Raw genomic sequence first — 72,089 nt, 5'->3', positions numbered from 1 at the left:
TATGCTTTTCCATTATGTCAAACTTTTGGCATTCGAAAGGAAAAGATAATTTTGAGTGGACAGATACCTGTGAACCCCATATCATTTGCCTCAGAAAACTTTACGATGTTGGATACACGTGGATCATTCGTTCTAAGGAACACCTCTTGAAATTAGGGCTGTGCACGGATCAGATTGGATCGGATTTAACATATTTCGGATTCGGATTTCGGATTTCGGATTCTGAAAAAAGCAATCCGAATCCGATCCGAATTAACATTGGATTGGATCGGATTTTAAACTTTGGATCGGATAATTTTTCGGATTGTCGGATCGGATTGTCACAAAAATTTTCAACAATTTAAAGTTCATTCGGTATCTCTATCTCATCTTCCATCTACCAAAACAAACAAAAAAATCAAAATAAAATCAAAAGTTGAAGAATAGAACATGAAATAGACATAAAAGACAGAAGAGAAGAGAAGAGAGGCGGAAGAAAGAGACATAAAATCAAAGTAAAATCGGAAGTTTGAGTCATTGAGACTCTTTTAGTCTTCACTGAAGAGAAGAGAGGTGCAAGAGAGGCGGAAAAATCTAAGTGAGTGAGGGGGTGTGTGAAAAATGAATAAGAATAACCCTAAAATTTTAATGTGTATTTATATAGGTACATATAATTTTGGATATCGGATCGGATCGGATTAAAATCATACCAATCCGAATCCAATCCGAAAATCCGAAATTTCATAAAACACAATCCGTATCCAATCCGAAAATCCGAAATTTGAAATCCGAAAATCCGAAATAGAGTGGATCGGATCGGATTTCGGATATCCGATCCAAATGCATAGCGCTACTTGAAATACACTGAATGAATCTACCCCAACAAAAGTTCTTTGCAAAGTGGTGTTCAAGATAAGGCTCGGATAGGAAAAACGACGGCGACAACAACAACGACATACCCAGTAATATCCACATTGTGGGGTCTGTAAAGGATAGTGTGTACGCAGGCCATACTACCTTGTGAGGATAGAGAGGTTGATTCCAATAGAATCTCCGCTTAGGAAAGCATAAGCACCATATGAATAAAAATATATGAAATTGCAAGGTACTGGCATGAATTGTATATATTTAAACTTAATCTCTATTAGTTGACTGATTTGTCAATTAGTCGACTAGATGCAATAACCTAACAGTTATAATAGCAGAATGTAAAACACAGAATGTAAGTGCAGGAATTAAACACACCGGAATTTTATACTGGTTCGGATTCAATGCGAATTCTAGTCTAATCCCCTTGGGTTGCAAGAGAGTTCTCTTTAGTATATGCGTTTCTCCGAGTACAATGAAAATGACGTGATAGCTCAGTTCCTATAACACTCGTCTCTTTTGATACAATGTCTCACCAGTGTTGTACTCTCCTTTTTTTCTGACTTGTTACACAACAGATCTTAGAGAACTACAATGTTTGTTTGCAGTAGAAAAAAGAGGATTTTTGGTTCGATCAAAGTATGTTTGTTTGAGGCTTGATGCTGAGTATAAATACTTTGGTGAAGACCGTTTGCTGACGAGACTTGATAATCCAAGAGATTTGATCCTTGGAAAGAGATTGATTCTTTCCAAGAATAAGATTGTTTGCCGTTGCTCTTTCTTGATGAGAGGAAATTGACAGTTTTCCTTCTACAGTTGTTAATGATGAGAGTTTACTCCTTGATTGTTGGTCCTTCCGAAATTAACCGCTCAGCTACTCTTCTGAGAGAATCTTCGATGCCTTTTTTGACTGCTTCAATCTTCCGGATTTGAATGTGCTGACCTTGATTAATGCCTTAAGTTTAGGCTTCCTTGATTCTTTCCATTGCAGTTGTCCATAATCTTTGTTGATTGATTTCTTTCCTTAAGCATCCAGATTGACTTCAGCAATCTTGTGGTAGCTCCTTGATTCCTTGTTCTTATGTAATTGATTTCCTGCACAGATATATTATTTGCATCATTAAATTAGATCTAACAATATAGACAAGAAGGGATAGTACCAAAAAACTATATAAAAACAGAATAAAAACAATAAGACGGTCATGTGATCAACTCGGATAGGAAAAATGACTATTTAGAAAAACCTCATTAACGCTATAAAATCTGTTCTTTTTTATCCTTTTGCCTGAAGAAAACATAGAAGATGTTTTTCTGGCTTTATAATGCAAGCTCAAGGTTAACGAGTTAAAATTCTTTCATACAAAAACGGCAAATTAGCTCAAATGCTTATATTCTTTTCCTTATTCACACATTGCACAACCAGAAATTGCAGAAGAATAAATATTTTTTTTTATATATCTTTTCCTTCACATGGAGCTAAGATTATTGTATAAACACTAAAAAAGGGGTACAAGGTTACAAAAATTAACAAGTTTAATGAGTTCTCAAACTCATGAAAGCAAAAGCACCGAAAATAATATATACTCACTGGTTCAGAAACACCATCCGATCCTTCAACAACTTTAACAGCACGTTCAACCTCCTGCATTTTCAAAAGAATTACTTTATATTACTCCCTCCCTCTGTTCACTTTTACTTGGCACGTTTTGACTTTTCGTGCCCCTTAAAAATAATAAATAAAATACATAATTTATCATGATACCTATATTTTATTGGATTTGAGAAAATGATTTGAAACGAGTAATAAATACTGTGGGTATAACAGGAAAAAAAAGTTTGTCTTCTTTTGATATGTGTAAAGTGACAATTAAAAAATAAAAATCTATTTTTAGTATACATGCCAAATAAAAATGAATGGAGGAAGAATTTGTTGTTCCTCCTGTATTTGTAAAATAATGATTATGGAAAACGTTAGCTTATTAACGTAAATATAAATGATATAAATGAAACACAAATTAATTCGAGCCCACTGAATTCACAGTGTTTCCTTAAGGAATTTAATCCCCTCCTAGTACCCAAGGTTATTGATTATTTCCTCCCAGGATAGAACGAATTACACACTGGTGTAGCGGTACTTCAAACCCCAATGTTTCAGCGAACACAAAGTTCGGCAGCAAATCACACTTACTGTTGCTTTCTTAGTAGTTTAAAACAATGCAGAACAAGGGAGGAGAAGTCAGAAATTCGTATGAAAAATCTGAGAGGAAGGAGTGCAAAGTATAACTAACGTTGAGTTTTCGGTGAAGAGAAGATCAATTGCTCTCAAGTTTCCAGTGTGTCTTCAACAGGCTGCTTGCACCCTCTATTTATAGTGCAATTAGCTGCTAAAAATGGACCCGCTGCCACTCATGAAGTGGAGCACTTGGCCATGGTGGACAGAGCACCAGGCTGTTTGGCAATGGTGGATGGAGCACTACTCATGGTGGAATGAGCATTTGCTCATTAATATTCACGGATTGGAAAATATCCGTTACAAACACGGATAATATTACGTTAATATTCACTATTAATAAATAAATTTGGTCCAAAAAAATTAATCAATCAATTGACCAAAGCCGAAGCCGAAGCCGTAGCCGAGCGAAGCGAGCGATGACGACGGCGCGAGACTTGCCTTCTTCCTAACTCTTTAAGAGCTACATGAAGTGCATTTGTATATAAACCCACCAAACTCCTTTTCCTCTACTAATGAGGGACATTGTCTCATTAAAAAGAGAGGGAAACTCAAAATTTTACTCAAAATTTTCATTTCTCTCCATTTCTCATTCATCCTCTTTTTAATACTTTTCCATATTAAAAAGAAACTCAACAGAATTAATCTCAGCTAATAATCCTGTGTATTGTTTGATACTTGCATTAATTATATCACTAATTTATCCCATGGCTGCACCGATAACCCCTAAAAGATTAAAATTAAAAAGAAATCATAACTCATTTATATGGGCAAGTTTACTTCTGTATATTTAACTCCGTTTCATAATCCATGTATCACTCTATTCCATTTTATATGGCATTATTTAATTTTTGGTCTATTTCAAAAAGAATAACACATTTCTATGTTTAAAAATTCTTTAACTTTAAATTTCTCATTTAATCCTTACTGACATGCTCTCGTAGCCATAGAGATGTCATAAAAGACCATAAGTTTTAAAGGTTATTTTGTATGCGCCAAACGTCTTCTTTTTTTAAAAAAAAAAATATTGTGCCTAATCAAAAACATCCATTTAAATGAAATAGATGGAGTATTATATAATATCCATATTATAATCTACCACTGTCGAAAGGGAGCCTTGGAGCAATGGTGAAGTCGTCTTAGTGTGACCTATAGGTCACGAGTTTGAGCCGTGTAAGCAGCCACTAATGCCTGCATTAGGGTAGGTTGTCTACATCACATCCTTGAGGTGCAACCCTTTTCCGGACCCTGCATGAACGTGGGATGTCGTGTGCACCAGGCTGCCCTATTATAATCTATCATTGTATTATCTTATCATACCTCTTGATGTCCGTCCTTCCACGGACCTTGCGTGAATGCGAGGTACTTTATCCATCGGGCTGCCCTTTATTGTATTATCTTGTCACCTTATTAATAAACTATAATAATAACTACACCTCCGCCCAAACAAGTTGAGGTCGGTTACATGAATCCTCACTCTCTATTTAAGCTCAGCTCATGTCATTATCATACCAAACAAAATAAAACTGGATCAAAAAAATTCAAACGAACTCATAATTCACGTATATCAATAAACGCTTCAAAATCTATCATTAAATAGAGCAAGCACGACCTTGAATACCAATAAGAGCTTCAATTAGGGCATTTTCTTCATTGCTAAATGAAGAAACGTTAGCTTCTTTTTGATCCACAATAGAGCATTGTAAAAATCTCTTCTTGTTTTGCATTTTTTGACCAAGAAATTGCTTGCAATAATTATTTCTAGTTGGATTTATGGCAATTTGAGGCCTAAATGTAGACCCAAATTACCAATTTCCATTGTTGCCATTGTTTGAGAATTTTGGAGGGAGGTGTTTGTGTGAGTGACAATAAACCGTTAAGGACAGCCTCAACCAACTTTTCAAGATTTTCCATATTTGATTTGCTATTATTGGGATTTTCTTGTCGACGTGGAGAATTCTTGGATATACACGTGACATATGTAGGCCATGGGAATATCTAGAGAAATAGTTCCTTTATTTGTATTTTTCAAAAACTATGTTTTAGCAATAAAAAATGAATTATAAACCTTTAGAATACAAAAAAAAGAGTTCGTAGGATCTCTTCTTGCTCGTTTAAAAAGAACTACAAAGGGCAGCTCGGTGCACGAACTATTCGCGTTTAAGTAGGGTTCGAGGAAAGACAACACCTTAAGGGGGTGCAATGTAAGTAGCCTACTTTAATGTAAGTATCAATGACTGATTCCACGGCTCGAACATGTGATATATAGATCACACATAGATAACTTTACCGATGTTCTAAGACTCCTCTTCAAAGAACTATTAAAAGGAATCGAATATGTATTAACGAAGCTAAAAGATTAAATGTTAGTAAACTGTATTTGTAAAATAATTCTGGAAATATAAATGAACATAAACAGAAATGAACAACGAAACAACAGAAAACCAATTCGAGCCCACTGAATTCACAGTATTTCCTTAAGGAATTTAATCCCCTCCTAGTAGCAATGGTTATGGATTATTTTCTCCCAACATAGAACGAATTACACATTGGTGTAGTGGTACTTCAAACCCCAGTGTTTCAACGAACACAAAGATCGGTAGAAAATCACACTTACTGTTGCTTTGTTTGATGCTAAAAGTACGCAGAAGAAGGAGATACTTAGAAAATCGTATGGAAATTCTGAGCAGAATAGTGTTGTGTTTATATCCAAAGTTGGGCCTAGTGATGATGCCACAAGATAGCTTAATATTGCGTTGGGCCGTAAGGGGCCCCTCCAGGAGTCTGCACACCTCCAGTGAGCGCGGGTACCCATTGTGATGTAAGATTGAGCCCAAAGGGCTGGTATTGTTCTAAGATATTGCCCGAGGGGCGAACCTTTATGTGTTTATTTTTCTTAATTGATTGTCAATTACCTACTTAATTGTTAAAAAAGGCTTTTCATGAAGTTAAATTTGAGTAAAAGGATTTTTTACCTATCTTTCACTGGTTTACCGTTTTTAAAGGTTTTACTGCTTCATTATAGCATGCTTTGTGCCTTACGTGATTTCCTCCTTTCAGTCTTTATTTATGATTATTACTCACTGAGTTGGAGTACTCACTTTACTCCCTGTATCCTGTGTACAGATTCAGATGTATCTGGTCCCCATCCCGAGTGCTGATCATTTCCGGTTGGCATTCGCAGCCCGGAGCTCTTCCCTATCTTATTCCTTCATGTTCTTAGTTTCTGTATTAAACTTTGTAGTTATATATTTGGAGTATTCCATTTTGTTAGATGCTCATAACTAGTGACACCCCGGTATCGGGCTGTGTTGGATTATTTTTCGCGATTTATTCTATTAACTACTTAAACCTTGGTTTATTTGATCATGCTTAGTCTGTTTCTTAATGTTTAACTGTTAAATACTGAAATGGATAGTGTCGGCTGGCCTTGTCTTCACGAGAGGTGCCATCACGACCGGATCCGGGTTTAGGGTCGTGACAGCCAAACACCCATACACTTTAAAATAATTCAAGTTGGACTTCCTTCCTTTCCATTTTTCATATGGAATAGATTGTGTTTTATTATGGGGTACTCGGTTTAGTATTCGGCTAGCCGTAAGAACGGCTTCCTCCCACAAGTTCTGTGGCAAACAAGAACTTATCAATAATGCGTTCATCATCTCCTTTAATGAACGATTCTTTCTTTCTGCAATCCCATTGGATTGGGGCGTGTAAGGGGCCGTTGTTTGATGAATAATTCCATATTCTAAACATATTTGTTCAAAAGGATATTCATATTCACCACCCCTATCACTTCTTATCATTTTGATTTTCTTGTTAAGTTGCGTTTCAACTTCATTTTTGTATTGCTTGAATGCGTCTATTGCTTCACCTTTACTATTAAGTAAGTAAACATAGTAATATAGAGTACTATCGTCAATAAATGTTATGAAATGCTTCTTTCCACCGTGAGATGGTATTGATTTCATGTCACAAATATTTGTGTGAATTAAGTCTAAAGGATTTGAAACCTTTCAACTGACTTATAAAGATGTTTAACATACTTAGATTCCATACATACTTGATATTTTGATTTGTCACATTCAAATATAGGCAATACTTCCAAATCAATCATTTTTCGCAAGGTTTTATAATTGACATGACCCAAACGTATATGCCATAATTCATTTGACTCAAGTAAGTAAGACGAAGCTAAAATTTTATTATTATTTTTAACAACCATTACATTCAGCTTGAAAAGGCCCTCAGTGAGGTAACCTTTTCCTACAAACATCTCGTTCTTACTTATTACAACCTTATCAGATACAAATACACATTTAAAACCATTCTTAACAAGAAGTCCAGTAGAGACTAAATTCTTCCTAATATCTAGAACATGAAGGATGTTGTTCAAAGTCACCACTTTGCCGGAAGTCATTTTGAGAAATATCTTCCCACATCCTTCAATCTTCGCCTTTGCAGCATTTCCTATAGAAATCATCTTATCGGTTCCAACAGGAGAATAAGTAGAAAAAGCTTCTCTAACAGCACAAACATGGCGAGTGGTTCCAGAATCAATCCACCACTCTTTAGGATTGCTTATCAAGTTGCACTTGGAAAGCATGGCACACAAGTCATCAATGTCACGCCTCCTTTTGCACTACACCCGCAAGGGCGTAAAGGAGTTTTTTCAATTAAAGGACAATCGAAATGAGATTTATTTTAAGAAATTCAAAGTCGCCACTTGAGAGATTTATGGTGTCCCAAGTCACCGGTTGAATCCCGAATCGAGGAAAATATGACTCTATTTAACAGTCCGCGAACCAGAAATCCGAGTAAGGAATTCTGTTAACCCGGGAGAAGGTGTTAGGCATTCCCGGATTCCGTGGTTCTAGCATGGTCGCTCAACTGTCGTGTTTAGCTTTTTATCTGATTTTAATACATGTGGAACTTATGTGCCAATTTTAAAGATCGTTTACCGCTTTAATTAAAAAATTTAAGAAAGTGAACGTCGTTTAACAAACATGTTTTCGGATCGCGTCACATGAAATGCACCCGGATCCTTGACATATTTTTATATAACGTTTTAGGATTTGGATTTGGGTTGCATGAAATGCACATCCGAATTTAAGAATGTAATTTTATTAAAATCGCGCCTAAAGAGTCTAACGCGTTATTATCTTTGGGAAGGGCCGTGAAATTCGCTAAACGGCCCGTCCCTAAATCTAAGTATTTTAAAACAAATATTTATTGAGGGCCCTGCAATTTTGCATTTTTATTCGGCGAGGCTCATCTCATTTTTATTTAAAGGCCAACCCTAAAGAGACTATGATTTTCTACCTTTATTGTCTCTACAGATAAATGAAAGGTCCTAATTAATTTGCTGTTGGACTAAGGCAAACCACATAATAAGTCTGCACCAAAGCCATCGGGCTCTAAGAGAAGCCCAGCGAAGAGAGTGTTATGCTCATGCCCACGCCAATGATGGGCTATGCGCTGATTTTAGCATGGACCCAAATATACACGGCCATCAGAGATGGGCCTGGGCTGCTCATTCAAGGACTGAAAACTATATTGAGTCAAAAACCCAGACACAACAATTCGAATTGAGCAATTACTCCAGAGTTGTCTCAAGTTTATTCACTTAATTCAGGCTAGTATTGATTGTTTTGATTGTAGCTTCATACTCAAGCATGCAAATAACTGAAGGTATTTATTTGACATGCTCTTGTAGCCATAGAGATGTCATAAAAGACCATAAGTTTTAAAGGTTATTTTGTATGCGCCAAACGTCTTCTTTTTTTTAAAAAAAATATATTGTGCCTAATCAAAAACATCCATTTAAATGAAATAGATGGAGTATTATATAATATCCATATTATAATCTACCACTGTCGAAAGGGAGCCTTGGAGCAATGGTGAAGTCGTCTTAGTGTGACCTATAGGTCACGAGTTTGAGCCGTGAAAGCAGCCATTAATGCCTGCATTAGGGTAGGTTGTCTACATCACATCCTTGGGGTGCAACCCTTTCTCGGACCCTGCATGAACGTGGGATATTGTGTGCACCAGGCTGCCCTATTATAATCTATCATTGTATTATCTTATCATACCTCTTGATGTCCGTCCTTCCACGGACCTTGCGTGAATGCAAGGTACTTTATCCATTGGGCTGCCCTTTATTGTATTATCTTGTCACCTTATTAATAAACTATAATAATAACTACACCTCCGCCCAAACAAGTTGAGGTCGGTTACATGAATCCTCACTCTCTATTTAAGCTCAACTCATGTAATTATCATACCAAACAAAATAAAACTGGATCAAAAAAATTCAAACGAACTCATAATTCACGTATATCAATAAACGCTTCAAAATCTATCATTAAATAGAGCAAGCACGACCTTGAATACCAATAAGAGCTTCAATTAGGGCATTTTCTTCATTACTAAATGAAGAAACTTTAGCTTCTTTTTGGTCCACAATAGAGCATTGTAAAAATCTCTTCTTGTTTTGCATTTTTTGACCAAGAAATTGCTTGCAATAATTATTTCTAGTTGGATTTATGGCAATTTGAGGCCTAAATGTAGACCCAAATTACCAATTTCCATTGTTGCCATTGTTTGAGAATTTTGGAGGGAGGTGTTTGTGTGAGTGACAATAAACCGTTAAGGACAGCCTCAACCAACTTTTCAAGATTTTCCATATTTGATTTGCTATTATTGGGATTTTCTTGTCGACGTGGAGAATTCTTGGATATACACGTGACATATGTAGGCCATGGGAATATCTAGAGAAATAGTTCCTTTATTTGTATTTTTCAAAAACTATGTTTTAGCAATAAAAAATGAATTATAAACCTTTAGAATACAAAAAAAAGAGTTCGTAGGATCTCTTCTTGCTCTTTTAAAAAGAACTAGAAAGGGCAGCTCGGTGCACGAAATATTTCGCGTTTAAGTAGGGTTCGAGGAAAGACAACACCTTAAGGGGGTACAATGTAAGTAGCCTACTTTGATGCAAGCATCAATGACTGATTCCACGGCACGAACATGTGATATATAGATCACACAAGATAACTTTACCGATGTTCTAAGACTCCTCTTCAAAGAACTATTAAAAGGAATCGAATATGTATTAACGAATCTAAAAGATTAAATGTTAGTAAACTGTATTTGTAAAATAATTCTGGAAATGTAAATGAACATAAACAGAAATGAACAACAAAATAACAGAAAACCAATTCGGGCCCACTGAATTCACAGTGTTTCCTTAAGGAATTTAATCCCCTCCTAGTACCAAAGGTTATAGATTATTTCCTCCCAAGATAGAACGAATTACACATTGGTGTAGTGGTACTTCAAACCCTAATGTCTCAGCGAACACAAAGTTCGGTAGCAAATCACACTTATTGTTGCGTTGTTTGATGCTAAAAGTATGCAGAAGGAGGAGGAGAAACTCAGGAAATCTTATGGAAATTCTGAGCAGAATAGTGTTGTGTTTATAGCCAAAGTTGGGCTGAAATCTGAATAGGTGCAACTCTTCAGAATGGTTGTTTATGCAAAACGGCCATAGCATAAATGCCATTACATAAATGGCTATTTACTCAACTATAAAGAGGGAAAATTGAAAAGGGTAGTTAATTTTCTGTTACCAAAACAGAAAAATGGATTGGAGGATTTAATATTAATATTTATTTTAATATTAATATTCTGTTCTTAAAACAAATATTTAATAACATTTCTGTTAATATTTTACTATTAACAAATTAATTTGGTCCAAAAAATTAATTAATCAATCGATCATTTGACCAAATCCAAATCCAAATCCGAATCCGAATCCGAATCCGAATCCGAATCCGAATCCGAATCCGAATCCGACTCCGAATCCGAAGCCGAGTCGAGCGAGCGACGACGGCGCGAGACTTGCCTTCTTCTCAACTCTTTAAGAGCTAGAAGAAGAGCAATTGCTTATACACCCATAAAAACCTCTTCCTCTTCCAATATGGGACAATGTCCCTTTGCTAAGGAGGGAAACTTAAAATTTCACTCAAAAATTTTATTTCCCTCCATTTCCCATTCACCCTCTTTTAGGTATTTAATATTATTAAATACATTAAACCCAACAATCCCCCACATGAATGGGGAATGGCTATATCACGAAAACATGCATGAAAACTGTGTGATTCGCAAGCAAGGATTAATTGCATCTGGATAAGTAGGTTTCCCTTTAAACTTTCCGAAGTGAACTTATGTCGGATATACTCGATCAATCGGTAGATTTGATATGTTTGAACCGACAAACTTTGGTGTATACCTAGACAATCATAAGTCACACAACCAACCCTTAACCGTCTTTGGTTCTTATTGTTGTGTTCGTTTCAGCCATGAACACCGCCTGGTTTTATAAGTACGTAGAGAACTGGCCTTACAAAATTCTCCTTGAAGCGGCTAACACTTCACACTTACATAGATGATTCCTAAACGTGTCATCCCGTAGATACACTATTTGATATAACCCGTTAGAAATCATTAAAAAGCTTTAATGTTTTATCCTTGGTACTGAACATTGTCTCATCATGAGAATGGACCAAAAGTTTAGTTGACAATGTTGAACCATCATTAATGAGTTTGTTTGATCTCCTTGAACCTGGATCTTGGGATCTGCAGTCTTCTAGGTAGAGTTACCGCCACTATGACTTGTTCTCGGCCACAGTCCCATTCCCCTTGATGATTTCTCAACTACCTCTCTAGTTAGGCCTTTTGTAAGTGGATCCGACACATTATCACTTGACTTTACATAGTCAATCGTGATAATTCCTCTGGAGAGTAATTTGTCACGACCCGAATCAGAGGGCCTCGACGGGCACCCGGTGCTTTACTCAACCGAGTACCAACGTAACATATCTTTCTTATCATACTATCATGAGTAAATGAGCCATAAAACCTGTCATGAGATAACAAAAATAAAACATAAGGGAATACTCAACATATGAGGACCCAAAATGATATACAAACTTATATATGTGACATACGGGCCTATAAGGCCGACATGAACATTTGTAAACTCAAAATATAGGACGACAACGCCATACAAGTGTCCCTACACCTGACATCTGTCTACAAGCCTTTAAGAGTATATAAAATTATAAAGATCGGGATAGGGCCCCGCCATACCAATCAATACATATCCAAAACATACTGACCAACTAGGCAACCCGGAGCAAGTGGAGTGCACCAACACCTTCGCTGAGCTAATAGCCTACTAGGAGGACTGTCAACCTATCAATCGGGACCTGCGGGCATGGCACGCAACATCCCCAGGCAAAAGGGATGTCAGTACGAATAAAGTACCGAGTATGTAAGGCAGGAAAGCATAAACAAGAACAATAATGTAAAGAGAGATAAAAGAGATATAACCTGTAACATCTGAGTGCCTCTGAAGGCTACTGACATGAAATGCATAATACATATATATACCTGAACTTTTTAAAAACATTCGCCTCTATGGGCATCATCATCATCATATCGTACCCGGCCTTAAAGAGGACTCGGTAAAAACGTACCCGGCCATCATAAGGCACGGTAGAATCGTACCCTGCCACGTGGAGCTCGGTAAACCCAACTAATCAATGGTTGTACAATAGGTACCATACTCGGCCGACTATAGCGCGACTCGATAGAGTAAAATAGATACATATATATAATGCATGCTCGACTCATGGAATCACGTTCTAACCCTTTCGGAGTGATGTAAGGTCATTGCACCTTCGATTAACATTATGGACATCCCTACCATCAATATGAACCTTAGTGGTATTTAAGGATCATACACACTTGTTTAGAATAACTTTATAAGGAAAGAACAACATGGACAACCTTAGTTTCTAGGAGTAGATCCGTTATGAATTAGCGTACCGTTTATGTTCATGTCACTTTAGATCATGCCAAAAGAAAGAAGCAAGTGCCTTAACATGCCTTGTATATTCTTCCCAACCTCAAGCTATGCAATTTCACGACTCCTTAGTCTACAATAAGAGAAATGACACTCTAGTTATCGTTTAAGCGTCATAACTATTATGTATCGACCACAACCTATTTTACAATGAAACGGACATAACCTCTCCTATATATATGACTTCACACTAGTCAAAACAATCACAAACAGCACAACATACCCCTATCACTTCATGCACAACACGATAACCATAATAGTGTCAACCAACCCGAAAATGTTACGACGAACGACCAACAAACAACCTTGCCATTATGTGGTGTTTCTCCACAACCTTCCTCCTCTAAACTCCATAAAAATAGTAGTAAAAGAGACAACCCAATACCAACACGAAACAGCCCAAAAATATTCCCACAAGTTCATCAACTCAAAAATAAATTTTTAGTTTATTTAAACACGTTTCGACTTGTCTTTTCTTTCAAATAGGGAAATACAACCAAAAGTATATCATTATACCTCTTATCCAATAAACAAGCCATTAATTCAACTTAAAAATAAGTTTACAACCAGTCATCCCTTACACAAGAACAAACAACATATCATTCTTTCGAAACTAGCTAGGTTTATTCTTTACGATCGAGTTATAACTCACAAACGCATAGATAATGGAAGGAGAAGCATAAACTTACCTTGTACTGAGTATAACCCACGAAACATGGTCCTTTTTCATCAAAAATAAGTTCCTCAACACGGCTACAAGAAGGATTAAGAGAAACTAGCAAGCTGTCCGGACTTTGCAGCACTAGAATCGCGTCGTAACACCCGGAATACCCTAGGGTTTGTGTGGGATTTTTGGGGAGGAATTGCAAGGGTTCAATTAGATTTTCTTGGTCTGAAAGATAGGTGAAATAATTGAGTTTATAATCCCTTAAAAGTCCCCTCTTGACCGACTTAGTTGAGGCCTCTCTTTTTGGCAAGTAGGTGATGCACCTACTTGTCACCTACTAGCTGCGCGGTCTTGCGAAAATGCGAATATCTCTATACTCCGAGATCGTATTGATAAACGGTTTAATGAGTTGAAAACTAAACTCATAGATCTTAAATTTCATATGTATATAATCCCTTGATTCAAAGTATGTTGGGAGAAAAGCTCATCTACATTTAACCTAAGTTTCAACTCATTTTTGAATGTAACTTGTGATGACCTTTTCCAACTTTTGTTCCACAACTTGCTTGACTTAAAAATATAACACACGACTATCATACGACTAAACTAACTCATAACATAACCTCATCATCATGTTATCACCCTTGTATCACCCCAAAAGTATAGGTTATAACATTCCAAACTTGTCGACATTCGACAAAACTTATTTTCTTTAATTCATTTAGCGCCTAAGCTTTCCAACCCTTTTGGTACTCGTTATTCATGATCATAAAGATTGTAACCTCCATTATAAAAGTATTAACTTACTTTACGTACTTTCAAAGTTGACCTCATTTCTGAGCTTACATCAATTGACTTACAGATACTCTAACATACGAAAACATAGGATGTAACATCATTCCCCCCTTTGGAACATTCGTCCTCGAATGTTGACTGATCCACTTATCATTTTCATAACCCATAGCTCTTGTGAACACTTTAATACTCTTCTAGCCATGTATGCAACTATTCTTTGATTAAATCCAAAGTCTAGGGTATTCCCCCTTTAGTCCTCCTTCTCATACCACGACTTGTGGTCGAACCCCTTCCAATCTCGTAACTGTTGCTCCTTTTTGTCATGCAGCCTGTACGACTTTTTCCTTGTATGTGCGCCTATGCAACTCTTTTTTTTTCTCCAACTTTTATCCAATCTCTAGGCAGCACGTTGTAAACATATACAAAGCTTGATATGTTGTCCGTCTGGGCATCTATGGGTATACTGAAGTTCTTCACTCGGTACTTTGTTAAACTTACGACTTTTGCTATATCTTGTTTCATAGTCTCAGTTATCTATGCGTATGGCTTTAATACAACTAGGTAGGTCATATTATACAATAACTCTTACTTCGATTTACTATTACCGAGGTCTGCCACCTAACTCTAGGTTACTCTCTCACCGCTTATCCTATATGTATAATCCTTATTACTGTTCATCTAAAGAATGACATCATAATCTCCTCTCATACTTTGGAATTTTTATCCGTTTATTATTGATTTACCTTAATGTTAATCTATAATCCACCACTGATAACTTGAAATCTCTTACGTAATACATTGCCACAAGTCTCACGTCTCATCGGGGAACATTTGAAGTGGTTTTCCTAATCCACCTAGGGACAATACTATACTTCAATAACCGTATTTCATAGCATCCCAATGTGATTCGTCTTATGGGGGTATCCTAGTCCCGTGCCATCCATGAAATCTCTTCTCTTTGAATCATTACTCAAATGAAAGGCCTATATATCATCCTTTTATAATTTACCACTATTACATCCTTACATTACGACCAGAGGAGCATTCCATCTCTTCTAAATGCTCCTAGTCTTAGACTCCTCCGTGTTAATTCAAGCTATACTGAGCCTTTTATAACATATATAAACCATCAGCTCTCTTGTTTGATGGGCTTAATACCGAGGTTTTACCTATTCTTATCAGCTTCTAACTCACCTTTTCTCACTCTTACTCACATCTACCCAAAATCTTTTCACTCTACTATACTTTCGCTTGCGACCTACACATATTTATTTATTCTACTCAGAACCTTCCTTTAACTTGCTAGCACCTTAGATTCCCTTTTGTGCATTCTCAGCTGTCTTTAAATGTAAATAATTACTTTTTCTAGTCGTTCTGCCACTTGCTACGTGGATACTTGGCTTATCATAGTGCCCACGAACAGTGGAATTCCCTGTAACTCGTATGCTCTCAAGTATCCCTTTGATGTTTTTTTTTCCTTTTTTCTGTTCATTAGCCATGATAGGTGCCACTTTCTTATGGAGTGCATGCAATATTATAGTGAGACTGCTGTTACAAGATCAAAGATCATTTCCTTTTTAGGTCACTATGCTTAGGTGGAAACCTTCTTCCTTATTTCCTCAGCTAGTCTTTCGTGGTAGTACTTAGGAGCTCTTTTGGATCTTGTAAAGTTGTGATCTTGTTATACTGTATACTCGAAGGAATTTTTGATATTCTTACTCTCCTACAAACATCCTTACTTACATACCTCCGTGCCGTTGTGCTCGTAGGATTACTTGTAAAATCAGATTTTGATTATCTCCTTAGTGGCACCCTCCATTATTCCCGTAATACCTATACAATACCTTTAAATACCCCAACTCCTATCTGAGCATTTCTCAAGGTTTATGACGTCATATTTGCGAGACTGAATTCACTATATTAGGATTCACTACGTTTATCTTGCATGATCTATTGACTCGTCTATAACCTCCTGTTTAGCCATAACTGGGCTCTTCCTTAATCAAATCCCAAATACTCGTTGGCCTATCCTCACATCAATTTTCCGCGTAATCTTTCTTGGGTTATTTCCTTTGTTTTAACTTACCTCATGCACTGGCCTCTGATCTATCAATGACATTTCGGGCACAAACCCTTACTTCCTTGTGGTAATACTTTTTGTACCAAGGATAATAAAATTCGTTGCTCGCGAGGATGACACTTAGTGTAACTGGCGCACATAGTCCCTTAAGCTTAACTTTGCTCATATTCCTTGCTTTAGGGAAGCGACTTTCTGAATGACCATTAAAGGGCATTCTTTTGTCATCCATTCTATTATCGCCGGAATGCAACCTCTGAAATTCTCATGATGCCGACTATTATCATATCATTTAGTCCCTAGTTCACGTTTAGTTTATCTTGTTTACCAGCCCATACTGATTTCTACTACTCTGGGGGTATATCTTTTCCTGCGGGTAATCGCGTTAGAGTTGCGAACTTATTTATCGAAAAGAAGATATGACTTTATGGCCTATACTCCTTTGTTGTTTCAAGGAGTCACCTCTCATCTTTTTCCTTCACTTAACTATAGACTCTAGAATTCTGTCATTTTCATCATCATTTGTTTTCCACCGTTGTCATCCATGTGGACATCTTACTCATAATTCTTCATTATCTCTATTCTTATTTTCCTACTAATATTTATGTCTATCACTTTATTCTGAAAACATCAACAAGACATTCTTTTGCTTTTAGCTCCTCTTGCTTCATCTTACTGGCTCTTCGGGATGCCTAAAATTCTCTCTCCTAGGGACACGAGCCATGCTAAGGTAATATTTATCCCTTCAAGGCTTCCAGTGGCTATCTTTATAGTACTCATATCTAGCTGTACTATTTTGCGCCATCTAGGTATCTCACAAGGAGATTTATTAGCACATTTGCATTATGTTTCAGAAATTGTCAACTAACACAAACAATCAATTCACTATTATGGGTTATCCTAACCCCAACCGGATTATGATATCTCGTCCTTTTCTTTATCTACACATGTTAGCCCACAATAGGGTATAACTGAGATGGGTATGGTTAATTATACATACCTCTGTTACTGTTGAGGGTAACTTACAATGCTTATATTTTTCTGTCGGAGATGAAAATACCAATAATCTTTATTAACTAGGTGCCTTGTACCCTTCCCATCTTGCTCCTTTTACTTGTTGAAGCTTGTATCTATCTTTTGAATCTTTCGTTGCCTTTAGAAGTGGATAGATATTCTTTGCCTTAAGGCTCTTTATCGAGAAGCTTACACTTCTTAGTACACACATGATCTACTAAAGACCTTATATTTACCCATCATATGCATCATGCAAAATCGAGCTCCTCTAACTCAACTCTTTCACAACCACATACAATCTTTTACCAACCATCTTTTTAAATGTAGGTATCGTTGTATTACGACTAAAGTCGAATTTAGGAGTTTGAATTCTTACAACAGAGCTCTACCACACGATCTAGAATAAGAAGAAAGAGTGACAGTCCTAAATGCCCTGTAGCCTCCTGCTTATAAGTGTGGTGCACTACACACCCATAAACAAGACTCTACTAGACACGGCTTGTAGAATCCCTAGGACAGAACTGCTCTGATACCACTTTTGTCACGACCCGATTCAGTGGGCCGCGACGGGCACCCGGTGCTTTACTCAATCGAATACCAACGTAACATATCTTTCTTATCATACTATCATGAGTAAATGAGCCAGAAAATCGGTCACGAGATAACAAGAATATAACATAAGGGAATACTTAACATATGAAGACCCAAAAGGATATACAAACTTATATATGTGACATACGGGCCTATAAGGCCGACATGAACATTTGTAAACTCAAAACATAGGCCGACAAGGCCATACAAGTGTCCATACACCTGACATCTGTCTACAAGCCTCTAAGAGTACATAAAATCATAAAGATCGGGATAGGGCCCCGCCATACCAATCAATACATATCCAAAATATACTGACCAACTAGGCAACTACGGAGCAAGTAGAGTGCACCAACACCTTCGCTGAGCTGATAGTCTACTAGGAGGACTGTCAACCTATCAATCGGGACCTGCGGGCATGACATGCAACATCCCCAGGCAAAAGGGATGTTAGTACGAATAAAGTACCGAGTATGTAAGGCAGGAAAGCATAAACAAGAACAATAATGTAAAGAGAGATAGAGGAGATACAACCTGTAACATCTTAGTGCCTCTGGGGGCTACTGATATGAAATGCATAATACATATATATACCTGAACTTTTTAAAAACATTCGCCACTGTGGGCATCATCATCATCATATCGTACCCGGCCTCAAAGAGGACTCGGTAAAAACGTACCCGGCCATCATAAGGCACGGTAGAATCGTACCCGGCCACGTGGAGCTCGGTAAACCCAACTGATCAGTGGTTGCACAATAGGTGCCATACCCGGCCGATTATAGCGCGGCTCGGTAGAGTAAAATAGATACATATATATAATGCATGCTCGACTCATGGAATCACGTTCTAACCCTTTCGGAGTGATGTAAGGTAATTGCACCTTCAATTAACATTATGGACATCCCTACCATCAATATGAACCTTAGTGGGATTTAAGGATCATACACACTTATTTAGAATAACTTTATAAGGAAAGAACAACATGGACAACCTTAGTTTCTAGGAGTAGATCCGTTATGAATTAGCGTACCGTTTATGTTCATGTCACTTTAGATCATGCCAAAAGAAAGAAGTAAGTGCCTTAACATACCTTGTATATTCTTCCCAACCTCAAGCTATGCAATTTCACGGCTCCTTAGTCTACAATAAGAGAAATGACACTCTCGTTATCGTTTAAGCGTCGTAACTATTATGTATCGACCACAACCTATTTTACAATGAAACGGACAGAACCTCTCCTATATATATGACTTCACACTAGTCAAAACAATCACAAAGAGACCAACATACCCCTATCACTTCATACACAATACGACAACCATAATAGTGTCAACCAACCCGAAAATATTATGACGAACGACCAACAAACAACCTTGCCATTATGTGGTATTTCTCCACAACCTTCCTCCTTTCAACTACATAAAAATAGTAGTAAAAGAGACAACCCAATACCAACACGAAACAGCCCAAAAATATTCCCACAAGTTCATCAACTCAAAAATAATTTTTTAGTTTATTTAAACACGTTTCGACTTGTCTTTTCTTTCAAATTGGGAAATACAACCAAAAGTACATTATTATACATCCTATCCAATAAAACAGCCATGAATTCAACTTAAAAATAAGTTTACAACCAGCCAACCATTACACAAGAACAAACAACATATCATTCTTTTGAAACTAGCTAGGTCTATTCTTTACGATCGAGTTACAACTCGCAAACGCATAGATAATGGAAGGAGAAGCATAAAATTACCTTGTACTGAGTATAACCCACGAAACCTAGTCCTTTTTAATCAAAAATAAGTTCCTCAACACGGCTACAAGAAGGAGAAAGAGAAACTAGCAAGCTGTCCGGACTTTTCAGCACTAGAATCGCGTTGTAACACCCTGAATACCCTAGGGTTTGTGTGGGATTTTTGGGGAGGATTTGCAGGGGTTCAATTAGGTTTTCTTGGTCTGAAAGATAGGTGAAATAACTGAGTTTATAATCCCTTAAAAGTCCCCTCTTGACCGACTTAGTTGAGGCCTCTCTTTTTGGCAAGTAGGTGATGCGCCTACTTGTCACCTACTAGCTGCGCGGTCTCGCGAAAATGCGAATATCTCTATACTCTGAGATCGTACTGATAAACGGTTTAATGCGTTGAAAACTAGACTCATAGATCTTCAATATAATATGTAGATAATACCTTTATTCAAAGTATGTTGGGATAAAAGCTTAGCTACATTTAACCTAAAATCCCTTGATTCAAAGTATGTTGGGATAAAAGCTCATCTATATTTAACCTAAGTTTCAACTCATTTTTGAATGTAACTTGTGATGACCTTTTCCAACTTTTGTTCCACAACTTGCTTGACTTAAAAACATAATACACGACTATCATACGACTAAACTAACTCATAACATAACCTCATCATCATGTTAATCACCCTTGTCTCACCCCAAAAGTATAGGTTATAACATTCTAAACTTGTCGACATTCGACGAAACTTATTTTCTTTAATTCATTTAGCGCCTAAGCTTTCCAACCCTTTTGGTACTCGTTATTCATGATCATAAAGATTTGTAACCTCAATTATAAAAGTATTAACTTACTTTACGTACTTTCAAAGTTGATCTCATTTCTGAGCTTACATCAATTGACTTACGAGATTTACCATTATACATAACGCTCCCAGCCCTTCCAATTGCCACTTGACTATCGCAATGTATGCATAACAGAATATCTTCCAAGAAATTCCGAAGTATTCAGCTTCTTCACCGGCTTTATCTAAGACTATGAACTTAGCCTCCATTGTAGAGCGGGCAATACAAGTTTGTTTGGATAACTTCCAAGATACCACTCCTCCACCAATAGTGAATACATATCCACTTGTGGGCTTAGAATCAGTTGAACCAGTGATCCAATTTGCATCACATTATCCCTCTATCATTGCAGGATATTTACTGTAGTGCAAAGCAAAGCCCTGGGTGTGTTCTAAATATCCCAAAACTTGTTTCATTGCCATCAAATAAGATTGACCTGGATTGCTCGTATATCGACTCAATTTACTTATAGCACAAGCTATATCTGGCCGTGTACAATTCATAATGTACATTAAGCAACCCAGCAAACGAGCATAATCCAATTGTGATATGTTTTGGCCTTTGTTCTTTGCTAATGCAAGATTCACATTAATTGGAGTCTTTGCAACTTTAAACCCTAAGTGCTTGAACTTTTCAAGCACTATCTTAATATAATGAGATTGTGACAATGCTAGACCTTGAGGAGTCTTATGGATCTTAATCCCCAAAATTAAATCAACAACTCCCAAGTCTTTCATATCAAACTTGCTAGTTAGCATATGCTTAGTAGCATTTATGTTGGCAATGTCATTACTCATTATGAGCATATCATCCACATATAAGCAAACAATGACTATGTGATTTGGAACATTTTTAATGTACAACATTTATCACATTCATTTATTTTAAAACTATTTGACAACATTATTTGGTCAAATTTCGCATGCCATTGTTTGGGTGCTTGTTTTAATCCGTAAAGGGACTTAACAAGTCTACAAACCTTCTTTTCTTTACCTGGAACCACAAACCCTTCAGGTTATTCCATATAGATTTCTTCCTCCAACTCTCCATTTAAGAAGGTTGTCTTAACATCCATTTGATGAATTTCAAGACCATAAACTACATCTAATGCTACTAACGTTCGTATGGACGTAATTCTTGTAACTGAAGAGTATGTATCAAAATAGTCAAGACCTTCTCGTTATCTATACCCTTTGACCACAAGTCCTGCCTTATATTTGTCAATAGTGCCATCATCTTTCATTTTCCACTTAAAGATTCATTTAGAACCCAATGGTTTATTTCCAGGAGGAAGATCAACCAATTCCCATGTATGGTTGTTCAATATTGATTCTATTTCACTATTGACTGCCTCTTTCTATAACAATGATTCCGAAGAAGACATAGCTTCTTTAAATGTTTGAGTCTCAATTTCCAATAAGAAAGTCACAAAATCTGGTCCAAATGAAGTAGACGTTCTTTGACATTTACTACGTCTTGGATCCTCCTGGTTAAGTGTACTTTCTTTTGTTTCTTCCCGAGGTCGTTTAGATCTTTCACTAGTCGACTCACATTCCTTTTTATATGGATATATATTTTCAAAGACCTCATCATTATTTGATTCTATAACCGTATTATTACGAATGTCAGGATTTTCTGATTTATGAACTAGAAATTGATATACTTTACTATTACTCGCATATCCTATGAAAATACAATCAATGGTTTTCGGTCCTATTTTTAGCCTTTTGGGTTTAGGGACTTGCACTTTTGCTAATGTGATGACCCGACCAGTCGTCTTATGAGTTACCGCTCTGTTTCTTCATTTCTGTTTCTTTATGCTTTGTTTATCCGTGTTATGTGGTATCGAGTTGGTCGGATCAAATCCGGAATGATTTTGGTAAGGTTTGAGATACTTAGTCTCTTTTGAGGAAGCTTAAGTTGGAAAAGTCAACATATGTTGACTTATGTGTTAGAGGGCTCAAATATGAGTTTCGATGATTCGGATAGATTCGAGAGGTGATTTGGGACTTAGTAGTGTGACCGAAATGAGTTTTGGAGGTCCGGAGTAGATTTAGGCTTGAATTGGCGAAGTTGATATTTTGGCAATTTTCAATTGGTAGGCGAGATTTTTATATTGGGGTCGGAATAGAATTTCGAGAGTTGCAGTAGTTCCGTTGTGTCATTTGGGATGTGTGTGCAAAATTTCAGGTCATTCGGAGGTGGTTTGGTTGGGTCTTTTTTTATCAAAAGCGTAAATTAGAAGATTTTGGAATTCTTAGGCTTGAAGCCGATGCGAATTTGGTGTTTCGATGTTGTTTTGAGCATTCTGAAGGTTGGAACAAGTTCGAATGAGGTTATGAGATATGTTTGCATGTTTATTGAGGTACCTGGGGCCTTGGGTGAGTTTCGGGTGGTCAATCGGACCATTTCATGATGTTTAAAATTGCAGAAAACTGCTGTGTGTTGCAGAAGATTTAGACCTTCGTGTTCGCGAGTGGGTCTGCGCGTTTGCGAAAGGTCAGTTGATGAAGGCTGGGATTTAAGCCTTCACGAGGAAGGCTACACATTCGCGAAGGGCTGGATATTTGTGTATCGCGTTCGCGAGAAGGGGAGCACATTTGCATAGAGGAAATTGGTCAGCTGGGTTTGAGGTCGAGTTGTTCATCGCGTTCGCGAGAGAGGGAGTGCGTTCGCAAAGAGTAAGTCTGAGGAATCATCGCGTTCGCGATGGGCATGCCGCATTCGCGTAATAGAATTTTTTGTCAAAGTCATTTTTGTGCTTCACGAACGCGAGGCATTGACTGCGTTCGCGAAGAAGGAATTAAGGCCTGGGCAGAATGTTTAAATACTCGATTTGTCCGCGATTTTGGGGGTTTATTTCTTCCATTGTTGGTCATTTTTGGAGCTTTTTGAAGGGGATTGAAGAGGGATTCAAGAGGAATCACTTGAGGTAAGATTCTTGGACTTAAAACTCGATTCTAATGTGAATTTCACCTAAATAATCATGGAAATTAAGCCAAAATTGAAGAACTAGGGCTTGAAAATTTAGACCTTTAATTGAGGATTTGAAGGACCATTTAAGGTCGGATTTCAGAAGTTTTGATATGTATGAACTCGTGGGAAGATAAGGAATCTATTGATGTAAAAATTATCGAATTCCGAGACGTGGGCCCATGGGTCGGGTTTTGGTAATTTCGGGATTTATGTTGTAAATTGATTATTTTTGCTTGGGCTTCATTCCTTTAGCATATTTTGATGTCCTCGTTCTGATTTTGGATAGATTCGATGCGAGTGGAGGCTGATTCGAGGGGCAAAGGCGTCATGAGCTAGAGATTTGACTGGTTTAAGGTGAGTAATGATTGTAAATGATTTCTGAGGGTTTTAAACCATGGGTTGCACATCGTAATACTATATTGAGGTGACGCACACGCTTGATGACGAGCATGGGGTCATGCACTATTGGGGATTATGACTTGGTCCGTCTCGAATGACCATTTTACCGCGTATTTGACTGAAATCTATTTGCTATCATCATGATTTGGGCTGAATGCCATATTTGGGCCTTGTACCAACTATTTGAACCCTTCGGGGATTTTTATTGATATTTCCTTACTTTTTTGACTTTATACTTGAACTCGGTCGTCATATATTTCCTTACTATGTTTTAATACTTATATGATCTTTTAAATGATATTTTGGGCTGAGAATCGTGTTTTACCATTGGCCGAGTGGCTTGTGAGGATTTTTGACTGAGTAAGGCCGAGGGCCTATGTTGTGAGGAAACATTTGATACTGATTATGAGGCCGAGGGCCTGAGATATGTACGCCACGAGGTGTCTTGATTTATATGAGGTCGAGGGCCTCATGATGATGCCACGAGATAGCTTGATATTGTGCTTGGGCCGTAACGGGGCCCTCCAGGAGTCTGCACACCCCCAGTGAGCGCGGGTACTCATTGTGATGTGAGATTGAGCCCAAAGGGCTGGTATTGTTCTAAGATATTGCCCGAGGGGCGGATTTGTTGATATTGTGCCCGAGGGGCGAACCTTTATATGTTTATTTTTCTTAATTGACTGTCAATTACCTGCTTAATTGTTGAAAATGGCTTTTCATGAAGTTAAATTTGAGTTAAAGGATTTTTTACCTATCTTTCACTGGTTTACCGTTTTTAAAGGTTTTACTGCTTCATTATAGCATGCTTTGTGCCTTACGTGATTTCCTGCTTTAAGTCTTTATTTATGATTATTACTCACTGAGTTGGAGTACTCACTTTACTCCGTGCACCCTGTGTACAGATTCAGACGTATCTGATCCCGCTCCCGAGTGCTGTCCGGTTAGTGTTCGTAGCCCAGAGCTCTTCCCTATCTTATTCCTTCATGTTCTTAGTTTCTGTATTAAACTCGGTAGTTATATATTTGGAGTATTCCATTTTGTTAGATGCTCATGACTAGTGACAGCCCGATATCGGGCTGTGTTGGGTTATTTTCCGCGATTTATGCTATTAACTACTTAAACCTTGGTTTATTTGATCATGCTTAGTCTGTTTCTTAATGTTTAACTATTAAATACTGAAATGGGTAGTGTCGGCTGGCCTTATCTTCACGAGAGGCGCCATCACGACCGGATCCGGGTTTCGGGTCGTAACAGCCAAACACCCATTTAAAATAATTCAAGTTGAGCTTCCTTCCTTTCCATTTTTCATATGGAATGGATTGTGCTTTGCTATGGGGTACTAGATTTAGTATTCGGCTGGCCGTAAGAACGGCTTCCCCCCACAAGTTCTGTGGCAAACAAGAACTTATCAATAATGCGTTCATCATCTCCTTTAATGAACGATTCTTTGTTTCTGCAATCCCATTGGATTGGGGCGTGTAAGGGGCCGTTGTTTGATGAATAATTCCATATTCTAAACATATTTGTTCAAAAGGATATTCATATTCACCACTCCTATCACTTTTTATCATTTTGATTTTCTTGTTAAGTTGCATTTCAACTTCATTTTTGTATTGCTTGAACGCGTCTATTGCTTCATCTTTACTATTAAGTAAGTAAACATAGTAATATAGAGTACTATCGTCAATAAATGTTATGAAATGCTTCTTTCCACCGCAAGATGGTATTGATTTCATGTCACAAATATCTGTGTGAATTAAGTCTAAAGGATTTGAATTCCTTTCAACTGACTTATAATGATGTTTAACATACTTAGATTCCATACATACTTGACATTTTGATTTGTCACATTCAAACTTAGGCAATACTTCCAAATCAATCATTTTTCGCAAGGTTTTATAATTGACATGACCCAAACGTATATGCCATAATTCATTTGACTCAAGTAAGTAAGACAAAGCTGAAATTTTATTTTTATTTTTAACAACCATTACATTCAGCTTGAAAAGGCCCTCAGTGAGATAACCTTTTCCTATAAACATCTCGTTCTTACTTATTACAACCTTATCGAAAACAAATACACATTTAAAACCATTCTTAATAAGAAGTCCAATAGAGACTAAATTCTTCCTAATCTCAGGAACATGAAGGACGTTGTTCAAAGTCACCACTTTGCCGGAAGTCATTTTGAGAAATATCTTCCCACATCCTTCAATCTTGGCCTTTGCAGCATTTCCCATAGAAATCATCTTATCAGGTCCAACAGGAGCATAAGTAGAAAAAGCTTCTCTAACAGCACAAACATGGCGAGTGGCTCCAGAATCAATCTACCACTCTTTAGGATTGCCTACCAAGTTGCACTCGGAAAGCATGACACACAAGTCATCAACATCATCATGCTTTTCAACCATGTTTGCTTGACCCTTCTTCTTGTCTTTCTTCGGAGTACGACACTCCATAGATTTGTGTCCGACTTTTCTACAGTTGTAGAAATTTCCACTGAACCGCTTCTTACTTGGGCTGTATTTCGGTCCAGAAGCCTTCTTCCTATTTTTGTTCTCTTCAACAATATTTGCTCCCACTATTGTTGAGTTTCTACGACCTCTCTTTTCAGCAGCTTTGTTGTCCTCTTCGATTCTCAACCGAACAATGAGATCTTCAAGAGACATCTCCTTGTGTTTGTGTTTCAAGTAGTTTTTGAAGTCCTTCCACAAAGGAGGCAACTTCTCAATCATCGCTGCTACTTGAAATGTTTCATTGATGACAAGACCTTCAATGAAATTTTTGTTAGTAAAAATACTAAGATTACTACTTTCAACATCAGTATTAATTTGATTTATACCTTCAGTAAGGAGATCGTGAATAATCACTTGCAATTCCTGGACTTGTATAATAACAGACTTGCTATCTACCATTTTTAATTCAAAAACTTTGCAGCAACGAACTTCTTCAAACCGGCATTTTCGGTTTTGTATTTCTTTTCAAACACAGTCCACAGTTCTTTTGACGTTTCCATGCCACCGTAGACATTATACAAAGCATCCTCCAGCCCACTTAGAATATAATTCTTGCACCAAAAATCGGAATGCTTCCACGCCTTAATCAGGAGAAAGCATTCAATTTCTAGAGTTTCATCGGACAACACAGGAACATCTTCCTTGATGAACTTCTGGAGACTTAGAGTAGTCAAATAGAAGAACATCTTTTGCTGCCAGCACTTGAAATCAATCCCGGAAAATTTTTCGGGTTTCTCCACTGGTGCCAATGCTGCCGGTGTTGTTCGGCTTGTTAAGGCATTGGCAGTCACAATTAGAACAACTTGGTTCACATTATCATTAGTCATTTCTGTAAAAGAATGACACAAACGTTAAAATCATGTAGATTTTAATAGAGTACAAAATCACAAAGGTTTTACTCTCCAGAAATAGTAAGTACAAATGTAAATATATTAAATTCCTTAAGCTTGTTAGTAAACTGTACTTGTAAAATAATTCTGGAAATATAAATGAACATAAACAGAAATGAACAATGAAATAACATAAAACCAATTCGAGCCCACTGAATTCACATTGTTTCCTTAAGAAATTTAATCCCCTCCTAGCACCCAAGGTTATGGATTATTTCCTCCCAGGATAGAATGAATTACACACTAGTGTAGTGGTACTTCAAACCCCAGTGTTTCAGCGAACGCAAAGTTCGGTAGCAAATCACACTTACTGTTACTTTGTTTGATGCTAAAAGTATGCAGAAGAAGGAGGAGAAACTCAGAAAATTGTATGAAAATTCTGAGCAGAATAGCGTTGTGTTTATAGCCAAAGTTGGGCTGAAATCTGAAGAGGTGCAACTCTTCAAAATGGCTGTTTATGCAAAACGGCCACATCATAAAGGTCATTACATAAATGGCTATTTACTCAACAATAAAGAGGGAAAATAAAGAGGGAAAATTGAAGAGGGTAGTTAATTTTCTGTTACCAAAATAGAAAAACGGATTAGAGGATTTAATATTAATATTTATTTTAATATTAATATTCTGTTATTAAAACAAATATTTAATAACATTTTTGTTAATATTTTATTATTAACAAATAAATTTAGTCAAAAAAATCAATCAATCAATCAAAGCCGAAGCCGAGCGAGCGACGACGGCGGCGAGGCTTGCCTTCTTCTCAACTTTTAAGAGCTAGAAGAAGAACAATTGTTTATATACCCATAAAAAACCTCTTCATCTTTCAATATGGGACAATGTTCCTTTGCCAAGGGGGAAACATAAAATTTTCACTCAAAAATTTTATTTCCCTTCATTTTTCATTCACCTTCTTTTCAGTATTTAATATAATTAAATACATAAAACCCAACAAGACATGCATGAAAAACTGTGCATCAATCGATCATTTGACCAAATTCGAAGCCGAAGCCGAGCAAGCGACGAGACGACGACGCGAGGCTTGCCTTCTTCTCAACTCTTTAAGAGCTAGAAGAAGAGCAATTGCTTATACACCCATAAAAAACCTTTTCCTCTTCCAATATGGGACAATGTCCCTTTGACAAGGTGGAAAACTTAAAATTTCACTCAAAAATTCATTTCCCTCCATTTCCCATTCACCCTCTTTTAAGTATTTAATATAATTAAATACATAAAACCCAACACTTTATTTTAGGACGATCTCAATTTTTAATAACTGAGTTCTGAATTTAATTTCTGTATATACTTAGTGAATTTCTTGATACGTACATAAAATTTTGGCAAACATTATTGGGTTCTGCAGAACCCAATTTCTCTTACCTTTTAATTTACTACAAGATGACAACCAGATTAATTAATAACAAATAAATAAGTAAATAAGTAAATGACAACGTGCACCCAGAAAGTAAAAGTTTTCGTATTAATTGTATATTATAAGATACTTCAATGAATTTGTTAAAACGACTACATTAGGTTGACCTCATTGATTTTATAATCGACTTAAATTAAATTTTAAAAGTGACTATGTTTCTATCTGTGTTTAGGACTACAAATTCCAAAATTCTTCATTTTTTTTTCAAATTCCGTGCACAATCAAACAGATTCACATAAATTATAATACTGACCCCACCGAGGGACATGCCCTGAAGCGAAGGACGGAAACGGGCGGAACCATGTACTAAACGACCACTGCCTGAAAGGACTATGTCCAGGGGACCACCGCCCCCACCCCCATGGTACCTCTCACGCCTATGGGCCGCTATAATTATCCAAGAAGACACTCAAAACTGGAAGGAGAAACAAACCCACCACCTTGCCCTTAACGAGTTAGATAGTGGTTGCAGTGAAATTTCGTGGAACAATTCAACAATGATAGTTTCCATATCTAAAAATGAAAAAGATAATACTCTTCAACTTAGCTTTCCTCTTTCACCTCGTGTAAAAAAGGTGTGGTAATACCCCTTTTCCAAATGTACTACTTTCAAAAGTGACAATAAAATCGTGACTCGTTTAAGGAAAAAAAGGAAAAAAAAAGGATGTCACTTTATTTTATTGTTCTATAACTTGAGAGTGCAAAATATTTTTATAGTTTCAGTAAATTGTAACGTGTGAAAGAAAAGAAAAAAAAGACAATACAAAAGTAGGTGTTCATAATAAAAACTATAAACACACATGTGCTAAGAAAATCAACCAAAATAAAGATTTAAACCGTTAAATGATTTGGTAGTAAATACAGAATATTTAATTTCTTCGTGCACAAAAGATAATTTAAGTTTTTGTATCAAAGGTGGGGAAAAAAACTAGTTATAGAGGGGGGGAAAAGAGATCTAGAATACAAAGGGAAAGTAAGAATTTAAACTTGATCATGTTCAAGATTCTTAATTTCTTATAATTAAGAATTTAAACATGATCATGTTCAAGGTTCTTAATTTCTTATAATTACGCATTCAAAATTAAAAAATTACAACTAATAGTTTTTGAAATTTTTTATGTGTATATTTAGGGTGAATCTCCCGTTAGCAGTCGGGGACCAAGTGGTAAAGTCATTATTCGCAAGGGAATATATCACTTAAATCTTTCGCCCGCCAACCGACGATGAAGGCGATAAGTTTCGCCCTTTTATTTAAGATCTTTTTATTTGTACGGATTTAGAATCTCAAGAACATGCACAGAAAAATAGAAACAAACGTACCATAAGGCTTTCGAGTACCTAAATAAAAATATAGAAGTGAGCATACCATAAGGCTCTCGAGTACCTAAACAAAAATGCATAAGTGAGCGTACCCTAAGGCTCTCCTCTCTCCCCCTTTTTTAGCCAATTGAACTGTGCCGATTGAGTTCGTTACTACCTTTCAGTCCAAAGCATTGGATTTGTTACTTATTGAGTTGGTTATACTTACACTACACCCTACACCTCGTGTGCAGATTTAGGTGCTTCCGGTCACGACAGTTGCTAGTGAGGAGAGGATCTCGGGAGACTATCAAGGTAGCTGCATGGCGTTCGCATGCCTTGACTCTCATCATTATCTTTATTTATATTTCAGTTTTTATTCCTTAAAATTCGTAGTAGACTGTATCCCGGTATAGATGCTCATGTACTCGGTGACACCCCGATTTTTGAGAGAGATTTGTATTATGTTGTGGATTTATTTCTGTTTTAAAAAAGTTTTTCTTAAATATTAATTGCTTCCGTATATATTTTTAAAGCTTTTACCGTATTGAGCTAGTTAAGTAGTGATTTGCCTAGTTCCACGATGGGCGCCATCACGGCGGTTGGTTTTGGGTCGTGATAAGTTTGTATCAGAGTCGAGGTTACATATGTCTCATGAGTCATGAGCAGGTTTAGTAGAATCTCGCGGATCGATTCGGAGACTCTGTGCTTATCTTCGAGAGGCTGCCGAACCCTTAGGAAACCTCACATTCTTGAATTCTTGTCATGCGAATCTGTTGATGCTGGTACCTAAACTTCTGTTATTTTATTCTCTCACAGATGGTGAAGACACTTATTACTGAGCAAGATGGACAACCACCAATACCACCAGCTAGGGCCGCGAGAGGTCGAGTTCGCGGTAGGGGCAGAGCCACAGCTCGTACACCTGCAGATCCACTAGCCGCTCCAGCTCAGGAGCAGGTATATACCAGATACAGTTGAGCCAGTAGGACCAGCTTAGGCACCAACTATGCCCACCGTGTGCACTAGTCTTGCTCAGGCGGTCTCTGTTCCGGCCACAGTAGTCACTTTTCATGCCGGGGAAGATACTCAGACTCCAGCCGCCTGTACACCAAAGCAGGTGATATGATGCAGGGATTCCAAACATTTGAAGAATATTGAGAGAGAGGATCAAACTTTAGAAGGGCCAACATTTTCATTTTAACACAGAAAATAGTAGAAATATGATACCAAGAGGGGTGGTCTTTAACTTTCGGTCTTTGGGGCATAACATTCAAGGCAAAATGTCAAACTCTTGCCCATGGTCGCATTTTTTTTTTTTGTTAAACTTGAAATTCTGTTCATGAGACAACCGATATCAAAAGTTTAAGGTCACCCAGTTCCTTGTGTACTTCACCTCTATTTAACATGAATGTATTAGGCATGCTCACAACATATTAACATAAATTGAGCTGACAAGCATCCACTATCCAGGGAAAAATGACACTGTATAGCCGCTGTAAAAATAATAAATAAAAAAATATATACTTTTTCGGCTACCAAATGTAAATAGTTTCTGAGGGTTAAAGTGATAATTCCCCAATATCAAGCCCAGAGCGCTAAGCCTGCTAAGCAGCAGCCTGAATGCCTATATCATTTGAGGTGAACAATGTGTTTTCGAGATCTTTACACAAATAACCAGTTGGATTTACTGTTTACACACACATACATTTTAGTTTAAATGGTTCGGTGGACAATTATTTAGGTTAATTCTTTAAACTTTTATAGGTAGAAACTAAAAGATAAGAAAAAAAAAGTTTAATAGTCTAACTACAAAACATGGAGAAATTAAAAAAATAGCCAGATTTATAAGTGGTCATTCAAAAATAGCCACACTTTCAAAAGTAATCAAAATTTAGCCACCTTTCATGTAAAGATAATTCTGAATGAAAATACTGTTCAAAATCCGAAAAATACTCCAGTATAATATGTTGGAGTTCCAGCATAAGTATACTGGAACTCCAGCATAATATAATGGAGTTCCAGCATAAGTATACTAGAACTCCAGCATAATATACTGGAGTTCCAGCAAAGTATACCGGTCAAGTATAATAAGCTGGAAGTTCATACACAAGTGCTCAAATCTCCACTATATTATGCTGGAACTTCCCGCGTGTTGGAGTTCCAGCATAATATGCTAGAAGTTCATATACAGATGCATCGAACTCTAGTATATTATGCTGGATCAGTCTCTGTTGTAGCAAAATAATGACTATTTGTTAATGACTTGGCAAACGCTGGCTATTTTTGAATGACCAATCCGAAAACTCGCTAGCCCGTGCTATTTTTACTAAAAAAATATGCTGGAAAAGTTTAAATAAATAACATGCTAAATAGGTTGAATTACATAGAAAATTGAGGAATGTTGTGTAATTAAAGGGAAGCAGCGTGCAAATAATACTACGGTTTTGTTAAAGTAGGGATCAAGGTACTAAACATTATTGAAATTTCAATTGGGATAAAGGTGGTCGGACATATTAATATTAATGAAGCGTCAAATTGGATAAAGATGAGAATAAACAATAAAAATAAATCACTTATATTGAGGTAATAGGTCGATTTTTATAGTCCACATTAACTGGTAAATTGTCATAATTATGGAAACTATAAAATATCATGACACATAAAATTACATTTACCGTATATAAATTCGATAGGATAGAATTTAAGCTTAATGCAATGACTATGCAAAAGAAAAAAATTTACACAATCCGATCACTTATAAGGTAATTATAGGTAAATATCTACAATAAATATTAACTATACTATGTTAAAAATGGAAACTATACCGTGCTATGACATGTAAAACTACATCTCGATGGTTATCGGAATCAAACTAAGGCATTATAAAAAAATATTTACACAATTTTAAGGTATATTATAGGTAATTTTTACGATACATATGCATTAACTATTACTATGTTAAAATGGAAACTACATCGTGTGACATGTAAAACTACATAGTGATAGTTATCGGAATCGAGCTATAGGCATTATAATTTGCCTATATAAATAAATCATTCCTCTTTAACCAACATTTATCATTACTCAAACCATATTATTTCACATATAATACCAAAGCTACTGATCAAAACATCTGTTACACACATGGCTAAATTGATTAGTTTAAGTCTGTATTTTATTTTGCTTCCTCTCCTTCTTTCGAAGTTTAGGTCAAAGCTACTGATTTCTGCCGGACTCATAGTCAGTACTGCAGTTCCCACCCTTCTTAGGGTAACCCTATCTCAAGCTGAAAATGCTCGTAAAGAGATTTTAGCTATGAATATAAGTTCATTCAACGAGTTAGGGAAGTTGGCTTGGGCTGATTGCTTAAAACTTTACGAAGATACTTTTGATATGGTGTCCATCTCATTTAAATGATTTGGTAGCCAATTTTGTTGATTTGGTTTGGTTTGGTAGCGAACCTTGTTGAATTGGTATAATTTGGTAGCAAATTTTATTGACTTAGTTTGGTTTGGTAGTCAACCTTGTTGAAATTGTGAAAAGGGTGTGCGAATTGTCAAATATTGTAGGCTTTAGAGAGTGAGTTTTTTGGCTATAAAAGGAGAGCTTTAACTCTCATTTCTACACACCAACAAAGAAAGAAAAGAGAGAGAGCAAGATATTGTAGTGAGGTGAAAAAAGCAAAAGAACATTTATTTCTTTTGAGGGTGTAGTGGTTTTAGAAGTATTTTTACTCGTTACTACACAATGTAAAATTACTCGCTATAGTGATATCAGTTGCTCTTCTTGGTCGTGGTTTTTTCCCTTATTCAGAAGGGTTTCCACGTAAAATCTTGGTGTCACTTTTGCTGCATTTTTATTCTTGCTGATTTAACCATAATTTAGTGGTCCGCGTTTATCACTAATACCGTGAATATTATTTTACGGGGTTTATTCCCAACAACTTTGTATAACAGGTCCATCAACAACTACGGGAAGACAAATGATGTTCAAACATGCTAAGTGCAGCTATGGCTAATCATCAAACATGCTTAAATGGATTCCATGATTTCCAATTATCATCATATTTGGAGAAATTTCCCTCTGTGTTAAATGATTTAATTTCGTCGAAAATCTTTGCAACTCTCTTGCCATAAACAAAGCCACGACTTTACCTTCAGCTTCATTGTCATCACATTCCCAACTTAAGGGCCGACGTTTACTTAGGGGCGGAGTTGCATGGTCTGAAGGCGGTTTAATTGAATCTCAAACAGGTAAGAAAATGTAAATCGTCCCCTTTAACATGGGGAAAACAGTTAGTGTATTGGTAAATAATTTGATTCTAAACTTCGTTTAAGTGTTAAGTTTTAATTCCAAGTGTTACATGCATTCTTAGTTCTAACATAAGTTTTAAAGTCCATTGTTAGGATTTCTGTCTTCACCACTGGCAGATATATTTCCAGAATATCTTTCTGTAACCGACATGAAGCTTTTACAGCAAGGAACCCCAATAAAGGCCGATATCGTGGTGGCTCAAGATGGTTCTGGGAAATATAAGACTATTTCTGAAGCTTTAACTGCAGTAAATAGCATGAGGAATGGCACGGGGAGATTTGTGATATATGTGAAAAGAGGTAATTATACGGAGTATGTGGAGGTCGAGAATACCATGAATAATTTGATGTTTATTGGAGATGGGATTGATGCTACAATTATCAGTGGAAATAGAAGTAATGTTACTGGCTATTCAACTTCTGGTTCAGCAACTTTTGGTAAGTTTATTGTAATGTTATTAGAGAAATACTCAACGAGTTATTATAAGTATTTATAATTAAACAATTTAGTTATAAGAGATAAGAAAGAAGAACGAGAGTTGATTATTGCATTATATATTCATTAGTTTCTCTCGCCTGCATGCATGCATGCATCAATTATATTTCCATGCACGTACTCTTAATTAGTACAACACTTTATAACCCAATATTTTCATTTTGTGTTTTTATTTATGACTTAGGTGTGTCTGGAGGTGGCTTCCTTGCCAAGGATATAACCTTTGAAAATACAGCAGGACCTGAAAATGGCCAAGCAGTTGCTCTTCGTTCTGAATCAGATTTATCAGTATATTATCGTTGCAGTTTCAAAGGATATCAAGACACATTATATGTACACAAACAACGACAATTTTATCGCGATTGTGACATATATGGAACAGTAGATTTCATATTTGGCGATGCCACTGCAGTGTTCCAAAATTGCAATATTTACCTAAGAAAGCCAAAGACTGGCCAGTCAAACACTATCACACCGCAAGGAAAAACATGTCCTCATGAAAATACTGGAATTATAATACATAATTCGCGCATAATTGCAGCATCAGACCTAAGACCTGCGCAAGATTTATTTAAGAGTTATCTTGGTAGGCCGTGGAAGAATTACTCAACAACAGTATTTATGAAGAGTAATATTGATGGCCTAATTGATGCAACTGGTTGGTTACCATGGAGTGGAGATTTCCTACAAACTTTGTACTATGGTGAGTACAATAACACTGGAGCTGGTGCAGCAACTGGTTTTTACATTCTTATTTTGAACCCTCTTTACTACTCCCGCTAAACGTTACTTTTTCTTCATGGGAGATTCATCAGCTAGTCACATATAACCAAAAAAATATTTTTAATCTATTTGCATATTGAAATTTTTTGACGAAGGGGTTCGGTTGAATCCCCTTTATACTACTTAGTTCTACCACTAATTCTAACATTCTTATTTTATTCTTAATGATATTCCAATTTGTATGACATGTTTACCACATGATTCAAAGGATATTTTTGATATGTTATACATATATCTATTTAAGAACATAAAACTAAAAGTATCTTTAAATTATTATGATTTATACTATTTTTATGTAATTTTCAAGTATACAAAATTTTATTTTTTTAAAAAAACTTGAAAATATGTTTAATTTTATGGTCAACATTAAGAACTTTGGTCCTCATATTCGGAATCAAGCCACATACAGCTGATCGGAGGGAGTACTATGCAATAAGTAACTCTCATGTCACTCGTGACGCAACTCTCGTCAATCAGTACTCACACTCAGCACTCTCGCTCAATAGATATCTCATAATTATACCGCTGCGGCGTGCAACCCGATCCGTAATATATAGTCGATTGCGCTCACTGGGGGTGTGCAGACTCCGGATGGGCTCCTACAGCCCAAGCGCTATATCGCTGCAGCGTGTAGCCCGATCCATAAATATATATAATCCTCACCATCAGGTCCTCGACCTCTCTCAGTCATTAACCTTATAGCCACACGGGCATTTTAGTAAAAATCAGGGAATTCAGCCCAAACAGTTTCCATATATTTAAAAGTAGAGTAATGAAACTGAATCAAAATAAACAGGTAAAAATCATGACTAAGGATATGCTTTCAAATCAAACCCTGTGAGGAAAGTAGTAAAATACCCCTGAGGGTCCAAACAGTTCGGCACAAGGCCACAAACATAGTATTCAGCCCAAGTTAATAGATTCATTTCTAAAACTCATGGATATCATATACAGTTTATCAAAATATGCAACCATACAATCGCCACGGAACGGACCAAGTCACAATCCATACGGGAGCATGCCCATATGCTCGTCACCTAGCATTTGTGTTACCTCATTTATCAAAACAGTATGAAATTCCGGGGTTTCATACCCTCAGGTCTAGATTTACAAGAGTTTACATACCATAAACAGGACGAAAATCTACTCTGCAATGCCCTTGCCTCTCAACTCGGCCTCAAATCGTTTCGAATCTATCCAAAATTAGAGTCATAACATCAATACAAGCCAAAGAGACAAATCCCACTCAAAAATTATCAAATTAACCTCATAATCCCGAAATTGGTCAAACCCGACCCCGGGGCCCACGTCTCAAAATTTATGAAAATTACATCACTAGAATCTTTATCCTCCTACAAGTCTATACATACCAAGAACATCAAAATGGACCTCAAATAGCCCCTCAAATCCCCAATTTAAACTCTCCAATTTCAAGCCCTTATTTTCTAATTTTAACCCTTAATTTCCACTAGTTTCATGTCTAAACAGCTAGGAATTACCATAGAATCGAGTATTGAGTTCAAAAATCTTACCTTCAAGCGTTACCCCTCGAACCCTCTTCAAAACCTCTCAAAAAGCTCCAAGCCCGTCTCAAAAATGGTGGAAATGGTAAAAATTGCACGAAGGGAAGCTTATATACTTTCTGACCTTGGGATTTCGCACATGCGGTCCTTTTCTCACTTCTGCGGTACCGCTTCTGCGATCTACCCAACCGTATCTGTGGTTTTCACTTATTTCCCTTAAACCGCACCTGCGCCTCCCTACCCGCACCTGCGGTAACGCAAGTGTGTTCCTTCTTCTACACCTACAGCTCCTGGTCTTCTCACTTATGGACGCATCTGCGGCTACTTCCTCGCTCCGGCGGACGTCACACCTGCGGTTCCCTCTCCGCAGGTGCGGTTATGACAGAACCCAGCAGCTGAAGCTGCTCATTTTCAATACCAAACTTTTCGACAACCTTCCGAATTAATCCCGAGGCCCCCGGAACCTCAACCAAAAATACGAACAAGTCACAAATCATCATTCTAACTAATACCAACCTTCGGAACACTCAAAACAATATCGAAACATTAAAGCACCCTCGGATTCAAGCCTAAGGATTCCAAAACTTCCGAGCTCCGCTAACGATCAAAAAGTCTATCAAATCTTCTATGAATGACCTGAAATTTTGCATACACGTCACAAATGACACAACGAACCTACTCCAATTTTTGGAATTCCATTCCGAACTCGATATCAAGATTTTCACTACCAACCGGAAAATGTCAAAATTCCAATTTCACCAATTCAAGCCTAAATCTACCATGGACCTCCAAATTACATTCCGATCACGCTCCTAAGTCCTAAATCATCTAACGAAGCTATTCGAATCATAAAAATTAAATTCCGAGATCAGTTACTCACAAATCAACTTTCGGTTGACTTTTCCAACTAAATGACCAACTTAAGAGACTAAGTGTCTCATATTACTCCAAAACTACTCCAAACCCGACCCAACCAACACGATACGATAAAATGTAGTTGAACGACACATAAGGAAGCAGAAATGGGGAGAATGTGACTGAAACTCATGAAACGACCGGCCGGATCGTTACATCTTATTCCATCTGTCCTGATTTATGTAATATGTTTCGTTTCTTGTAAGTTAATTTAACTAATTTTTGAAGCTAAATTGAAATATTTTATCAAATTAATACTTTAAAAATTTAAATATTGAAAATTAAATAAAAATATTATAAATTATAATTTTTCTCATATCAATATAATAAAAATATATATTTTAAAAACAGTCAAAGTTAATATAATTTGAATCTCAATAAGCGAAAAGGGCCATACAGAGATAGGAGTACTACATTTTTAGATATTCATTTCTGAGTTATGGTCTTGTTTCAATAATTAAGTGTTCTTAAATAATAAGGTTTCACGCTCATATCTATATCCTATTAAATTTTTGAGTTTAAAGTTAAATGTATTGATGGTATAAAAAATATTTATACAATTAGGCCATTTAAAAAATAACCATATGCAATTTTATTTAATAAAATATTGATTGGTAATCTAATATAAATGGTAAGTAACTTGTAATAACATTCTGAATTGCATACAACATCAGATCGATAAAGTAAGTCATAAATGGAATTAAATTTAAGGTATCTTAAATTCTAGCCACATTAATGATTCTTAAAAAAACTTAAGTTTTAATTAATTAAGTACTAGTCCACCTGTACTTTCCTTTTTCGGAATCACATCATATTAATAGAAAAAGCTAGCAAAAAATTAATAAAAGGAAAGATTCTTCTTTCCATCCTCAATGACGAATCTATTAGGACACTTATATGTTTGTATCTATCTCTTACCTGTGATATATGCTTAATTTACTACTATTTAGCTTTTATATATACATTCGTCTTTCTTATACTTATAAGCAGACTGTTACTGATGACACACTCACGACTCATCATATAAAACGATGTACTTATCTCGTATACATATTTCTCACTATATATAGATGTTAGATCACAATTGACAAAAATAATACTCTTGGAAAAAGGTATAGCTACTATCGTTTCTCATGCATGCACAATAATTTCTTTATTTTTCATTGCATACAAAATAATTTCGTTATTTTGCATTGCATTGCAAAATATAGAAGCTTCTTTTCTATTGTTTATTTTTATTTTTTGAAAGAAGGGAATGAATTGTTCGTAGAACTGGCTAGGGTACGAGTCGAAATATTGCTACTTTATGTTTAAAAAACTTTTTTATAGTACTAAACACATACATGCTTTTATTGTATAAAATTAAGGCCATTTGGTTCCTCATTTTTCTTGTAATTTTTTTTTCCTAAAGTTTAAAAGTTATTCTTGTTATTGACATGTTAGTTCATTAATACTAGAGAAGCTAATTTCTCTAAATTTTAAAAGTTCTTCTAGTCCTCACTAGATTTTTTTTTAATTTCTTCGATTTCTATTCCGATAATTTTGATATATATTAAAATTTTCGATAACTCTTTGAACTAATTTTTGGTCATGGTGCAGACAATCACTATTTGCAAATGTGTTCCTCTAATTCTTCATACACCATGGTAAATATTTTCTTGAAATTTCTCTCTTTTATTTTATTACTAATTAACCATTGAAATTTTACATGATAATATGCCATAATTATTTGTTTTTTTTTTTTGTTGTGGTGGTGATTATTTCTTTGCCATGCACGTTCATTAAATTTCTGACTTTCTGCATGCATTTTTTTTTTTTTTGGTAGAAAACTTTGGCCCTCTTGCTCATTCTTAGCTTAACAAATACTAGCATATCATGTGCAAGATTAATTGGCAACTCAGGCAGTTTTAATGTCCTTGATTATGGAGCTACTGCTGATAGAATTACTGATAATTCTAAAGTAAGTCTTGTTTAATTTACGTTCCTTATATATATTGCGCTTAAGTATATTGATTAAAGATTTATTTTCGTTTATTTCCAGGCTTTCCTAAATGCATGGAACCATGCATGTTCGTCATCAGCAGGATCTCCTGAAGTGATTATTTGTCACGACCCGGATTTCCCACCCTCGAGAGTTGTGATGGCGCCTACTCGTAGAAGCTAGGCAAGCCATAAAATTAGAAAGTCTTAACTCTTTTGTTTTAATCCTTTTTATAACATACATTAACGAGCGATAAACATTTAAATAACAGCGGAATATGAGATTAAGCGGAAGACTTAGATAAAATGAACCAAAATAATAAGAAACTTCACATGTGCCTCTACCCAGAAACTGATGTCACAACGTTCACGGACTAACTATGAGTACTACAAATAAGTGTTTGAAAGAAAAGAACATAGTCTGTTTTGAGTACAAATGATAACAGAACATAAAAACTGATAGAAGAGACGTTGGGCCTGCAGACGCCTGCAGGGCTACCTCGGAGTCTCGGTGGACTGAAGGTTGGCTCCCCTACTACTGCTGACCAAGTGCTGCTCCGGTATCTGCACAGAGTGCAGAGTGTAGTATCAGCACAACCGACTCCATGTGCCGGTAAGTGCCTGGCCTAGCCTCGGCGAGGTAGTGACGAGGCTAGGACCAGACTCCAGATAAACCTGTGCAGTTATATATATACATTGAGGGAAATAAACTGATACAAGCAATAAAAGCTGGGAAGGGGAAAACATGCTTGGGGAAATAACAAATAAAGCAGAATCTCAAGAGAATTATAAGGAAATCAAAATTCAACTTCTAACAAGGATAAGGAAAACAAAGGCAGATTTCACTTTCGGTTCACATCTTGCTGCAGGCGTGCAACCCGATCCCATTTCATCATATCTTGTGGTAGGCGTACCAGCCGCTCCCATTTCATTATATCTTGTGGTAGGCGTACCACCCGCTCCCATTTCATTAAATCTCGTGGTAGGTGTACCACCCGCTCCCTTTTCATTAAATCTTGTGGTAGGTGTACCACCCGCTCCCATTTCATCAAATCTTGTGGTAGGCGTACCACCCCCTCCCATTCCAAGCCAAAACAAAAGCACAAGGAAATCCCGGCAAGGGAACAAAGCAATATATAACTTCCCAGTAAGGGAACAAATTAAAATAGTATAATAACTTCCCGGCAAGGGAACAACAATATCGAAACAAACATCCCGGCAAGGGAGAATCAGCTATAACCAATCTTAACTCCACTTCTACTCAGCTCAATTAATACTGATGCTCAGTCATAAATGAGTTCCACGAAAATAAACTAAATCCTTACCCAATATCGAGAATCATCCATTAAAGCATCTGTAGAATCATTTAGGAACACGACAAATATCAATTTAAGACTCACGGTCATGCTCGACACCAACGTATAGATACTCGTCACCATGCCTATACGTCGTACTCTACAAGAAATTAGCAAATAGGGCACAACTCCTAATCCCTCAAGCTAGGGTTAGACCAAACACTTACCTCGATGCCTCGAACACAACTCAAAGATCAATTATAGCTTTACCCCTATATTCCACCGCCAATTCGGTCGTATCTAGCCACAAATTACTTAATTACATCAATAAACACTAAATGAATCAACCCTAATGCATGAAAGTGAGTTTTCCAAAGTTTTACCCAAAAAGTCAAAAATCGCCCTCGGGTCCACATGGTCAAAGCCCGAGGTTCGGACCAAAACCCGATTACCCATTCCCCCATGAACCCAAATATATGATTTATTTTGAAATCGGACCTCAAATCGAGGTCCAAATCCCTAATTTTTGAAGAACCTAGGTTCTACCCAATACACCCAATTTTCCCTATGAAAATCATTGATGTGAAGTTGAAATCATGTTAAAAGATGTTAATAATTGAAGAAAACTACTTAAAAATGACTTACAATTGATTTGGAGAAGAAGGAATCCTTGAAAAATCGCCTAAGTGTGTTTATGTTTGAGAGAATATGAAAAATGGGTTTTAAAATCGGTTAAGTATAAAGTTGCAGGTCATAGGTATGGGAATTGCGAACAGTTCGCACCCCGACCCCTGATAAGCTGGGAAATGCGAAACAGGGTTCGCATTTGCGAACCCTTCAGAAATCCCAAACTTTTGCATTTGCGAAACTATTGTCGCATTTGCGACTTCGCATTTGCGATCCCTGGCCAATAGGCAAACCTTCGCATTTGCAAAAAAAACCTCGCATTTGCGAGTCAAGGCAGGCCTAGGCTGGTTTCGCATTTGTGATCCAGCCTTCGTATTTGTGAGCCAGGCTTTGCAAATGCGAAGCCTGCAAGCCTGTTCATACCAACAAAAATTTTCTGCAATTTCTAAGTTCAAAAATGCAACCCGTGGCCTATCCAAACCTCACCCGAGCCCTCGGGGTTCCAAACCAAATATACGCACAACCTCAAAAATATCCTACGGATTTGTTCGTGTACTCATATCACCAAAATAACATCAATAACAACGAATTAAACCTCAAAATCGTAGAATTTTCTCAAACTTCTTAAAACATCAACTTTAGTAATTTAGGTCCGAATCACGTCAAATGACATTCGTTTTTCACCAAATTTTATAGAAATGTCTTAAATCATATATAAGACCTGTACCGGGCGCCGGAACCCAAATACGGGCCCGATACCATCACGTTCTAATCAAATTTCATTTTAAATTTCCTTAAACAATTTCTGAAAACAATTTTCTTTAAAAATTCATTTCTCGGGCTTAGGACCTCGGAATCCGATTCCGGGCACACGCCCAAGTCCCATATTTTCCTACGGATCCTCCGGGACCATCAAATCACGGGTCCGGGTTCGTTTATCCAAAACGTTGACCGAAGTCAAATTAACCAAATTTTATCATTTTTCATAGATTTTTATATTTAAGCTTTCCGGCTACGCGCCCGGACTGCGCACGCAAATCGAGGTAACTCTAAATGAGGTTTTCAAGGCCTCGGAAATATAGAATTTCATTTTAAAATAAGTGATGTTTTTACTTAATAAGACATTATAAAACATTATTTCTCCTAATAAGACATTTTTACTTAATCCTGTGATGTTTAACGGCCCTTGTAATTCTGGCAACATCAAATTTCTGGTAACGGCCCTATATGTATGTTCTAATTTATGTGACACAATTACTATTTGAAAAGTCAAAAAAAATTCTTTGTCCATGTTTTTTTAAATACTTTTTAAATATATTGAATGTGTCTTATTATATTTTTTTATATAATATTTAAATATGTAAGTTTTATTTCAAAAGAAAAAATAAAAAACTTTATGCTCGGATTCACACTGAAAATTAGTTTATTTGATTCTCTTACTTCGAATTACGCCACATAAAGTGGAACGAACGGAATAGTATTAAGTCATTAATATTTTCTTAATTCATATATATATGACTTCTCATATAGATATCAGGGAGACTTCTTAATGGTTTATATGTTGATGGCTTGGGATCCATTGATGGCCAAGGAAAAGAATGGTGGGATCAATCATGTAGACACCATCCTAATATGGTATGTCTTAGTCTTTTGTAATATGCTATACTTTAGTGAAAAGTAAATTATATTTCAAATAATTTGTCATTTTTAAAAAATCAAAGGTATATGTATGTATGATTTTTCTTCCAATTTCACCCTTACTACTTCATATTGTAATTACAATTAATTCAAGTAATACATGATAAGAGTAATTTTATAAAAATCCCCTCATGATTAATGCTATTAGTTATATATTTACAGTTTTATCCTCCTTTTGTTTTTCAGCCAGGATGCACAAAATTAGCTTCTACTGTAAGTTCTCTTGACACCCTTTAATTTTGAATTCTTAATTAACTCGAAGGGCTCGTTTGTTACGAGGGATAATGGATAATTAATCTCGGGATTAAATTTGAGTTAAGTTTATCCCACATTTGGTTGGGATAAATTGCGCCGAAACAACCCCTAAGAGAATTGATAAACTCTATTTAATTTCACTAATAAGTAAATTATATTCGACAGGCCATGAAGTTCCTTTCATGCAATAAAAGTTCCATAAGCAACATCAACTTTATCAATAGTACACAAACTCATATACTCGTTAGGGGTTGCAATGATTTCATGGTCGAACATGTATTTAGCCAGTCTCCAAGATATTCTCCAAATAACGATGGAATTCATATTCAGTCTTCTCAATTTGTGACCATTACCAATTCTAATATAAGCTCTGCTACGTGTTTTTAACCTATATTGTTCGAACTCTTTGAAATATACTGTTGCATGCCCTCGTGTTGAATCTGCCAAAAATGCATTGTTTTTTGAGGATTCATCACATATTCGGACGATATTTTCGAAGAGTCTAAGTAGAATTGTTCTTAGCAATTGTCCAGCGTTTCGTGTTATGATATTCTGTTTTTACTATTACTTATGTAATGACTTGTTTAATTTGGCCTTGTGATGGACAGGGAATGATTGTATTTCAATTGGAGATCATAGTTCTTATATTAATATATCTGATATCCATTGTGGACCAGGTCATGGTATAAGGTTGTTTCTTTTTCTCTAAAGTACTTAATTACTATAGTCCACGAAGTATCCCGCATTCACGCAGGGTTCGGGGAAGGGTCGCACCTCTAGAGATGTGACGTAGACAACCTACAGTAATGCAAGCATTAGCAGCTATTTCCACGGCTCGAACCCGTGACCTATAGGTCACACAAAGACCTAGTGATTCTTAATATGTATTTTTTTAATAAGTCAAGATTAAATTCCAAAAGGTAATGAATTTTAATCGTACTGCTTATATATATAGGATCACAGCATTGGAAGCTTAGGAAAAGGTGGTAATTTAACTCAAGTGGAGAATATCAATGTGAGCAATTCTTTCTTCTCCGGAACAACAAATGGAGCTCGTATCAAGACATGGCAGGTACATATAATGTAGATATATTGATCATTTACCAAAAAAAAAAAAAAAAAAAAAAAATCAATTGGAAAAAATTGACTTCTTGTTAAATATATGAATAGGTTGGCACAGGATATGTACGAGATGTTCGATTTGAGAATCTTGAATTCAACTCTATGGACAACCCCATTATCATTGACCAAAATTATTGTGATGTCCGAGGAGCCTGTAAAGAAATGGTAAAACAAGTTAACTTTATTTTATTTTGTTACATATGTATACATAGTTCGAATTAATATCGAACTCATGAGTTTTTCTTTTTTCATCACAGCCAATAGGAGTACACATTAGCAATGTTGTTTACGAGAACATGAAAGGAACATCAAGTACAGATATAGCAATAAACTTGAATTGTAGTAATTCAGTGCCATGCACTGATATTACACTGCAACAAATACGGTTAACATCAGCAACTCTTGGAGGGAAAGTTACAGCATATTGTAAGAATGCTCATGGCCAATAATATGGAGTTGAACATGCTGGTCCTTGTTTAAATACACAGTAGGTCTGATTTGTAGGAACCCGTACACTTCAAATTGTGGACTCGTCTCTGCATATCTAGCCTCTAAATATATGAAGTAGGAGCTTTAGACAAAATTAGAAAGATATATAGATTTCGTTTTTTTCTCTTATTTTTCTTAGTATTGTTGGTTTAATATGTAAAGTTGGTAGTAGGCGGAGTCAGTAACAAGATGAATGCATATATAAAAATTCATTTATTGTGATTATTATAAGCTTGGTATTTTAATTGCTCTCTCTGTTTCTTTGTTTCAATTTTATGTATCTTAATTTCAATTTTAAGTATCTTAATTTCAATTTTAAGTAGGCGGAAAATGAAATTATAAAATGTTTGCGTGACGACCAATGCCGCCACTAAAAATGGGCATAGTAGGTCACCAACTTAAAGGGGCGACAAGCCAGGCCAACTTTTGGTGGCGACTGTTAAGGCTTTTAGTGGCGACTTTGATCGCTGCAGAACGTTTTGTCCTTTCAAAAGCAAACTCTCTTTGCCACAATCCCCTTAACTTTATGACAACTGCAGTTGCCACAAATACTATCCTTTTTAAGACAACTTATATTTTATTTGCTTTAGACTTCCATTATATCAAAAAACAAATTCAATGAATATTTGTTTTGAGTTCCTTCAAAAGATTATTCCTGCGTATCTGTGACGACCCGGCCAATCGTCTCATAAGTTACCATTCCGTTTTACCCCACTTCTACTTTTTTATGCTTTGTTTATCCGTGTTATGTGGCATCGAATTGGTCGGATCGAATCCGGAATGGTTTTGGTAAGGTTTGAGACACTTAGTCTCTAAAAAGTAGCTTTAGAGTTAGAAAAGTCAACCGAGAGTTGACTTATTGGTAAACGACCTCGAAATGCGAATTTTATGGCTCGGATAGCTTCATTAGGTAATTTGGGACTTAGGAGTGTGTCCAGAATATTTTTGTGATGTCCGATGCAAAATTAGGCTTGAATTGGCGAAAGTTAGTTTTTGGCGATTTCCGGTCGGCAGTGGAAAATAGGCTCGGGGTCGGAATGGAATTCCGATAGTTGGAACAGGTTCTTAATGTCATTTTGGATATATCTGCAAAATTTCAGGTCAATCAGAGTGGTTTTGGATAGTTTCGACATCGTTGGTGGAATTTAGGAATTTCAAAGTTCATAGGCTTGAATTTGATGTGATTTTGGTGTTTTGATGTTGTTTCTGGTGTTTTGAAGGCTCAACTAAGTTCGAATGATGTTATGGGATGTGTTGGTATATTTGTTGAGATTTCCGAGGGCCTCGGGTGGATCTCGAAAGGTTAACAGATCAATTTAGACTAGAAGAAAAACTGTTGCATTTTTCGCAGTAACTCAGGTGTACAATAAAACGTGTGAGCAGTATTTAAATAAACTCTCTACGACCATTAAACCCTTTTACACCATTTTTGAACGGGAAAAGAGCTTTGAGGCAATTTTGAAGAGAGGAAATCATAGTTCTTCATTGAGGTAACGATTTTGGACCTTAAAACTCGATTATTTGTGATTAAGGAACAAAATATCAGTGTTGAATTCATGAAAATCAGTAGAAAAAGGTGAAGTTAGGGCTTGAGGTTATGAGACCTTCTAAGGATGATTTGAGGAGTCAAACAAACTCCGATTTTCGAGTTCTTTATAGGTACGGACTCGTGAGATGATGAAGAACATTTTGGTATAAAGTTTTTCCAGTTCCTGGACGCGGATCCGGGAGTCGGGTTTTGACTGATTTTGGGTTTTGTGCTTAAAATCGATATTTTTCAATTGGAATTCATTCGTTTAGCATAATTTGATGATAAAAATCTGAACTTGGTAGATTTGGAGCACTCGGAAGTTGGTTCGAGAGTCAAGCGTGTTGCAGAGTAGCTTTTCGAGGTGAGTAGTGATTTAAATGTTGTTCTGAGGGTATGAAATCCCGGATTATACAACGTTCGGTTGTGTTGAGGTGACGCACGCGCTAGATGACGAGTGTGGGGTCGTGCACCGTTGGGGATTGTGACTTAGTCCATCCTGAATGACTATTTTTATATACATTTGGTAGCTAATTGTTTGATATTATTATACTTTGGGCTAAATGTCATATTTGGGCTTCATGCCAACTGTTTGAACCCTTAGGGGATCGTTATTGATATTTTCCTTACTGTTTGATTTCATACTTGTGCTTAGTCATGCCAGATCTTTCAATATTTTCAAACTCAGCTATGTTAATCTGTTTTAGAAACCTTAAATGATGTTTTAAAGATATTTTGAGTTGAGCTGCATATTTTTACTATTGCCCGAAGGGCTTATGAGATTCTGACTGAGTAAGGCCGAGGGTATGTATGAGGATACTTTTGGGTCGGGTTGCACGGTACAACAGTGATACACTAATTATGATAATGAGGACGAGGGCCTGAGATTGTACGCCACGAGGTGGCTTGATATTGATATAAGGCCGAGAGCCTGTTTATGATGCCACGAGATGGCTTGATATTGCGCTTGGGCCGTACGGGGCCCCTCCAGGAGTCTGCAAAATCCTAGTGAATGCGGGTACCCATTGTGACATGAGATATAGCCCGAGGGACTGGTATTGCATTGTGATATTGCCCGAGGGGCTGATTTGATGTTATTGTGCCCGAGGGGCAGTTCTTATGTGTTCACCATTCCTAGTTGTTTTTCCTATCTATTGTAGACTGCTTAAAAAGGTATTTTTATGAGATTTCATTGTTAAATTGTGTCACTGATTTTGTTATGCCTCCGATAGTTAAATATTGTGTTTAACTTGATTTTATATCATTCAGTCTTCATTTATTCTTATTACTTACTGAGTTGGAAGTACTCACTTTACTCCCTGCACCTCTGTGTGCAGATTCGGGCACTACAGGTCCTGCTACTGATGGTTGACAGTTCCAGTAGATCTTCGGAGGTTTACTAGGCAGCTGCTTCGCGATTCGCAACCCAGTGCAACCTCTCTCTATCTTATTTCTTTTCTGATTCAGTTATTTAGTTGTAGAGCAGACTTTCAGACTGGTAGTATTGTTTTAGATGCTCATGACTAATTACATCCCGATGTCGGGCTGTGTTGGCTTTTATTTCCGCAAATTATATTGTTAAATGCTTATTTCGGGATTTTATTTCTGATTAAAGACTTAGTAGTTATTATTTTAATTGCTAAAAATGAATTAGAAGTGAGTCGGTTGGTTTTGTCTTCACGAGAAGCACTATCATGACCGGGTTGGGTTTAGGGTCGTGACAAGTTGGTATCAAAACCTAGGTTGCATAGGTCTCACGAGTCATGAGAAGGTTTAGTAGAGTCTCGCGGATCGGTACAGAGACATCTGTATTTATCCTCGAGAGGCTTTAGAACCTTTAGGAAAAACTTCATATTCTTGAATTCTTATCATGCGTCCTTGATTCAACTTGAAATGTAACTCTTTGAATTCCTTCCACATGTTCGTATGCGCACATGAGCGCTCGATATCGGATATGCATTGATGGCTTGTGATTCCCCAATCAAGGGGCGAGATGTGATCTCTGTGTGTTGATGTTGGGGCAGTCGGGAAGACTTGAGGCTGGATTTTTGCCTATAGCTTGAGCCCTGAGTTGTTGACTTCGTGAGCACGTGTTTCTGGATCCATATGTTCTGTTGTGTCCCTATTAAGGGAGGTGATGACTGGATAGTTATGTGATGAGTGTGATGTGACTGAGAGATGTATTCATGTGATATGGAAGTGACGAGAAGGTCCTGCTGGAGGATAGGAGGACTCCTAGGTGCTCGATTTTTATCTTGATTTGAGGTATAGCCCCGAGTTATGGGTATGTGAAGAATCTTTCGATGTTTCCTAGTTGGGAGTGGAGTAAATTTCATGTTGCGGTTTGAGTTCAGACTCAGGAGTTTAAGTGACTGCGTAATGTTTATGACGGTGGAAGGTATACAGAAATATTAGTTTGAGGCAAAGTAGGTGGGGTTATCTTCTACGGATTGTTCTGAAGTTTGCATAATCCCTTGTGCCATTTATTGGAAGATCTCTGTTACCAGAGAAATATATGTTTTACAATTTGAATTTGGGTTTCTCAAGAGAGCAGGCTTGACTACTACGAGAGTGAATGCGAGATTTGCAGAAGATATAAAGTACCAGATGATCATTGTTCTACGAGCTTATGAAGGATTGCGTTTAATCTCACTATGGTATTATGACAGTAATAAAGTATGTGTTATGAGTTATTGTGTATGTTTTGGTCTATGGCTTCAAGCCAAGTGGGGGAGTCTACTATTAATTAGTTAATCGCATGGTTACGTGCTATGTTGGTTCCAGTTTGAGGCGTGCGGGTGAATCAGTCATCGGCTTCAGCGCCAGTTACTTCACCAACACCCGCCCAGTCAGCTAGGGGTCGCCCCAGAGGGGGAGGTCGATCAGATGGCGGTCAGGTCCGTTTCTATGCACTTCCAGGCAGACCCGATGTTATTGCTTCAGATGCTATTATTACATGTATTGTTTCAGTCTGCCACAGAGATGCCTCTATATTATTTGATCCCGGCTCCACCTTTTCATATGTGTCATCTTACTTTGCTCATTATTTGGGTACGCCCCGTGAGTTTCTTGCTTCACATGTTCATATATCTACCCCGGTGGACGATAATGTTGTTGTAGACCGTGTGTACTGGTCGTGTGTGGTGACTATTGGGGGTCTGGAGATGCGTGTGGATTTTTTATTATTGTGTATGATGGATTTCGATATCATTTTAGGCATGGATTGGCTATCTCTGTGTCGTGCTATTCTAGACTGTCATGCTAAGACAGTCACATTGGCTATACCGGGTATGCCACGGATCGAGTGGCAAGGCTTGACTGATTATGTTCCCAGTAGGGTAATCTCCTTCTTGAAGGCCCAGCGTATGGTTGGGAAGGGATGTCTTTCGTATCTAGCCTTTGTGAGTGATGTTGGAGCTGAGACTCCCAGTATTGATTATGTTCCAGTTGTGAGGGATTTTCCCGATGTGTTCCCTACAGACCTACCAGGCATGCCACCGGACAGGGACATTGATTTTGGTATTGACCTGGTGCCGGGCACTTAGCCCATTTCTATTTCGTTGTACCGTATGGCACCAGCGGAGCTGAAAGAGTTAAAGGAGCAACTTCAAGAACTCTTTGATAAGGGGTTTATTCGGCCTAGTGTGTCGCCTTGGGGCGCGCCGATTCTATTTGTGAAGAAAAAGGATGGCACTATGAGAATGTGCATTGATTATAGGCAATTGAATAAGGTAACAGTTAAGAATAAGTACTCTTTGCCTCGCATTGATGATTTATTCGACCAGCTTCAGGGAGCGAGAGTGTTCTCCAAGATTGATCTCCATTCAGGCTCTCACCAGTTGAAGATCAGGGACTCAGATATTCTCAAGACAGCTTTCAGGACCAGATATGGTCATTATGAGTTCTTGGTGATGTCTTTTGGGCTGACTAATGCCCCAGCAGCGTACATGCATTTGATGAACAGCACGTTCCGGCCTTATCTTGACTCGTTTGTCATAGTCTCCATTGATGATATTCTGGTATATTCGCATAGTCAGGAGGAGCACGCAGAGCATTTGAGGGTTGTGTTGCAGAGATTGAGGGAGGAGAAGCTTTATGCAAAGTTCTCCAAGTGTGAGTTTTGGCTCGGTTCAGTGGCATTCTTGGGACATGTGGTGTCCAGTGAGGGTATTCAGGTTGATCCAAAGAAGATAGAGGCGGTTCAGAGTTGGCCCAGACCATCCTCAGCCACAGAGATTCGTAGTTTTCTTAGTTTGGCAGGTTATTATCGCCGATTTGTTCAGGGATTCTCATCTATCGCATCGCCATTGACCAAGTTGACTCAGAAGGGTGCTTCATTTGTATGGTCGAACGAGTATGAGGAGAGCTTTCAAAAGCTCAAGATAGCTTTGACCACAACTCCAGTGTTAGTTTTTCCGTCAGCTTCAGGTTCATATACCGTGTATTGTGATGCTTCGAGGGTCGGTATTAGTTGTGTATTGATGTAGGAGGGTAGAGTTATTGCTTATTCTTCTCGTCAATTGAAGCCCCATGAGAAGAACTACCCTGTTCATGATTTGAAGTTGGCTGCCATAGTTCACGCGTTAAAGATTTGGAGGCATTACTTGTATGGTATGTCTTGTGAGGTGTTTACTGATCATCGCAACCTCCAGCACTTGTTCAAATAGAAGGATCTCAATTTGAGGCAGCGGAGGTGGTTGGAGTTGCTTAAGGATTATGATATCACTATATTGTACCATCCGGGAAAGGCCAATGTGGTGGCTGACACTCTGAGCCGGAAGTCGGTGAGTATGGGGAGTCTGGAATATATTCCAGTTGGGGAGAGACCTCTTGTAGTTGATGTTCAGGCCTTGGCCAATCGGTTCGTGAGGTTGGATATTTCGGAACCCAGTTGGGTGTTGACTTGTGTGGATGCAGCAGCTTTTCTTCTAGTCTAAATTGATCCATTAACCTTTCGAGATCCACCCGAGTCCCTCGGAAATCTCAACAAATATACCAATGCGTCCCATAACATCATTCGAACTTATTCGAGCCTTCGAAATATCAAAAACAATATCAAAACACCAAAATCACATCAAATTCAAGCCTATGAACTTTGAAATTCCTAAATTCCACCAACGACGCCGAAACTATCCAAAACAACTCCGATTGAACTGAAATTTTGCAGACATATCCAAAATGACATTACGAACCTGTTCCAACTGTCAGAATTCCATTCCGACCCCGATATCCTATTTTCCACTGCCGGCCGGAAATCACCAAAAACTAACTTTCGCCAATTCAAGCCTAATTTTACACCGGACATCACAAAAATATTCCAAACACACTTTTAAGTCCCAAATCACCTAACGAAGCTATCTGAGCCATAAAATATGCATTCCGAGGTCGTTTACCACTAGGTCAACTCTCGGTTGACTTTTCTAACTCTAAAGCTACTTTTAGAGACTAAGTGTCTTAAACCTTACCAAAACCATTCTGGATTCGATCCGACCAACCCGATACCACATAACACGGATAGATAAAGCATAAATAAATAGAAATTGGAAAAATGGAGCAGTAACTCATGAGACGACTGGCCGGGACGTTACATCTTCCCCAACTTAAACAAACATTCGTCCTCGAACGAGTCAAGAAACATACCTGAAGCCTCAAACAGGTGAGGATATATGCTCCGCATCTCCCGCTCGGTCTCCTAGGTAGCCTCCCCCACGGGCTGATCTCTCCACTACACTTTCACTGAAGCTATATCTTTTGACCTCAACTTTCGAACCTGACGCTCCAAAATAGCTGCTGGCTCCACATCATAAGTCAAGTCACCATCCAGCTGAACCGTGCTGAAATCTAGAACATGAGACGGTTCTCCAATATACTTCCGGAGCATGGAAACATGAAATACTGGATGCACACTCGACAAGCTAGGTGGCAAAGCAAGCTCATAAGCCACCTCCCCAATCCTCCTAAGCACCTTGAAAGGCCCAATGAACCAAGGACTCAATTTACCCTTCTTCCCAAATCTCATAACACCATTCATGGGTGAAACGTTAAACAGAACCTTCTCATCAACCATGTAGGACACATCCCGAACCTTCCTGTCAGCAAAACTCTTTTGTCTCGACTGCGCTGTATGAAGCCTTTACTGAATCACCTTCACCTTGTCTAAAGCATCCTACACCAAGTCTATCCCCAATAGCCTAGCCTCACCGGGCTCGAACCAACCAACTGGAGATCTACACCGTCTCCCATACAAAGCCTCATATGGAGCCATATGAATACTCGACTGGTAGCTGTTGTTGTAAGCAAACTCTGCAAGCGGTAGAAACTGATCCCATAACCCTCCGAAATCAATGACACAAGCATGCAAAATGTCCTCCAATATCTAAATAGTGCGCTCGGACTGCCCGTCCGTCTGAGGGTGAAAAGCTATGCTCAACTCAACCTGAGTGCCCAACTCTCGCTGCACAGACCTCCAAAACTGCGAAGTGAACTGAGTGCCCCTATCTGATATGATGGAAACCGGGACACCATGCAACCGAACAATCTCCCGAATATAGATCTCTGCCAACCGCTCTAAAGAAGAGGTAGTACACACAGGAATGAAGTGCGCGAACTTGGTCAGCCGATCCACAATCACCCAAATAGCATCGAACTTCCTCAAAATCCGTGGAAGTCCAACTACAAAGTCCATAGTGATCCTCTCCCACTTCCACTCTGGAATATCCATCCGCTAAAGCAAGCCACCCGATCTCTGATGCTCGTATTTCACCTGCTGACAATTGAGACACCTAGCTACAAATTCCATAATGTCTTTCTTCATTCTTGTCCACCAATAGTGCTGCCTCAAATCCTGATACATCTTTGCGGCACTGGATCCCATATACATTGGGCACACAAATCCGGCCCTTCATCCTCAACACCCCATCATCGCTAGTGGTCATATATCTGGCATCATCGTGCTGAACTTTGTCCTTAAGGACAAGCAAATGAGGATCATCATACTGGCGCTCCCTGATCCGATCATATAAGGAAAACCGAGAAATTTTTTACAGCAACATGAACAGTAACTCGAGTGAACAGTAACTCGGGTGAATAGTACTCGGGTGAACAGTAAACCGTGTGAGCAGTTTTAAAATAAACCCTCTGCGACCATCAAACCCTTTTACACCATTTTTGAACGGGAAAAGAGCTTTGAGGCGATTTTGAAGAGAGGAAATCATTGTTTTTCATTGAGTTTAACGATTTTGGACCCTAAAACTCGATTATTTGTGATTAAGGAACAAAATATCAGTGTTTAATTCATGAAATTCAGTAGAAAAAAGTGGAGTTAGGGTTGGAGATTATGAGACCTTCTAGGGATTATTTGAGGGGTCAAACGAACTTCGATTTTTGAGTTCTTTATATGTACGGACTCGTGAGATAATGAAGAATATTTTGGTATAAAGTTTGTCCAGTTCCGGGATGCGGGCCCAGGGGTCGGGTTTTGAATGATTTCGGATTTTGTGCTTAAAATCGATATTTTTCAATTGGAATTCATTCATTTAGTATAATTTGATGATAAAAATCTGAACTTGGTAGATTTGGAGCACTCGGAAGTTGGTTTGAGAGGCAAAGGTGTTGCAGAGTAGCTTTTCGAGGTGAGTAATAATTTTAAATGTTGTTCTAAAGGTATGAAACCACGGATTATACAACGTTCGGCTCTGTTGAGGTGACGCACACGCTAGATGAAGAGCATGGGGTCGTGCACCATTGGGGATTGTGACTTAGTCCATCCCGAATGACTATTTCTCTGTATATTTGGTAGCTAATTGTTTGATATTATTATACTTTGGGCTAAATGACATATTTGGGCTTCGTGCCAACTGTTTGAACCCTTAGGGGATCGTTAATAATATTTTCCTCACTATTTGATTTCATACTTGTGCTCAGTCATGCCAGATCTTTCAATGTTTTCAAAACTCGGCTATGTTAATCTATTTAGAAACCTTAAATGACGTTTTAAAGATATTTTGAGCTGAGCTCCATATTTTTACTATTGCCCGAAAGGCTTATGAGATTCTGACTGAGTAAGGCGGAGGGCCTGTATTGTGAGGATACTTTTGGGTCGGGCTGCACGCCGCTGCAGTGATACACTAATTATGATAATGAGGCCGAGGGCCTGAGATTGTACGCCACGAGGTGGCTTGATATTGATATGAGGCCTAGAGCATGTTTATGATGGCTTGATATTGCGCTTAGGCCGTAAGGGTCCCCTCCAGGAGTCTTCACACCCCTAGTGAGCACGGGTACCTATTGTGACATGAGATATAGCCCGAGGGGCTGGTATTGCTCTGTGATATTGCCCGAGGGGCTGATTTGATGTTATTGTGCCCGAGGGGCAGTTCCTATGTGTTTACCATTCCTAGTTGTTTTTCCTATCTATTGTTGACTGCTTAAAAAGGTATTTTTATGAGATTTCATTATTAAATTGTGTTACTGATTTTGTTATGCCTTTGATAGCTAAATGTTGTGTTTAACGTGATTTTATATCGTTCAGTCTTCCTTTATTCTTATTACTCACTGAGTATGAAGTACTCACTTTACTCCCTGCACCTCTATGTGTAGATTCGGGCGCTACAGGTCCTGCTACTGAGGGTTGACAGTTCCAGTAGATCTTCGGAGGTTTACTAGGCAGCTGCTTGGCGATTCGCAGCCCAGTGCAACCTTCCTCTATCTTATTTCTTTTCTGATTCAGTTATTTAGTAGTGGAGTAGACTTTCAGACGGGTAGTATTGTTTTAGATTCTCATGACTGGTGACACCCCGATGTCGGGCTGTGTTGGCTTTTATTTCGGCAAGTTATATTGTTAAATGCTTATTTTGGGATATTATTTCTGATTAAAGACTTAGTAGTTATTATTTTAATTGCTAAAAGTGAATTGGAAGTAAGTCGGCCGAACTTGTCTTCACGAGAGGCGCCATCACAATCGGGTTGGGTTTAGGATCGTGACAGTATCTATTTAATATAAGATATTTGTTTAATATTTCGTTGCTCCCAGAAATGTAAGGTATATTGTTATTTTTGAATCTCGGAATAAATCACTGATTTGAAAACTAAACTAACGTAGGCTTTAGTTCTGTGAAAATGCATGCCTTTTTGTGATAAACTTTGGTGCAATTCTAGTTGATTTGAAGTATGGGGTATGATTCATAAAAATAAAACTTGCTAGATGTTTGTTTCCAAGTGAGTGTTAACTTTCTATTCAAAATAAACTATTGAGTTAATATTTTTCATGCTAAAAATAAGGTTCAGATGCTGATGTTAATGGATGTAAATTATATAAATGAGTGAGTATTAATAGGTAAATGTTGAGTTGATATTCGGCCGAAATTTCAATTACATCATTATAGGTAGGCTTAAGGCTAAAGCCAAATCATAATCGTCGAATTGATCAAGTTAAGAGATTAGTGGCATAGTTAGGCTATCTATTGTGTAGATTAAGTATAATTGGGACTCTTCTGTGCGTCCATTGGTTCATTAATGTAAAAGCCCAAATCGGTTTTAGCATTACTCTCTTTGAGCCCATTTTATATTTTAGATCCTAGTCCATTCCTATTCGGATAAATCAATCCTGCATCTTGAATTTAGGGATTTTTTCGTAGCTATACACTATTTGAAACTTTATTACTTTTAATGTTTATATTTAGCTAATTACCTGACATAAACAAGTTTTGTTTACCAAATATATACAATTCACCTTAAAAGGCTCCTAATCCATTATTTGTGACTTCAATCAAGGGATTTAGTTACACCATTTCCTTCTTTCTCTCCTCTTTTCCTTCCTCTCTCCCCTCCTCTCTACATTGCCCCATGAGGCTGTTTGCACAGAGAACCTCACCCACATTTATTTTAAAAAGGTAATAAATCAAACCGAACAAGTAAAAAATCTAAAGATTTACTTTGATTGATCTGCCAATTAAAAATCGAATAATGCCATTTGTTGGACCATTGCAAGGATCTTGAAGATGGAATAGTGGATTTTTTGAAGTTTGAACCGCACATGTTATGTTTTACGTAATTGCTTGAACAGACACTTACCGTTGTTCTTCAACCGGTTACTTTAGGAAGTGGCATGACATTTGGCTCAATACGACAGCCAAGTTGGTCATTGAGCTCGTTGTTTGGACGAAAAGTTAGTGGAAGGTGTATTCTTTCAAATACTAGTAACGTGTATGTCCAATTAGTGTCGAATTTGGTGTCAAAATTGAAGAGTACTTCAGTTATGCAACAAGAATCTCATGTTAAGAATTTGATATCTCAAACTTGGAGTGACATGAGCTTTGGAAGAATACTCATGCATTTGGACAATATTTGGTTGAAGTTAATGGAAAAAATAAAGGATATAAAAGTATAATATATACATAATAGTTATATATTATATAACTTATCTACAATTTTCATACATTATTTATATCAAGTTATATACAACTACAATATCATACCACTTAAAAATAATTTTTATACAAATTTTATACAATATGTCTTTTGTATATTTTGTATCCGATTTATATATATAGTAAAAATAAATTTCATACAACTAATTATATATTATATAACTTATCCACAACTTTCACACATTATTTCTACTCAGTTATATATAATTGCAATATCATACAACTTAAATATAATTTTTATACAATATTGTTCAACTTTCATACAATATTGATGGTAAGCAACCTCCGCTTCCAACCAAGAGGTTGTGAGTTCGAGTCTCCCCAAGAGCAAGGTGGGAAGTTCTTGGAGGGAAGGATGTCGGGGGTCTATTTGGAAACAGCCTCTCTACCCCAGGGTAGGGGTAAGGTCTGCGTACACACTACCCTCCCCAGACCCCACTAAGTGAGATTATACTGGGTTGTTGTTGTTGTTGTTGTTGTTGTTGTTGTTGTTGTTGTTGTTGTTGTTGTTGTTGTTTCATACAATATTGAAATAAATAAAAAATGTATAAACAACAGAATATAATTTTTTTACAATTTTACTACAACTTTAATATAATTTCTGTAGTATAATGTATGTCATGTCTTCTTCTTCTTCGAATTTCAATCTGAAATTCAGCCAAAATCAAGTCTAATCTTCACCAAAACACCCTTAAAATTGACATATAAACTCCAAACTATATTCCCAATTGTTTGCAACAATACCCAATCCAAACAAATAATGGTTTCTAAAAACTCAAATTCGAATTCAAAGCTTCAAAACTTTTTAATGGTTGTCAATGGTGGAATTGCTGCTCTCTTTTTATTTGCTTTACATTACTAGAATTAGGGATTGAGAGATTGAGAGAGACGTAGAGAGAAATCCCAATTGTTTGCAACAACACCCAATTCAAACAAGTAATATTTTTTGAAAACCCAAATTCGAATTCAAAGCTTCAAAGCTTTTTAATGACTATCATTGGTGGAATTGTTGCTCTCTTGTGCAAGATACGTGGGGGAAGGGGGTAGGATGTGGAGAGAGAAACGTGAGGGGGGGTGAGATAAAGAGAGAGAAGCATGGGGGAGTGGGAGTGATTGTAGGAATTGATTAATTATCCTTAAATCCTAAAAATATACATAATTAGTAATTTTGTATATATGAGGTAATTAAAGTGAAACTTGAGTAGGGAGTGTAATATAGTTTCATATAGTGTATAGGAATATAAAAATCTCTTGAATTTACTGTATATATTTTATATTGGGTTGTTATAGTACAGCCCCTATGTAGGGCAAATTAAATATTTGGTCGGTCGGCCAAAAATAAATTGCATTAGCTAACCAATATATACAAAAAATCCATTTATATGTATAAAATATTTATATTTTTGTATACTAATTATTATATACAAAAATATATATTTTACCGGTTATTATGAGCATTATGCCCCATATTGCTTGTAATAACAAGCCCAATTATAATATTGTTAATTAGTTTGTGTGATTTACAAGAGGAGAAACTTCAAGTTTAACAAGTTTAATTTTTGACATTAAAAGTTCGCTCGTGGGGTAAACGTGAGTCAAAAATTTAAGAGTACCCATTTACAAGATCATCAGGTATAATTTCGGAAAAATATCTCTATATAGTCACTCTCAAAATAATAGCCGAAAAAATGTATAATATTTGTATATATATATACATATGATACACTTATTTGACTACCAAATATAAATAGTTTCTGGCGCTGGCTAAAAGTGATGATTCCTCTAAAATTTCCTGGATTAGTTATAAAGCTAGTTCATGCTTGTTCCCATCCAGTTATTTTCTTTGTAATACTATTATCACTCATTCTAGTAATCTGCTTCCACTATAGCTCTATGTTGATCAAATTTAGTTACAAAATTCTACCATTTTAAGCCCTAAGCACCTAACAAAAGTATGATGCGATAGTTAGGATATTCAGAATTTTCTGCCTCAATTACCTTTTCTCGAGAGTGCTTATGGATCCAACCTTGTGAATTTTCTTTTGAAGATGTTAATAACTCCATCGTTAAAGTGAATAACTTGACTGATTTTTTGATGGATCATTTACCACAACAACAAATACTCGGTGTAATTCCGCAGGGGAATTTGGAAAGGATAACGTATAAGCAAATCTTATTCTTATCTTGTGCGAGGTGGAGAACCTGTTTCTAATAGACCCTCAGCTCAAGAAAAAAAATTATAAATAAATTTGACAAATACAAAATAAAAAAATTATGATGAAAATACTAATAGATTATTTCCTCCAAGAAATATAGTAAAAACACCCCAAAATATCAAAAAAATTATGTTAATTATGGCGAAGCAATGAGCATTAGTCACTAGGACGTTTCTGATGGACCCACCAAATTTTACGTCAATCTGTCAACTTTTTGAGCACGAGTAAAATCCAAGTGGTCGTGCATATCATGGGTAGGTTCCATGTGGCCGTGTATAGTATTATTATGATCTCGAAACGCCAAGAAAAGATGCTAGTCAGGGTGAGTATTGCTCACAAGGCAGTATCCGATGATTTCACCAATTTTAAGACAAACCAGAGTCCATCAAATAAATTAAGAAATATCATCATGTAATCTACAAATACCAAAAAATGGACATAATCATTAATTCCTATTATATGAGTTTGAAACACCAAAATCCGACACTAGTCATGGTGAATATTGCTCAAAGACCCTATCCGATGGATCTATCAATTTTTAGGCCAATCATAGTCCATCAACGATATTAAAGAAAATCATCAAGTATATGAACACATGAAAAAATGGATATAATCATTAATTTCCAGTTTCATGATTTCGGAATGCCAAAAAACGATGTTAGTCATGGCGAACCAATAAGTATTGATCATTAAGCCGTTTCTGATGGACCCACCAAATTTCAAGTCAATCAGAGTTCGTCAACATTTTGAGCACTGGTACCCATATTGGTCTCCAACTAAATTCATATTCGCATCGAAAAATTTCACATTGGTGGTTAAAGCATGCCCTAAACAAAAGATGACTTCATACGTAGGCTCGAACTATATACCTCTGATTAACGATAAAAGAACATTTACCACTCAACTATAACCCTCAACGTATACACACGCAACTAATAGCCTGTTTGGCCAAGCTTATTTTTGGCCAAAAGTGCTTTTTTTTTTTGCCAAAAGCACTTTTGGCCTCAATTTGAGGTGTTTGGCCAAGCTTCTCGAAGGAAAAAAAATGCTTTTGAGGAAAAGCAGAAGCAGTTTTGGAGAAGCAGAAAAAAGTAGTTTCTCTCCAAAAGCACTTTTTGAGAAGCACTTTTGAGAAAAATACACTTAGAAACAGTTTTTTAAAGCTTGGTCAAATAGGGGTGGGCATCGGTCGGTTCGGTTCGGTTTTAAATATTATCGGTTTTGCCTATCGGTTATCGGTTTACAAATATCATAACCCGATAACCAAACCGATAAGATATTGGTTATCGGTTATCGGTTAATCGGTTATTGATCATTATCGGTCCGGTTATCGGTTTACCCGATAAGGTAAAACTAAAACTAAGAGTGCTGATTGCTGAACGCTGAATATTACCTAAAATTAAGAGTGCCGAACGCTAATATTTGTACAAAGTAATATTTGTACAAAGTTTACTGGAAGCTGCTATATATGACACTTCAAAGTAAGGACCAAGGAGCGGGTGTGGATTTCAATCCAACAAAAGAAATTCTCAATATACCATTTTCAGTATAAAACTAAAAGCTAAACTACAGCTGAGTAACAAGAATCAAACATTTGAAGACTGTCAATGAGATTTAAACTTCTATTCAGTATCAAGAATCAAGAATAGGTAAGAGATTCTGTGGGAGTGTGGGGACTGCCATCAAGCTCATAGCAAAAATTGTTGAACGTGAAATCATTGTAAGAGATTCTAGCCGCTTTCATCACTTTAGGGATGGCTTATGTTCTTGTTCAGATTACTGAATAATTTCAGCACACACTGAATAATTTCAGCACACAAAGCTATACATTTTTTCCCTCAAACTAAACATACCCAGTACGACAGTACCTCAATTGCCTGTGCATGCAAAATGCAAATAGCTCAAATTCCAATCTAACAAAAATAGGAGATAAAAAGATCCCAACTTTCACAACCCAAAAACAGATGTATACACAGTAATGTCCAAACTCCAAAGTAATAGTTCAAACACATTAATAACAATGCAAAGTAGTATCAACCTTAGGATAAACAAGTCCAAAGTCCAAACATAATACATAAAACAAGATGACAATAACTACATCTTACTTTCCACCATCCATCATCACCTTCTTCAATCCTTTCATAGTCACTCCAAACATGTGAGATAGCTTTGAGACCACAAAGTCGAGGCATGGTTACACCTATTAAACATAACAAGAAAATATATTAAGCAAGTAATATTTGTAATCATACTATGTGTTATATAAGTTGAATAATTAACTTACCAAAGTTTTAACTTACAAGTTACAACTATCTAAGATTCTACATATCATCATCGCAGGGTTCGTTTCCAAGATTGGCAAAATCTATGATAATATATATTAACAAGTCAAACAACAAAAATATTAAATAAACTATTTATAAAAATAATATACAATCAAACAAATTAAAATATTGCTACCTTGTTCTAGTTGCTCGAGAACATCTAAATCTTCCTCAACACTTACAGGTAATGGCTCACTTTGAAGCCAATCTTGAAGGCACAGGAGAACTTCCACCAATTTAGGAGTCAATGAACTCCTAAATGAATCAAGAATACGCCCTCTAGTGCTATATGCACATTCAGATGCAACACTTGAAATAGGAATAGATAATACATCCCGAGCCATCTCAGCAAGAATGGGGAATCTAGGTGAATTTACTTTCCACCAAAGCAATATATTACCGTCTGCTATTTCATTTTCAACTTCTTCTGTTAGATATTTTTCCAACTCTGATTTAGAATCTGAACCTCCAATCCCAGCTTTATGTCTTTTTAATTCTTCAAAGAAAGAACCAAAAGATCCATTTGAAGTTTCCATTGTATCCAATGAAGAGTTAGATAAACATGAAGAGGGACGACAAACTTTATCTTTTGAATAAGACTTTACATACTCATCAAACAATGAAGTCATGTATGTATGTACTCCCTTCGCGATAATTGGCCCTTTCTCTTCGAACATCTTCGCAAGTGCAAAACTAACAGAATCAAACTTGTACCGAGGATCCAAAACACATGAAATGAAAATCATTTTGTTCATTTTTTCTGGATCACCCCAGTACTTATCAAATTTCTCCTTCATCTTCTTTGCCATTAAACCCAACAAAACATCTTCATTTAATATCAATTGTTTCAAGTAAACAGCAACTTCACAAATTTCAAGAAAATAATGATTTGATGTAACATAAAGTGAGCCAGATACCTTTACAGTAAGCTTATAAAAGATTTCAAGAAATTTTGTCAATTTCTTTACATCCTCCCAATCACTACTCAAAAGTGTACCTGCAGGACTTCCATTTACAATATCAACAAACTCAAGATGATGTGACAAGCCAATATGATCAACATATTCTAAAATTGCACTCTCATATTCAATAGCCCTGTTCAACATTAAGTATGTAGAATTCCACCTTGTAGGAACATCCAAACATAAAGATTTCCTAACTAGATTTCCTTCATCACAACATTCCTGAAACTTTTTCCACCTAGCAGGAGACTGCCTGATATATCTCACTGCTTGCCTAATACGTTCAATAGACACAATTGATTCTTTTATACCATCCTGAACAACAAGATTCATAATATGAGCCATACACCTCACGTGAAGGTGCTTACCATTCATAGAATTGGTCCCCCATTTAGTTAACTTCTTAGAAAGCTCCTTCACCGTCACATCATTTGAACTAGCATTATCAACTGTGACAGTGAAAATCTTTTGTAACCCCCACTCTTTCAAACAATTAACAATACTATTTGCCATATCTTCCCCCTATGACTAGAAATTGGACAAAAGTTGACAATTCTTTTATGCATTTTCCATTCACTATCAATCCAATGAACAGTAATACACATATAGTTTATTCGTTGTAAGGAAGTCCAAGTATCAGTGGTAAGGCAAACTCTCTGATCTTTAAAAAGCTTCACCAACTTACGTTTTTCATCATTGAAAAGATCAAAACAGTCCCGAGTCACAGTTCTACGTGAAGGAATTCGAAAAAAAGGTTGTGCAACTTTCATAAAATTCATAAAACCTTCCTTTTCAACAAAGCTGAAAGGAAGTTCATCAACGATCACCATACGACACAAAGCCCTCCTACATTGTTCTTGATCAAATTTCCAAGGAACAACGAGCTACATCACCCTTATTACCCCCCGGAATAGGGTTAAAGCCTAGTTTTGATTGACTTTTTGCAACATCTAAAGGCATTTTTAAACACTTGGCCATATGTGTAAGGAGTGATTTCGTACCATTATCTTTTGAATCGGCAAAATATTCTCTTTTGCAATGTTTACAAACACCCTTTTGATTTCTTCCGGATCAATAATTTGGTCGAAATATTCCCATGCAACAGACCTCTTTTTTCTTTGTTTTTTTGCTTTCGATTGAACTGATTGAGATTGTGATGTGGCATTTGAATTAGAAGCTCCACTTTCACCAATCACCTTATAAATCATGATATTTTCAGCCATGTTTTTGTGTCACCGTGAATTTGATTTAAAAGAAATCAAGCAGCGAGACAACAAAATCTTAAAATGAAACACATATAACTGCATATTTAGCTTAAAATCTTAAAATGAAACACATATTTTTTGAATAAATGCTCAATACTTCCTGCCACAACATAGACAGTAAGTAAACAAGTGAGGATGGGAAACAACTCAGTCTAAGGCTCTAAGCAGCAACTATCAAGCAGAAAGGAAAAAGGAAATCAGTGCAACGCCAAATTTTCAGGATGTTACCCACTAAATTTGCATGATGTTATAGTATAAATCAGTGTAGTATAAATCAGTATAGTATGAAAAAGGAAACCAAACAATCAGTGTAGTATAAATTCAAGAAACCAAACATTTTAGGGAAACCATTTTTCGAGCTTCATAAAAAAGGAAAATATGCAAAAATTGATTTCTAAGATACCAAACTAAGACGAATTCAGAAATGGGATATGAAACACTAACCTTAGTGCAACGCTCTGCCGGAAAAAGATATACAAAACTGAGTTTTGACGGGCTCAGTCGTGTGGGCGTGACTGCGTGAGTCATGAAGCAGAGAACTGGTGAGGGCTTGACTGCTTCAGCCGTGTGGCCGGTGGCGGACTGGTAGAGAACTGGTGAGGTTTGACTTCTGAGGGCTTGACTGAGGACTAAGGGCTTGACTGAGGGCTTGAGTTGAGCTTGACTGAGGGCTTCAAGCACAGGACACTAGGACAGGAGTGAGTGAGTGAGGCGGACAGCGGCGGAGAAAGCAAAGCACTATATGAAATAATGAAAATAAAACCTTAGTATTAGTGTATTACTAGACTAAAGGGTAGACTAGTAAATTAGTAAACCCTTATTGGGTTATTGGTTTACCCAATAACAGAATTGATAAACCGAGCCCGAACCGATAACCCAATAAGAAATTTTTTTTACCCGTTACCGAACCATTAGCCCAATAACCCAATACCGATAACCCAATAAGTAATTAACGGTTCGGGTTATCGGTTTTACCCGATATATGCCCACCCCTATGGTCAAACACCAATTGCTGCTCAGAAGTGTCTTTCAAACTAATTAGCCAAACACAAATTATTTCTCACCAAAATTACTTTTGAGAAAAGCACTTTTGAAAAAAAAACACTTCTCAAAATAAGCTGATTTTTGCAGCTTGGCCAAACGGGCTATAAGTTACTATGGTAATTAAGATCTTAATTAAGTTACTATGGTAATTAAGAACAGTTATAATGAGGGTACAAAAGTGGCAGCAGGCAGTACAATTGCAGAAAGAGTACATTGAGTCACCTGGCATATATCTATGCAGTGGCAGAATAAAGCTAATTAATGATAGATACAAAGAAAACAATGGTGCTCAATGCATGCTCGCAATAAAAAGCTGCCACCCCAAAAAGACCTCTGACTTTTTGTTTTTTTTCTTTCTTTTTAACTTGGTTTATTTATATCAAAGTAAAAGTTCATAAGCATTTCTACAAATTTTAACTATACAAGAGATGGTAAAAAACAGAAGGACTATTTTGTTACTTAGCAACATATCACTATTCACATATTTATTTTAGAAAATGTGCTATACATATATGTAATTATCCAGATTTTTAGTAAATAACTAAATATCTTACATTCGCCACCCAAAGAAAAGGCACATACGTATATGAATTTAATTGGATAGATATGAAGGTTCCATTTCATATAGTCGTGAGGCGAGTCGATAGCTTGAGAAGAAGAAATAGGCATAGACAAGATCCTCAAAAACAACAACGATCTAGTGTAATTTCACTAGTATAATTTAGAGAAAATAGTATACGTAGATCTTACCCCTATCTCGAGAAATAGAGATGTTGTTTCCGATAAACTCTCGGCTCAAGAAGACGAAGAGATAGACAAGATCCTAAATTGGATAAATATAAGCCAAATAGTAATCATAGAATATAAAAAAGGACGGGATTTTACCGTTATACAATGCATGAACGGCGTGGCGTCCCCGTTGCGTTGCGTCATATTTAAATAGAGCTTAACCTATGTGTTATACATAGTGGAAGAGCTACAATCAGCAAAAATATAATCAGTTAAACACCTTTTATATATATATTTGCTTATGTATATTAAATTTTGAATACTTTTAGGAAATTTTCTAGCTTTGCCATGTGTAATTTTGTTTTATACCATTATGTTAAGATGATCTACAAATAACAATTGTCTATAGTAATCTTAATTTGATAACTTGAAAAATAAAGTAATTTTATTACTATAACCTATTACTCCCTCCATTCCAGGTAATTTTTTTTGCTTTTTGAGATTCAAATTGTATAAACTTAGATCAATATTTTGAAATGCATCTTTTATCATATTCAGAAGCGGACCTACATGGTGGCTTGAGGGGTCACGTGACCCCGTTAGCCTCGGCATAAATCATGTATATACATATTATATATATTTGTACATATATATGGGACCCTTAAATATTTTAAGTGTGCCTCCTAAAACAAAGAGGTGAATGGGAGAAGTGGTTAATTTGGGCCCTTTAATTCCCAACTATGATGAGAATGTTGGTTTGAAACCCCCCTTTAGCTTTTTTCTCCTCTTTTTATTTTTATTCTATGAGTACAATATAATTTATATTTAATAGCAAATTGTTTTATCTTTTACTTTTATCTTCTTTTTTTTAATTCAATTATAATTTAGTACTAATATATAATAGTCAACTTTATTAATATTTTAGTTCTTTGAATGCAATATAATTTATATTTAATTATAAATTGCTTTTTTTTTTTACTTTTATCTTCTTCTATTTTTATTTCATTTATAGTTTAGTACTAATACACAATAGTCAACTTAATTAATTTTATTCCTTCTCTTCCCATAGTACCCATTTTGCGAAGAAATCTCTCTCTATATATATATATATCTCTCTCTCTCTCTCTCTCTCTCTCTCTCTCTATATATATATATATATATATATATATATATATATATATATATATATATATATATATATTGGTGATTAGCATACGGTGGTGTTCCCCCGTCTTGCTCAAATTTTGGGCCCGCCTCTGATCATATTGATAGAGAAGGATAGTAACTTATAGTATTTTTCGTATAAAGGATAGTAACTTATAGTATTTTTCGTATAATCTTTAAAAATCTAAATTTTAACATTAAAATATTGAGTAAATCAAATTCAATATAGTTTCAATAATTAGTCCAATTGACTTTCGAAAATCGACAAAATTCACATAAACTAAAGAGAAGGAATAAAAAATATTGATAGTATATAAAACTTTTTAACATTAACAGTACTGTATAATTACATTAAAATGACGGTGCGAAATGCAGTATGGCCACCCATTCTGAGCTCGCTCTTATAAATCAAACATAAAACAAAAGGGGACAATATCCATCATTGGCTCATAATTCAGGTTAATTTGTCTACCTAGGAAAACATCCAATTTCAAATATACACCACAAGACAATATAATCTACGTACGTAGGATTGCTGTTCATTTACCATATCTTTGATTTATGATCTTGTCGACAGTATATCTCCTTCTCTTCATTAGCTAGGACCCCACCTAATGTGTGATTTATAAGTTTCGTTTCGAACCGTGAGAGTAATCATTAATAATGCTTATATTAGGTTAGTCTATTTGCATCACACCACTAGAAGTACGACTCTTCTCTCCCTCTTGTTGTTAGAATATGTGCAAAATAATTAAGTACACTGTAGTTTATTTACAACAGTTGAATTTTGAGAATTTGAATATAAACCTTTTTCCTATTGACAATTAGCAGTTGACTCAAAAACAAGATTTTTTTACTAATAGTTCTGTTTTAGTATTATTAAAATTAAAAAAAGAACTAGTTATAACCACAGATATTTATTATAAACAAGAGGTTAGTGATGGTCATTAACAATCCATCACCTAATTGCCCCTCAACAAACATTTCTTCGATCTAATGGTATAGATTGTCCAATATACAGGAGCGGAGCTAGTGCGTATGTTACAAGTTCGGGCGAATTCAGTAATTTTTGTTTAAACTCTATATTTTTTTTAATATACCATTGACTATGTACAAAATCTTAATTCAAAACCCTATAACTGTAGCGGTTTTGCTGGGCAGAACTTATAAATTGGAAACTTCGCGAAATTTGGGTTATTTTTCACCATTTTTATTCGGACTTGGAGCTTTTTGGAGAGTTTTGAAGAGGGAATCAAAGGGATTTTCATTGAGGTAAGATTCTTGAGCTCAATACTCGTGATTATGGTAATTTTCAGTTGTTTAAGCATGCAATTAGTAGAAATTAGAGATGAAATTGAGGGGTTAGGGCTTGGAAATTGGAGAGTTTGATTTGAGGATTTGAGGGACCATTTGATGTCGGATTTTGATGAATTTGGTATGTATAGACTCGAGTGAAAGGAGTTTCTAGTTTTGTGATTTTTGTCGGATTCCGAAACATGGGCTCGAGGGCTGTGTTTGGGTGAATTTCGAGATATTTGTATAAATTGAGAGTTTTTCGTAAGGAATTAGTTCATTGGCCTATATTGATTGTATTGTATTACTTTTGATTAGATTCGGGATGTTTGGAGGCTGATTCCAGAGGCAAGGGCGTCGCGGAGTAGGGATTTTACCGGTTCGAAGTAAGTAATGATTGTAAATCTAGTCTTGAGGATATGAAACCCCGAATTTCACATTATTTTACTACTTTGAGGTGACGCACATGCTAGGCGACGGGCGTGTGAGCGTACACCATTAGGGATTGTGACTTGGTCCGTCCCATAACAACTATAAAGTTGCGTATTTGACTGAAAACTATTTGATACTTAGGTGTTTTAGAAAGAACTACTATAACTTGGACTGAACGTCATAATTTGGGCCTTGTGCCAAAGCTGTTTGCACCTTAGAGGTTTTTTCTTATTGTCCTCTCACTGTTTTGATTTAAGATCTATACTCAGTCATGTTGTGTTTACTGATTTCAAAACTCAGTCTTTATTTTCCCATTTTGATGCATAAAATGTTATTTTGGGTTGAGCACCCTGTTTTACTGATAGCCCGAGTGGCTTGAGACGTTTATGACTGAGTGAGGTTGATGGCCTATTTTTGTGAGGATATTATGGGATCGGGCTGTGCGCCGCAGCATGTTTTTACTGATTTGTGATTATGAGAGGCCAATGGCCTGATTGATTTATGCCACAAGGTGGCTTGATATAGCACTTGGGTTGTAGGATCCCCTCTGGAGTCTGCAAACCCCTAGTGAGCGCGGGTATCCTGAGTGAGTGATATAATGTTTTCCCTGAGGGGCTGTTCTTGATTCATGTTGTGCCCGAAGGGCTGTTTACAAGTGATTGTGAGGTATGTCTAAGGGGCTGTATATGAGAGATAGTGATGTTTTCCCGATAGGCTGTTTATGATTCACGTTTGCCCAAGGGGCTGCATACGAATGTTGTTTGCCCGAAGGGCTGTTTATGATTTATGCTGCCCGAAGGGCTGTATACGAGTGAGTTTTGCCCAAGGGGCTGATTATGTTTTCATCATTTTTACTCATTGTTTCATCATTTTGTTTGAAAACTATTGAAAGATGTTTTAAATGGTTTTACTGAAACTGGATTTATATGAGCTAAGTTGATTCAAAACCATGATTTTAAAAGCATGTTGTATTCTACTGAGATTTCATGATATGGATTGTATATGTTTTATTGCTCGTCACTACTGCTCGGTCTTTATTTACTTTTATTACTTACTGAGTTGGCGTACTCACATTACTCCACGCACCTTGTGTGCATATCCATGGGTTGCGTGACGTGCTAGTGAGTGTTGATTTCATCCGTCGCGAATCCGTTGGAGTTAGCAAGGTAGCTGCATGGCGATCACAGCACTGCTCTTCTCCTTCCTATCTTCCTACAGATTTTATTAGTTGAGTTCTAGACTGTATTGGTCTTAGTATTATCGGGTAGATCTTAGTAGATGCTCATGACTAGTGACACCCCGATGTCGGGCTTTCTTTCCGCACTGTTGTTTTGGTTTAAACACTTTATGAAGGTTTATTGTTAACTAGTTTTGATTTTATCTTAAGAATGAAAATGTTGATTGGTTTTGGTAATGTGCCGGCTTGCCTAGTGCCACGATAGGCGTCATCCCGACATGATAGATTTGGGTCATGACAGTAGTTAGTTTCAGACCCTAGGTTACATAGATCTTTCGTGTCATGAGCAGGTTTAGTAGAGTCTCGTGAATCGGTATGGAGACGTCTGTACTTATCTTCGAGAGGCTGGAGAACCTTCAGGAAATCCCACATTCTTGAATTCTTATAGTGCGACATTGATTCAGCTTGAAATATAACTCTTTGAACTCCTTCCACGCATTTGTATGCGTGCATGAGCACTCGGTATCAGTTGTGCATTGACGTTTTGTGATTCCCTAAATGAGGAGCAAGATGTGATTTCTATGTGTTGATGTTGGGCCAGTCTGCAGTACTTGAGGCCGGGCTTTGCCTGTAGCTTCAGCACTGAGGTGTTGATTGTGTGAGTACGTGCTTTTGAATTTATATGTTCGATAATGTCCCTATTAGTGGAAGTGATGGCTGGATGGCTACGTGATGAGTATGATATGACTGCGAGATGTGTTCATATGATTTGAGTGTACGAGAAGGGTCTTCTTGAGGGTAGAAAGAACTATTTGGTGCTTGATTTTCATCTTGATTTAATGTATAGCCCCAAGTTATGGGTGTGTTGAAGGATCTTTTCATGTTGTTTAGTTGGAGAGTGAAGTAGATTTCATGTCGTGATATGAGATCAGACTCGGGAAGATTAAGTGATTGCGTGATGTTTATGACAGTAGAAGGGTATGAAGAGATGTTAGTTTGAGGCGAAACAAGTGGGTTATCTCTTACGGGGAGTCCTAAGGGCGTGTGATCCCTGTGTTGTTTGTTGGAAGTCCTCTTTTACCATTGAAATATGTGTGTTGCAATTTGAGTTTGGATCACTTGTGAGAGTGGGCTTGACTATTACGAGGGTGAATACAACATTTGAAGATAATTTGAAGTACTAGATGGTTTGTGTTGCATGAGCTTATGAAGGATTTAGTTTAATCTCACTATGGTATTATGTCAGTAATAGAGTATGGGCGTTGTGAGTTTTTGTGTGTTTTGACCTATGGCTTTGAGACAAGTATGGGAGTCTGCTATTGATAAGTTGATTGTGCGGCTAATTGTCGTGTTAGTTTCAGCTTAAGGTATACTGGTGAATCAGTTGTGGTTTACAGAGGTTAAAATCGAGGATGACTCGAGTAAAGGAAATTTGGATAAGAGTTGTGTTATGCTTTATGGGTATATGAGAAACATTGGATGGATTAGTTATTGTTGTAAGGGATGTAACAGGTATGGAGTAGGAAATCACTCGGCTGCTTAGAAGGTAGGGTTACTTCCTTAGATGTTGTTGTACTAATGGGGCACAGGTCGTTCGGTTCGTTTGATCAGTTTAATTGAAACCTAACTAGAGTGGATGACTCCCGAGAATGGTTTTAATGGATTCAAGATTTACATGTAATAAATGGTTTTAATGGATTCAAGATTTACATGTAATAATTGGAGATCTTCAAGATGTGTATTTGGCTAGAAGCTGAGGTTTACATTGGAGGATGTCAAG

At 36.8% G+C, this 72,089-nt stretch overlaps 1 pseudogene; it reads left to right on the top strand.

The window, feature by feature from the left end:
• Positions 1–33,396: 33,396 nt before the first annotated feature.
• Positions 33,397–45,708, top strand: LOC107811793 (pectinesterase 2-like; annotated as a pseudogene).
• The last annotated feature ends 26,381 nt before the right edge of the window (positions 45,709–72,089 follow it).

The sequence above is a fragment of the Nicotiana tabacum genome, chromosome 10 (assembly GCF_000715075.1).
Source record: "Nicotiana tabacum cultivar K326 chromosome 10, ASM71507v2, whole genome shotgun sequence".
In the NCBI taxonomy this organism is placed as follows: domain Eukaryota; kingdom Viridiplantae; phylum Streptophyta; class Magnoliopsida; order Solanales; family Solanaceae; genus Nicotiana; species Nicotiana tabacum.
The sequence above is the reverse complement of the archived record's forward strand: the minus strand, read 5'-3'. Positions and strand labels throughout refer to the sequence as shown.